Below are 70449 nucleotides of genomic sequence, written 5' to 3' on the forward strand. Positions count from 1 at the left end.
TGTGACATGGACAGAGGACTGCTTCAATAAGATTTGTAAAAATGGGACGATAGAGTTGACCCCAGTGGTTTGTCAGGAGCTTACAATTCCCACCTGCCCAAGAAATCAGGTCACAAAAGTCTCAGACGGATGCTGTGAAACTTGGAAGTGTGACTGTAAGTGTATCCATGTGTGTCTCTGCCACTGCTCCAGCTTTCCGTTACCCCTCTCCTCTCCTTTCTTTTGTATTTAACTTTCCACACACCGTATTTTTTGGACCATAAGGCGCACCGGATTATAAGGCGCACTATCAATGAACGGGTCTATTTTCTCTATTTTTCATACATAAGGCGCACCGGATTATAAGGCGCATTAAGATAAACAAAACAGTCAGATAAGTCGAACTTTATTCAACTCATTCATAACTCGTTGATAATGTTCATAACTCTCAACATTGTTCAGTTGTAACACATAACATACAAAACAATACACTCACTTTATCAGTTCATTCCTCATCCACAAATCCATCAAATTCTTCATATTCAGTGTCTGAGTTTAACAGTTGGGCGATTTCGGCATCAAGCATGCCCGGATCCCTCTTGTCATTCTCCGAGTCAGTCTCTTTGCTGTTACTCAGCTGTTCAGTGATGATTCCGGCCTTCATGAAAGCTCGGACGACACTTGAGACTGATACCTTAGCCCAGGCATCCACGATCCATTGGCAGATAGTGGCGTAACTCGCCCGGCGTTGCCTCCCTGTCTTGGTGAATGTGTGTTCGCCTTCTGTCATCCAATGCTCCCACGCAGCTCGCAATTTAACTTTGAACGACCTGTTGACACCAATATCTAGCGGTTGGAGTTCTTTGGTTAATCAACCCAGCAAGCTCCGAATTAGTTTGCTTCACTTGGGTTTTGACAGTATCGGTGCGCGCATGAAGTCGCAGATCAATAGGGACGGAGATTTGTGGATTTGTGGAAAAAGCCATCCGGTCTCTTGACGTAAACTTCTCTCAGCCACTCACTCATCTTCTCCTCGTCCATCCAGCCCTTTGGGTTAGCCTTGATGATGACGAAACTTTTCTTTTGGCAAAGTCTTCCTCTTGAAAATGACCATGGGTGGTAGTTTCTGGCCATTAGCCTGGCAACCGAGAGCTACAGTGAAAGATGACTTCTCGTTCCCTGTGGTGCGTATAGATACCGTGCTGGTCCCTGTTTTCTCGACAGTACGGTTCACGGGGATGTCAGTGGTAAGGGGGACCTCGTCCATGTTGGTGATGTGTTCTGGCCGGATCTTCTTTTCAGTGATCTTGTTCTTGCAGTAGGTGCGGAAAATGGCTATCTTTTCTTCGTAATCCTTTGGTAGTTCTTGTGCGGATGGAGAGATTACGCCTTTTCATAAAACGGAAGCACCAAGAAGGACCTCCTCGAAAGTCGTTTATCTTCATGTCACTTGCTACCGCTGTTGCCTTGAGTCATATAGTGACTGTAGAGATGCTTCTACCTGCTGTTCTCTGTTCAATAACCCACTGTTCAATTTTGTCCTCTAACTGTGGCCATCTCGCTTTGTTCCCTCAGAAATTCTGTTTGGTCTTCTTTACTTGGCGCAGGTCATCTTCTTGCTTCCTCCACTTCCATACCATTGATTTATTAATGTTGAATTCTCTCGCAGCTGCTCTATTCCCATGTTCTACTGCGTGACTGATAGCCTTGAGTTTGAAATCCGCTTCGTAAGCATGTCTCTTAACAGGTGCCATTTTGGGGTCCTTATACACACAACATAATATTATGTTGAAGCACAGTACGTATTACTCCGCGAGGCTCCTGACTACGGTAGCTGTAATGCTCCAATAATCCATCAAGCAGATGGATTTTTGAGTGCCGTGTACCACATAAAATCGGTTCGAGGTCAGTAAGCACAACCAGAATTAATACATAAGGCGCACCGGATTATAAGGCGCACTGTCGATTTTTGAGAAAATTAAAGGATTTTAAGTGCGACTTATAGTCCAAAAAATACGGTATCTATCTCTGTTTTTGTGGCTAGGTAGGGTATTTTATTTAGATTTTGAGTAGACTGTTAGTAATGCTGCTCTCAATTTCCTTAAATCAAACTGAAATGAATAATTTGTCATTATAACACCAGACTTGCATAAAATATTACCACTACACTTAAGGTAAAGCTGAGGCAAATGGTAATGTAGTTAGTCTCAATAAAGTATTGTACATGTGTAGGCTAAAGTTTGACTGGATTATGATGCTAGAGAAATGACTGGGGGATCACCATGGTTAATCAACCTGGTGGGGAGCACAAATGTCTCTTATCCTTTCCCATACCGTCTCTAGGTCGCTGTGAACTATATGGGGACCCCCACTACATCTCTTTCGAAGGTGTTACCTTTGATTTCTTGGAAGACTGCACCTACATACTGGTGGAGGAGCCGTCACCACGTCACCACCTGACCATTGTTGTGGACAACTTCTACTGTGTGCCAGGAATCCCAGGCTCCTGTGTCAAGGGAATCATGCTGAAATATCAGAACAATACAGCTAGACTCAGTATAATGCCACATTTGTTTGCAGTACAGGTAGGATGTAATTCAACTCTCTGTTTATTTAAGTGTGTCATATTTCTCCTTATATACTGGCTGTAATATTTTTCTGTGGAATGTTATTGAATATTTTTGAATATTTTTTCAACAAACTGATAAAATCTACCCTAGGCCACCCTGAACGATGAGGTCATAGAGCCACCACATGAGGAGAATGGGTTGAGGTTTGAGACCACAGGGTACCAAGTGTTCATCTACATGCCAGAGATCCGCTCTTATGTGTCCCTCAGTCCAACTTTTACTCTTGTGGTCAGTCTGGCCAGGGAGCACTTCCTCAACAACACCCAAGGACAATGTGGTGGGTAATGGATCGAAAGGGATGGTCCAAGAGTGTGGCGAAGTGCACATTGTGTTCCTGTTATATACATGTGTGTGAGAGTGGATTTTCAGACAATGTTGAAAAAAACTACTTTTTAACATGGTGGTTGTTATCTTAAATTAGCATGCAGGCTAACTAAACAGAATGCTTAGCTTAAAGCTGCATTGAACAACTTCTGACCACTAGAGGGCAGAAAGAAACAGCAGTCCCAAAGGAACACATTGTCAAGTGTTAAGTCAAATTTGTCGTCCAGTACCTAAAAAAAACTTGTTTGAGGTTATGTGCTGGATATATCTACATACAGTTTGTATGTTAGGACATAAACATATCTGTGCATACTATTGAGAGTTGATATTTTTAAAAATCTTTTGATCAGATCATAATATCAAATTAATTTCTTAATGCAGGTGTAACTGAGTTGTCTCCTCTCAAACTGCATACTACTGTGCCAGAATAATCTTTTCTGATTTAAAGGTCTTGTCCATTATGGTGCCAACTATGGTTCCTATTGATATTTAAGGTGCCACTAAGCTGCTAACCCCTCTGTTTAATGCACAGTCTGGAATGGGTGTTTATCAATAAAAAAAGGTATATATTACGTATCAGATCACACATTATCTTCACTAAAGCTCACCTCTCCTTCTTCTCTCAGGTGTGTGTGGTGGCAGATCATGTATCCGCAAAGGAGGGCAGATCGAGGACAGCAGCTGCTGTGATAAGACGGCTTATGACTGGCTCTACGACGACCCATTGAAGCCGGCCTGTGCCTCTGCACCAAGGGACGTACCTTGTCACCCCGGGACTACTCCTATACCTACATGGACACCTTCTTCCACCACTTCCTGCCCTGCAAGCTCACTGTGTGAGCTGCTAGACCACCCGTAAGCTACACACATGCACACAGTAGTAGTCGATATTAGCAACTGCATAGTACTAGCAGCCAGCTAGTACCACCTTTGTAAACATGTGGAACACTTTTACGAGTCTTCCCAATACTGTATGTAATTTTCTGTATTCAATCTTTTTGATGGTATATGATGTTGTTTGACCTTTGTCTTTTTGTATATTTTGAGTTGTTTTGTGTTGTAAGTTTTTTCACTTTTGACTGAAAATCTATCTATTCTGTTCCATAGAGTCTTTTCAAGTTGCAGCCGCTCTGTGGACCTGTTCATTAAAAAGAAGAACTGTGAGTTTGATTCATGCAGGAATGGTGCCTGCTCTTCACTGGAGCAAGCTTCTGAAGAATGCAAGATAGCGGGTTTCTGTATTGACTGGAGAAGACTGACTAACGGAAGCTGTGGTATGTGCCCTATTTTCTTTTTATCTTTCTCTTTTTACACCGCTGGCCTGATGGAAAAACATTTGATCCTCTGTATGTCCTGTACATATGGACATACAGAATTGACATTAAAGTTGACTTTGACGTTATCTTTTATCCTTTTTATGCCCCCATGCCAGTGATAGCTGTGGCCGGTGGCATTAGGTTTTGGGGTTTTCTGCCCCTCTCATTCTAGTGAGAGCAATATCTGAGGAACGCTTGTAGGGAGATTCTTCAGATTTGGCACTTGGACTCAAAGATGAACTGATTAGATTCTGGTGGTCTGCCAGAAAGCTGAAGGATCCAGAAACATTATTACCACAATATTCCAAGATATGATCCAAATATGATGATATGCATTGTGATATTCTCCACAGTTTTCATGTTCAGATAATATCTAATACTGAGTGGGGGATAATAGATTTTATGCATCTAAAATTTGGAGTTCCTGTCATCCAAGATTATGTGGAAATTAGGTCATATTTGAACCACATACATGACAAAAATAAGGTGTATCTGGTATCGTTCTGCCTCTTGTCTTGTGTATGTGTGTGTGTTTTCTTGTGTTTTATGACCTTGACTGTAATGATGTATTTGTTAAATTGTCAGTGATGCATTCCTTCTAAATGTGACTCTCACATTAAATACATTTTACATTCTTGTTCATGTTTCAGATGTGCCATGTCCAGCAGGATTGATTTACAGACAATGTCATGAAAAGCTAGATGACGTCTGCTATGGAGGGTTTGTAAAGTTACCTTTAACATATATTAAATTACATTCCCACAGTTGTGTTCCTCATTCTATTTAACCCTAAATATTTCCCCTGTCAAGACTTTCACTAATTCTGCTTCTCTCCTGGTTTGGCTGTATAGAGTGCGTCATCCCGGAGCCCCCATCGAGAGCAACATTGAAGGCTGTTTTTGTCCCAGCGGCCTGCTGAGGGCAGGAAATCACTCAAACATGTGTGTCCCTGACTGTACCTGTGAGTAACACCGTCATAAGACTAACACACCAAGATAATCTTTGAAAGTGTTAGGCAATGCAATGCTTTCTGATCTGCTGGCTATCTTATTACAGTACATGTTCTGGCTGTAGACATCCATTTTCACACATTGATAATGTAGAGTTTGTTTTCCCCTTCAACAGATTGCAAAGGGCCACACGGTGAACCCAGACTGGTAAATATCTTTGTCTCATCAATGTGAAAGTAGTAAAATCTGTAAATCTAGATTGGGTTATTGATTCTCAATACATTTCTGTTTCTGTCCTCTAGCCTGGCGAGGTCTGGCAGTCCAACTGCTACCTGTGTACGTGTAACAACCGGACTCTCATGGAGGAATGTATTCCAAAACCAATCGTGCTACCTCTTTGCAGCCCCAACGCTGTACTGGTGAACACTTCTTGTTGTGGTGATCAGACTTGTGGTAAGCACTGGCACTAAATAAGAATGTAAAATGACGGTTTAAATATTATTTTAGAGACTTTGCATTCATCACAATTAATACTTCATGTGTTATTTTTCAGTTGAGAAGACATGCACTTACAATGGGAAGACATACATGGTATGTTATGTCTAGTTTAACAACAGTTTCTGTATATGACAAAGAAAAGTTTCTATCCCTTAGAAGAGAATTTGATTTTAGATGTAAATGATTGAAAATTGTACTGTGAAATGTATCAATATCTGTCTTGGTGTGTGTAGGTGGGGGACGGATGGATGGACACCAGCCGTCCCTGCACGTCATTCAATTGCACCACCGAGGGTATTCAGACTGAGACAAGAGTCTGTCCTGCTGAAAACTGTCAGGAGGTACTGCACACCCTCGGGCTCTGTTCCATCATCAATAACTGTAACATCTTACAAGCCTAATTATTCAGTCATAACTCATTTATTGCTGCATTTCCCACCAGTTTAGGAGTTGTTTTATAATGAAAGTATATTGTAAGTATTGCTTAGAGCTGCTCTTAGGTCAAACCTTTATCTTAAATGCAAATTGGAACGAAGAAAACTTACATTCATATTCTTTGGGTGTAGATAGAAAGCATTTTTTTTCCCACATGATGAAACATCAGCAGGCAAAGGGACACAGGATTTTTAAAAAATAAACGTCACGATAACAATTCGACATTAAAACCTCTAAAAACAACTGCACCTTTTTTATATATGTATATATTTTGTTGAATTGAGCACTCACATTATTCCAAATGATTCCAACAACACCCTCTTGCTATAACGTCCGTGAAAACAGTAACACCAGGTTATATGTCAAAGAGTGAGGAAGAAAGTGGTTAAACTAGCTAGCTAGCCACTTTATTGTTTGCTATTGCAGCATGGCTTACTCGTCATGGCTCACAATCATTCATCACTGTTTGCCTGGCATTCTTGTTTAACCACGAAGACAACAACCTCATGATCTGACTCTATTTTATGACATCATTACACCACATCATCTGTTTTGAGTTAGAGACACACTAGGGATAGAAATAACATGCTGTGCAATTAAATAGCTGATACACTAGAACCAAGTCACAGGTAGAATAACAAAAATCTGACCTCTAGCTGTTGTGATTTAATCAACAGGCGGACAGAATTTGGGATAACGACGGCTGCTGCTATAAATGTAAGTTAAGTCAAACTTGAGAATATACTGAAGTCTTATACACCTGCTGACAGTTTGCAGATTTTTGACATAATTTCCAAATCAGTAATCTTCTGCATTTCTTCCCACTCCAGGTAACCAGAGCTGTGCTCCGAAGGTGACCAGTATCTACCTGACCCTGGAAAATTGCACCGCCATCATGCAGATACCTGTGTGTGAGGGCCAGTGTGTGTCTGAGCCCAGGTGAGAGGAAATATTTTTCAATACCATTTGCGATACTTTGGGGAAAAAATCTGCATTGTAGGGCTTGATCTTTTAGATTTTGACGAAAAGATAAATATGACTAGGCAAAGCACAGAAAGAAAGACTGGAATTTTTTAATCTATGTCTTTTTTTAATCTATGTACTTTATTATTCCCTCATCCGTACGTTTTTTGCCTCGCTTCCCATGCCACATCTTTTGGGCTACATAAACTGCTTTTTAAAATCTTTGATTAATAATGACAGTTCTAGTTTATCATCGTTTAAGCTCCTCTTCTGCTTTTATAAAGGGTGTGTATTGCGCTCGTCGAGGTCAGTGAGGGCACCCGTGATGATGTGCACACTGAACTCTTCTGTTTCTGCTATTTTCAGTTTTGTTTTGTTTTGTTGCTCCTGTAGATTCCACAATTTTCACATCTCATAAACATTTAGGAAATGTCCTCATCTTTCAGCTAATGGACTGACAACTCCCTCATAAGCCCTGATGTTAATTTTGATCCTAAATTTCAGACAGACAGCAGACAGAAGCAGTTTTGTAAATTGTTGTAATTTGATCATTTATGACTCCACAACAATGAAATGAGGCATGAACTTGGTCCGGATGCTTGTCCTCTCACTAAATTTGTTGGGATATGTGCAACAGCAGTAATGATAGTCTTTCTGTTGAGTTTATCTGTTAATACATTCAAACTTTGATCTGCTTCTGGTTTAAACGCTGTCAGCATTTAGAAATAAATATCCCACCTTTTAAGAAACATTTGCTTTGTTTTTTTACATTAGGCCTTAATGATGTGTGTGTGTCAACTTTATGTCAGAGACACAAGAGTGAGTCCAGGTCCTGCAGGAAAGGTGTATTGATACTGCGGAAAATGGGCATTGAAACCATTTCAGTATTCATTATCAATATGTATAGTTATATGGATATTTTTCTCCACACAGATTGTTTTAACACATCACAAAGTTTACATTCTAGTGACTTTCCTGAATACTAACTCTGGTTTCAATCCTTCTCTCCCCTTCACCCTTATGTGCTCGGTCCATGGCAACAGTGTGGTGTTGCGCGGTGACCTGCAGGTGGAGCAGAAGTGCCGGTTCTGTCATGAGCGGAGCTCCGAGAAGAGACTAGTGACCCTGCAGTGTTTTGACCTTACTGCCCGACAGTATACCTACAAGCACATCACCAGCTGTGAGTGCAGAGCCTGTGAAATACTGAAGTAAAAAGTACTGACAGCATAGACAGGAGCCAAGTACAAACAATATTGTATTTGTATCCATTTGAATTGTAAAGAAGATGTAATTTCTTGAAATTGAATGGTTACTGATCAGAATCAGACTCAGGTTTATTGCCATGTAGTTTTCACATACTGTGCAAGGATTATGCCTAGGCATTTTGTTGCATAACAATCACCGTAGTAAGAGAAAAGAAAAAGACAAATGTACACATAATGTCAAGAATCATAAATCATTATAGTAAAGAATCTGAAAAGTTATATTAAAAGTATGTAATATATTTGTTTTGACAATGATCTCTATGGTGTTTAAAACAAAGAGGATGGAATGTGCACAAAACCAATGTATTGCATCATCTCTTGTTATTATTTCCAAAGCAATTACCATCAAATAAAGTGAACCATTTACTAATCAACGAAGCTTGTAGTCAGTCACACACCTGTGTAAATTGACATTAGACCAGGACTGTAAACTGTGCCTTAGCACTAAAACTTTTCTGAAAACTGTCAGCTATCACTGCATAACGTTAACCGAGTAATTTTCATAAACCAGCTCCTCGAAAAAGACCTCCAGATAGTCAGGTCCGTGTTACCACAACAAGCCACTAGCTCTCTGCTGCCACCTGAGTTGCATTGTGGGTAACGTTGGCACTTTTTTTGAATAGGAAGATCCTGATCACCTCAAACTGTCCATAATGAGTCCAGTAGTGTTTTGGAGTGGACTGCTTTTCAAAATGTTTGGGCCTACATTACCCACAATGCAACGTAGCCACTGGGGGACATCACTGGAGGCAATTTTAAGATTACATACAGCTTCCTCTGGAGCCACAAAAAACTTTATTTATTTTTTCACATATGCAGTAGTACTCCCCAAGACCTGTAAACACACTTTAATGTGTAAAATTGTTGTTGTTACCCTTTAAGCCCTGCTTTAATCTACTTAATTCACACATTTTCACATGGTTATATCAGCAGCTATGCTTCTTTGGCTTTGATCCCTGTCTTTTCAATACCAATTGCAGGTCCTCTAAAAGATTAGCGGTTCTTTCAGGCTATTTACATTAAATAAATCTTGTCAGGAGGATCTAGCCATCTCAGAAACTTCCTATGAAGAAGAAATCCCTCTGAAAACTAGTCACAATGTTTTCTGTGGATTAAAATTCAGTCGATACGGCTATTAAATAACAGAAGTAAGAAGGAATATAGTTTATTTATTTTTTATTTTTTGGTTTTGAGAGAACTTTTTTAACTGTACACAACACACAGCTAACAAAGAATCCAATGTTGTTCACAAGCAGCCGTCCATGGTGCAGTTTTGCGGAGCGGACATTCCTGCACAAACTCTAATATCAAAATGTTTTTTAAAAGTCCTTTCATGTGCAGATGTTTTTATAGTAGTATTTATTGAATATCTCAAATACTGGGTCTTTAAAAAATCGTATCAGGTGATGTGATGTGCGATACTCAGAGAGAAAGCCATTGTTAAGGCCTATCAATAGGACAGGAAGACTTTGATCAAGCCAAGGAAACACCCAACCTTACAAAAGCTGAATTTTCTCCAGGAGAGGAAAGCATTTCATTCTTTGAAAACAGCAAACCAACAGAAGCAGCAGCCTTGTAAAATAAGCTTTGGCCAGCTTCACGCTGCTGCCGTTTGTTGTGCGTTCAAAAGGATGGATACTCGGGAGGCTTATGATGTTCACAGAGGAGGATGTGTACGCGGGTTATGAATGTGTGTGTGTGTGTGTGTGTGTGTGTTTGCATTCGGTGAACCTCTGAACCTTCCGGTGCAGGTCGGACATGCATCCCACTGGATATCAGCCAGCCAGAGTGGTCACGTTTGGGTTTGCGTATGCCTGTTTGCCTGAGGGGTTGGAGGGTTTTTTTTATTGACATGATCAACAAGTGCACATAAGTGGCTGAGTTACTGATTACAGGTGATGTTATAGTTTGTGATAAGACTCTTGTTTTAAGCGCAAAGTCCTGCCAGGTACAGCCAGCCTTCAGCCACTTTAGCACATCCTTCCCATCCCTCGTAGGACGGTTGCTGCCTCTCAGGTAAATACTTTTCTGCTTGTTTTTCACTACTTTTACTTCTAAAGCATGAATGTCTCCTTTAGAAAGAGAATGAAATGTTTGATTTATTGGTGTTTTAGTGCAAAATACTGGTATTGTGATTTGCAAACCAACGACCAAATCCTATAAGATAAGATTTTCAAAAATGTTGGAGGCGCAATTTTATTTAGTTTTTCTTTCTTTGTTTTCTCAGATGAAAGTATTTTTGAATTTGGGTTATTTTGAAGAAAATGTGATAAATCTGATGGAAAGAACACAATTTGCCCCAATCTCCGATGTGCTCATGTCTTTGTATTTGTATTTTCTAGCTGTATTTCTGCAGGTCCTTTGGTACTGTGTTTCGTGCTTCCTCACATCTGTCGTGCACACAGGAGCATCATGAGTGTAGAGTCCAAAAAAACACGTGAGGCTTGCTGCTCAAAGCTCAAGGTTGGTGAAATGTTACCTTTTCCTTGTGTTATAAAGGGTTGCACTGCATCCTGTATGGGCTTTTAAATCTGCGATTGTGAACGCAAATTAACAAAAATTAATGTGCCAAGTTGCAAAATTTCACCGTGAACCAGATTTTTTTTAACCTTACCTCCACGTATTTGTTTTTCTAGGCCATTTCTATGTCGCTTATCTATGACCTACAAATGCTTCCCCTGATGAGGCCGTAAAAGGCAAAGCATTAACAAGACAAAGCCTAATTTTTCTTTTGGCCAGATAAAACGGAGACTTTGACACCAAAAACTGGGAACAAAGTTGTTTATGATGGTATAAATGTATGTCCTTCACAGACGACTGCATAAAGAAAAGGCAGAGAGTCTAGTTAAGTGGTCCTTGAAGAGTCTTTTAGGTAGAAAAACATTGTTATTGTTGCAGTTATTTGTCATTGGTGCACAGTTTATGGACTGCTCTGTGATAACAGACTGATCAGATAAGGAAATAGGGCATTATCAGCTCTGAGTAGCAATTGATACTGGGTGGTGATATTAATTTCATGCAAAAAGTCACCAGAGCAGCTCAGTTAAAAAGTGAAGATGTTAAAAAAAAAGTGAAAAAAACATGTTAAGCTCTGGAAGGCTCAGTCCCAACGTCCACATTCGCAGCCTCACAGACTTTGAGGCCCATCCCCAGTAAGTCAGCAAATAAAACGTCAAGTGCACGAGGGCTCTCTCGCAGACATTGTGAGCCCTTTAAGGCTTACATGTCTGCAGACTTTGCTGGAGGGATGATCAAAAAAACACACTGATGATCCGCATGATGCTGCTCTTGAATATTTGATTTATTTATTGCTCCATATGCAACGTTTTTTATTGACAATCAGAAATGCTTCGAACTCACTGCCTAAGATTTGATATTTTCTCCTAAAACTGATTCTCTACTTAAATCACTCAGTTTGGGAAATAATGAAAAAGTAATAAACGTTTGAAAGATTATGGATTTCTTTTTTTTTTTGTATTATATAGTTTATAAACATAAATGTGGCCTTAGACTGGACAGGGCAGAGGAGCTTTTTGTTTACATGTGGAACTTCTAATGTTATGCAAGTGGGGATACTTTGATCCAGTGGTGGTTCTAGACCAGTTTTAATAGGGGGGCCAGGTTGGGGCCGGCTTTTTTGTAAGGGGGCACATACAACCCGGAAAAAAGGACAAATCCCTCATTCAGACAAAACAGTGTTTACAATTTCAGCAATTTGATTGGGCAGTAAACTGCTAAGACACTGTATTTCTGCCTTTCCCTTCAGAACAAAATCATTGCAAGAAATCTGTCATTGTGTTATTAATGCGGACTCCCTGTCGGGGGGGCCACAGGGGGGTCCGGACTCAGAGTTACAGGGGCACTGGCCCCTGTTGGCCCCCCCCCCCTAGAACCGCCCCTGCTTTGATCGTACTCAGAATAGTCCATGACCTACAGCCCAGTGTGATTTCCCTTTTAATCTTTAACTATCTTTGTGGCAAGGATATGGCTGCTCACAGGAGAAATTTGTACTGGTAAATTAAGCAAACTCTGAGATGGACCTGATGTTCAGATTGAAGTTGCAGGTTTCACTTGATATTGTTTCATTTAATCAGCACAACCACATTTTTACTTCACCTACTTGGGTGAGCCATGTGTGAAAGCACGGTTCGACAACTTGTTGCCTTAACCTCCATCAAATAACATCATGTGGAAATGAAGCCAAGTGATGTAAGAGAATGTAAATCTAATCAGTGTTGAAAGCAGGTGTGAAGTACTATGTGTGTGTTGTCTTGTGTGTGAGCCTAATCTATCATGTGGTAATACAGTAAATCGCCGTCTACCTTAACATCAATGCAAGGTGCAATTACATCCCTTTATCCGTTGTAATGGAATAAGCCTCATTCAGAAACCTTTCATTGCGTGACTGGGACTGTAAAGAAACAGATTAATCCTCTCACTCAGACGTCTTTTAGGAGAGATTACTACAATTATTAACGTAATCTTCTCACAGCTGGCATCGTATTCACATTAGAAGATGATTTGTGAATCAATCTGAGCGTCTCTTTTTTTAATAAAATCAAACAAGACGTCCTCTGAATGCAGAGGAACAGTTTCAGCTAACAGAGTGTCGTGTGTTTCTGTGTTCCCAGCTCTTCCTGGCTTCTATGGCGCTTGTATTCTTTGCCAAAGCCTTCGGCGGAGCCTATATGAAGAGCTCCATCACCCAGATTGAGAGGCGCTTTGATATCCCCAGCTCCCTCATTGGTGTCATAGATGGCAGTTTTGAAATGGGTATGTGCAGGTGTTTTTCTTTTTTCTTTAAAGATGGCAAAGCTACAGTTTTTATAAAGTAGATCAAGGCAGCATTCCGAACTCTCAAAGGAAAAGTCAGACATTTGGTGGACTACGCTTCTTTGCTTTCTTGCAGGGAGAGAGATAATTGATTGATACCATTCTTATATGTGGATGCTTATGAAACCTAGCCTTGCTCTCCATCCAATTTAAATGCATTGATTTGAGTTTTTGTATGGCTTCAACAAATTAAATGTTATATTCACTGCAGATTAGTAGATTATAACAGCTAGGGTGAGAGCGGAAACTTCCGTGGTCTTTGCTTACCATCACTTTGTGGTTGTCGTGAAGCTTTTACACTTTAGTTTTTGTCTGGATACAATCAATTAGATGTTACATGTTAATAAGTGAGCTTTAGCAGAGCGGCTGGCCAGGCTAACTGCAATATGTCCCTGCTCGCTGCCAAACAATAGTCTGGTGCAGTAATCCTTGTAAAATGTGCTATTTTTAACACTTGGATTAAACAAACAAGATATAATTAGACCGCTTCACAGGTGCTTGTAGGTGGACTTTATCAGGCTTATTGTTTCTCTGCAAGGAAGTGACAGTGCATATTTTCTGAAATTTTAAACTATTCCTTTGAGCCGATAAATCCATTCATTCACTCATTCATTGTTTTTTTTTTTTTTTTTTTTAACTCTTCTCCTTCCCCAGGCAACCTGTTGGTAATAGCCTTTGTGAGCTACTTTGGTGCTAAGCTCCATCGTCCCCGGCTCATTGCTATCGGCTGTGTGATCATGGCTACTGGATCCTATCTCATAGCCCTGCCTCACTTCTTGCAGGGACCGTCAGTACACAGTTTCCTTTTTTCTTCTTCTATTCTCATTTTGTATCAGTCATACTGTGGCCTTGCCAAGGTTTATCCTGTAGTAATGCAGTAATGATTTACATTGGTTCTTAAGGGCAGAGCTGGCAGGAACAGAAACGTTTTGGATTTAATTGAACCACAATGAGAAGCATCAGGGGTGCAGTTATTCTAGAGACAATAAATTGGATTAAAGGAAGGGTTCACCCCAAAACTTAAAGTCATTATCTACTCAACCTGTACAATCATGGAACGTTTGAAAGTTTTTGCTGAATCTTTCCTTTAAAGCCTCTTGCAAAATATAAGGGACAACACAACATATATACAATATAATCAAATTACAACTCATTTCAATTAGTCCAGTGTAGATATGGTGGTATTAACCTGTTTGGGAGCAACATGTACCCTGTTGCTTACATGCAGACTAATGCAGTAGTATGTGCAGAAATAAAACTACTTGGACATGGGTTTTCTCTGTGTTAATATGTTCGTGGTCATTTTTTTAAACAAAATCTTATAACCAAATAAGCACAATATGAAGTCAAATAAAAGTGTTTGAACTATATTTGACACAAGGCCCAGGTACAAGACAGGGTAAGAGGACTGGTAATCGTGCATGACCCACCTAAGTTGATCTTAGGCCCTAGTGGGGCAAATTGCAAACTTTACTAAAGTAATATACAATGATATAAAAATCTATTTTCTCACAGTGATGCTGGGGCACTGTCAGTTTTTAAAGCTGTTGGAGATCTTGAGATATTGAGATCTAAAGACACATGCAGTATGCTTCTGGTGCGCTGTATGCCTTGATTGTAATTGGCCCTCCTGCTTGCCCCAGTGAAGCGGCATATACCCCAGTCTCTGCCCTGTTTCAGCTCCAATTTAAATCGTCTGTAACACCGGACATCTTCTTAATCTTATGAGTGATGCTACAGATGTTACATGAATGTGTTTTCAAGCCTACAATCCAGAGCTGCCTCCAGGAAATGTTAATATAACACAAAGTCTATAACAATCTGCATGTGTAACGTTCGTGCAGATTGTGTATGCGCACCATTCACTATTCATATGCACTGTAATTTTCAGAAAATACGTTCAAGCCATGGATGTGTCATGTGTTCATTCTCAATATTTTCCAGGTATAAATACGAGACCAGCGTGTCTCACAGCATATCTGTCAACAGCAGTGAGAGCGCACTGCCCTGTCACTCCAACCACAGTCTGAGTGAGGATGAGACACCTGATGTAGAGACCAGAACAGGTACAGGGCAAACACACTCACTGACTTACATGTAGGACCTCTCAGGTTTGAGGTTTCAGTCACTTGTCCATCTTAGATATGATACAAAACATGATACTACGTTTTTTATTCTTTCAGCTTGTGAAAAGGCAGCTGGCTCGTCTCTGTGGATCTATGTGTTCCTGGGGAACATGCTGCGTGGAATTGGAGAGACTCCCATCATGCCTCTGGGTGTGTCCTACCTGGATGACTTCTCAAGAGAAGAGAACACTCCTTTCTATTTGGGTCAGTTCCTACTGTCTTAATGATTTTTTTATGACACATTGTACACTTATTACTGTGTTAGTTTATTCTCGTTCTTGTTTGTGTTAGTTTTGTTCCTTTAATTAACCTAAAGTAGATTTTTCAACTTTACCTACTCCTCGTGTTTCCCTGTTGTTTACTCTTGGCACAGCTGTTTCAATAACAGCATTAGAAACATGGCTACTGTTAATGGCCTGGCAACAGTCGCTGACAGTCCACAGCCCAAACAATTGGAAGAATCCCAGTTTGACATGTAGTGAAACAGAGTTTTCCAGTTGTTCCACTGTTATATGAGGATAGTGACCAGGTAAATCAGTGCCCCTTCCTGTGTAGGTTGTGCAGTGGCAGACACACTTCCTTTTGCTGCAATGCAATCTTTGTTTTTAAGGGTAAAATCCAGCCTGGCGATAGACCGAATAGCATAGTGGAAGCGAGGTTTATAGGGAACCAATCTATATATGGTGTCATTTTTTCTACAGCCATTACACCGTGCAATCAGTATTTACTCCAGAATGTTAAGTATGAGCTAATGTCCTGTCACTGGTGTTTGTTGTTTTTTTTTTTCTCTGTGTCTATCGTGTATAATCTGATTGTTGCTTGATAATAGAACCATATCAGTACATAACAGTTTTCTTCCATTCTCCAGCCTGCATCCATACAGTAGGAATCTTAGGACCTATGTTTGGGTTCATGCTCGGGTCCTACCTTGCCAAGATCTATGTGGACATTGGATCTGTGGACTTAGGTAGGCGACTTTTCCATGTCAAGGGATGACAATTGGTACTACAGTACTTTTGATATTTTGGGGGAAATGTTGTCATTTTGTATCCTTAGGTCTTACCTATTATGATTGTATTACTGTTGGCTGTACGCAGACCTATTACACTTAAGCACGAAATAGTTGATCCTTCATCTCCTTGGACCTACATGGCAAGTTCATTGTTAAAGAGCAATTAAGTTTGTTTTGGATTCAGGATTTCACAACATTTCATTCTGTTGTCATAGTGGGATTAGTTCAATATTTACTGCATGGACTAGCACCATCAATGGTCCCTGAACGGTCCCATCCTCCTGTTTATGTCTCAGCTGTTGGGATAAAAAAAGACTCAGTTCTACCATGGAAGTCCTGTAAACACAATCCACTTTCTAACCTGTGGTCTTTGCTCCTCTCCCAGATGGTGTCACCATCAACTATAAGGACTCCCGCTGGGTGGGTGCCTGGTGGCTGGGCTTCATAGTGACTGGCACCATAATCATGCTGTCCAGTATACCATTCTGGTTCCTGCCCAAGTCTTTGCCCAAGCAAGGAGAAGAGGAGAGCCAGAGTAAAAGTACAGAGCTCGCCACTGTGGCAGAGCAGGGGAACTTCCTGCCAGAAGAAAACCAGGATCACGAGGAGAAGGAGAAGCCAGTTACCTTCCAGGAGCTGGCTAAAGGTACCATCTAAACACTATGAAGCACTGGGATTAGTTTTTTTGGGCTAACGTGGTGTTGGCATACAAAAGACCACAAACCGTGAAGCTTAATGAATGTCTGGTCCGAAAGGCTTTATCTATGAGCAGCTGAGCAACAGCATGCCATAAACTACTTCTAATATTTTAAGTGCCACTGTTCAAATAGTTGCCAGGGTCAATGTGTTTAATCATTAAACAGTTATGGTCCTAACCAACCAGAGCCAAGACCATGTAACCCTGAAGCCTGGACCGTCAGGCAATCTGGGCAAGAGTTGAATGACACATCAGGACACGTGACCACTGTTTCTTAAGCTAAGGCCCTGTCATGCCATAATATATTACACAACATTATATCAGACTTACACAAATTGCATCTCCTCAATGTTGCACTGTTGTAAAATATTATTTGAAAGTGATATTATTTCCAAAAAGAAACAAAAGATAAGAATAATGTTCACAATAAAAACAGCTTTAAATGATAGACAATAGACCAATGAACAATTAAGAGGTTATTTAATAATATAATGTAAAGTTAACTGGTAGACATTATGCGTAATATGCGTGAGAGAAATTAGTGCGACAGATAAATGATTACATTGTGTAATGTTAGATTAGGTATTATTGGAAATTTAGATAGATATAAGTGTAGACATTTGTTATGGATGCCTATAGACATGGATATACATCAATATACAGATATTCAATTTCTTAATAAGCTGTTCTTTCCTAGGCAAACACATAATGATACTAAATCACTTTTACACTTTTACATTCACTCCAGAATGAAGTATTCGTTATCCTAAACATTTGCTAAAATCTCTGTGTTTTGTTCTTCACCAGATTTTGTTCCATCTCTGAGGAGGCTTTTCAAGAACACCATCTTCACACTGATGATTCTCACCTACCTGGTGTCTGTCAACGGCTTCATTGGCATGATCACCTTCAAGCCAAAGTTCTTGGAGCAAGTCTATGGTCAATCAGCCTCCAAGGCCATTTTTCTCATAGGTAAAGAGCAAAAACTGACCCTGATTCCCTCTGCTCACTGCTCTCTGTTGCCCAAGGCAACTGAAACAATGATGTTATTAAAGGGAAGTGTGAATGCGAGAGATAAAGTTGACCTGAATTGTAAGCACTAGGTAGCCCACTGTGGGATCTCCTTTTGTGTGTGCCTGTAAAGTAGCACCCTGAGCTATGATTAGCTTTTTTATGACTGTTTACCAGCGCGGCTAGCTCTGTTTTTGTTGGAATATAGATCATTTAACTTCATTGTTGTACAACCACAAATTATGACACGTAAAATTAGAACAACAACAACAATTGGCTGCTGGCCAAAATAATTTTTTATACAAAAAGCTTATGACATCTTATGGATTTGATCTTGAATGCCAACTGTCTGGTTGCATATCTCAGACCCAGCGCCTCTTATCATCATATTGATCCACCATGGCAGTAGCAGTAGATGTTAGAGGGTGACTTGGAAGTGGATTTTCACTCCAGTCACATTCGACTACAACAAAAATACTACCGTCTGATCCCAACCCCAGAAGAACTGACCTATTGGTATCATGGTTCATGTCTCACCCTCTTCCATTTCCTGTTTCTTTACTGTCCTGCTGCGGTCATACATAGATGTTGCAAATGAGCCTGCATTATGTCTTTAATTCAAGTTAAGTGATTGCAAGCAACCAGCTGTACTTTGACTTCATGGAGTACATAAAAAAATGTGGAGGAACTCGACTAATTGGGAAAAAAAAGTCCAGATATTGTATAAGTTGTAACACCTGTGCTGAGCTGAAAGTAATGGATAAACGGTTATTATTATGTTTATACCAAAACGCATTGGATAAATACTAATAGTTAGACAAGTTGGCTAAAAGTTATACATAACTAGCCAAAACAGCTTGCTGAAATTGTTTGATAAATGATCTAAATACAAAAAGAAAATGTTAAAATAGTTTAAGTAATGGATATGTTGGATATAGAGTATGTTCGGCTAAAAGTAGCATACAAGTTAAATGATTAAAACAGTAATACTGCGTACTATCAACATAACAATGGCATCCATGATATTGTGTCTTATATGTTTTATATTGTCAATTCTCCAATCCTTTTCATCGATCCATTAATTCAACCATTTATTCATCCATCCAGGTATACTGAACCTGCCAGCAGTAGCCCTGGGCATCATCACCGGAGGTTTTGTACTGAAACGCTTCAAGCTGGGTGTCATTGGGGCAGCCAGGGTGGCATTCGCTGCCTCTGTTGGGTCTCTCTGTCTGCTTTCCATTCAGGTCTTCATCAGCTGCGACAATGCAGAGGTGGCAGGTCTTACTGTCTCATATCAGGGGTGAGTGACATGCAAGCCATCCTTTCACACGAAAATAGAAGTCGGTGATTGGCTGGGTGCATTTCAGAGCTTCCTATGACTCAGTCTTTGTACTTTTTTATGTTTTTATGTTGTTGTTTGTAGTATTACTTCACGGGGAAAATGTATTACTAAAGCCTAATTATGGTCAATGTTTGCAACTGAAAAGATGATCTTCATGGAAATTAATGTACTCATTTGTGACTTTTCATGTCCGTGTGCATCAGGGATACTCAAGTGTCCTACAACCAGCAGACTTTGCTGTCACAGTGCAACATGGGCTGCTCCTGCTCAATGAAGCACTGGGACCCAGTATGCGCCTACAATGGAATGACGTATGCCTCGCCCTGCCTGGCTGGCTGCCAGACCTCCACCGGCACTGGCAGAGAAATGGTAAGACAACGTGTACCGCTATATACGTCGTCATCATATAGTTACATTATAGTAATGGATAAGTCTGGTAAATTAAATATGAGACTGATAACAGGCAGACACACAACATAGGAAAGAAAATGGAAGCTCTATTGACCAGAATGCAATACAGCCGGACCGAGGACATGTTAGAATTGATATTTATTCAAATTTCTGCCCAAAAGCCGAACTTTGTGAGAATAACACATTTAAGCACATTCTGTGTTTCTGGAAAAATCTGGTATTTAATCGTCACATCACATATCGTCATAAGAATTTTATACTATAGATGTTAATGTCCCACATATTCCTCCTAACAGCTACCATGTTTATTTCAGCTCACAATATGAAGGTGTTGATTTGAAACAACGAACATACTGAAAATGTTACTATTCTCCAGAGGCTGGTTAAAGTGTAAAGACCATGGGGTCCTTACAATCAACAGGATGTGTCCCTGTGGGAGAATGAGTGTGCTCATCCTGAACCTATATCAGGGAAATGTAAAGGGTTAATTAGTATTTCAGTCATGGAAACCAAGTTGTTCTCCAAACAGCATGTGGAAACAACACCACCAGTATGTACATTCCACAGTCAAAGGTAATTATTCACATCTCTGTGCTCTTCCTTCAGGTTTTTCACAACTGTACCTGCGTCGGTGAGATGAAATCTCCAGCCATGAACATGTCCGCAGTGCTGGGCCAGTGCCCGAGGAAGACAGACTGTGATCGCATCTTCAAAATCTACATGGCTTTGTCCGTAACAGGGTCCTTCATTTCTGCCTGTGGGGGCACGCCAGGATACATCGTGATGCTCAGGTCAGAGACACTGAAGCTTTTTGTTATGGCTTTAAAATGCAAACATCAACATTATGTGTGGACTGCTTCTGTAACACTATTGAAGGCAATATTGGATTGTTGTTTGTTTATTCTTGAAGCTAAAATGCTGATTTCAATGTCTTATGTGATAATCTTTGGGTAATCTTCCAGGTCGATCCAGCCAGATTTGAAGGCGCTGGCTTTGGGTATGCAAACACTGATAGTCAGGACTCTTGGTGAGTACTGAAAAATACATAATATACTGTTGCAATGTAGTACACAACATTGCATTTTGTTCCTTAACTGTTTAGCTCTCAGGACCATATTGTTAAAAAAAAAAAAAAAAAAAATTATAACTTTATTTTTTGTCAGGTGGGATACCTCCTCCAATATATTTCGGAGCACTGATCGACCGAACCTGTTTGAAGTGGGGCACCAAGCAGTGCGGAGGCCGCGGCGCATGTCGACTGTATGATGCTAATGCATTTAGGTATGGTGAAACCAGGATCTTATTTTCCTGACAGTTTAAAGATAAAATCCAGATACAATACAATACAATACAATACAAATACCACTTTTTTATGACATTGCTATGTGCAATCAAGATCAGATACAATACTGATTATGTGTGTAAGTTTAAAGGTGTAATATGGAAGAATCTTAGTTGAAAACATTCCAGATCCACTACAGTTATTAACAGAATGTGATAATTTTAGAACAGTTTTGATTTGATGACGTCGATGTATTGTGCTGCAGAGATATCCACTGAAGTTAGCATGCTAGCCAGCTAGCCCCCTCCCATCCCAGTCCGAAGCACCCGTGCTCGTAGAGTAAACACCCAAACAAGCTCCCAGTCTGAACCTGAGCTGTGTGGAAGAAAAACTGAACTACTCTCACTTGCTTACAGCAGGTACAGTTAGCACCAGTTAGCACCAGTTAGCGTTTATTTTGCTGATAAGCTCCCCCTATTTGTTTTGAGCACAAGCTCAATGGTGGTCAGTTCTTACATGTTGTGCCTTTAAAGCAATATTTCCATATTTTAAGAAACATACTTCTATATACTTATTTATTTTCAGAGGTCTTTGTCCTCAATATGAAGCTACATCCAGCACCCACATTTTAGCCTAGCTTAGCGTAAAGACTGGAGAAGGTTGAAACAGCTAGCCTGGCTCTGTCCAAAGGTAAAACGAAAGGGCTATTTAAGCTTAATAATATATTGAATCAATATCTTAAATCTCATTTGTTTAATCTGTATAAAATCCGAAGAACTAGTCCTGCACACAATCCTGTGTAAAACCACTTGTCAATGCAATAAGTAGGTACTGTTAGGCTGATTCTTTCAAGTATAAATACATCAGATTCTGCTAACAACTTTTAATTCATATAAAATGTTCATTCGACAGACCATTTTTAGCTCTGAAGTCAGATTGAAACATCAATGTATGTACTCAAAATGTGGAGAAAACATCTTGATGTGGCCAAATGTGTTTTTCTTCCAGAATGACATTCATGGGGTTGATTACTGGACTTTACTTGCTATCCAACATGCTGTGGGGAAACCTCTACCTCAAAATTGTCAAGAGACAGAAGAAGTTAGCACTGAGGAATCAAGCCAAGGAAAATGGACTGGAGGGTGAGAGCCGGGCCAATGGACATGCCAGCATCAACATTGACACAAACAAAGATGACACAGACAAGGAGAGTACCATTTAATGGGTTTTAGGGAGGCATTGCCATTGTGTGATGTAGATGAAAGACAGATTTTATACAAGTGCTGAGCTTGACTAAACGCGGTGATGGTTCAGTGTTTGCACCCTTTTGTCTTTCAGCAGTACAATTAATTTTTTTACACATTGTTCTGAAAACAACACTTGCTGTTTCTTCACTTCAGAGGTCAAAGATCCTGACAAGAGCTTTAACATAAACATAAATCATCTCTACAAAACTACTAAAACACATAAACCTAGAGGTCAGTTTCAGGTGTGCTTCAAAACAGTCAAGAAAAACATAATGGGAACATTATGTTGTACAACTGTGTGAACAAGGAATCCTTACGAAAACACAATTCACTTATGATGATGTTCACCTCTGAAACGCTTATATTTCAGAATAAGACGGAGCAAAATATGTCAAATACTGTATTTGAAGAAGATTGTGTCCATCATTTATACTTGAATAACACAAAGTCAGGAAATGATAGTTATATCTAATTGTAAAGCTTTACATTCAAAGTGATTTACTGTATGTTCAGTGACAGCTGGCAGACATGTAAACAGTAGATGTTAAATATACAGTATGTACAGTGTATAGTTTTAAAAACAAGTACAAGACAGTGTAAGTGGATGTGGCCTGAGATGCAGTAGCGACATTTAGTGACATGAATTATTATCAATGTCTTGTTTTCAGTTATTAAGAATGTTTTCTTTCATGTGTTTCATTGACAGTGAGTTTCTGATACTTTACTGCCTAAGCTATAGCCTCTGTTGAACAGTGGACAGTGAAGAGGGGCTGCAGTTTAGGTTTCGAGTGTGTTTGAGTTCAGAGTGAGTTAAAAGAACTGTGTTCACATGTCACCGTTATTTTGACTTTTGGTTATTGTACCCCACCGACATTAGACACGTCTGGACATCTCTTTCACATTGCACACACTTCTTGTTACATCACATCATTTACACAAACCCTAAAGGTCATGAACGTTCATATAACCCTCTGACTCACCAGTGTTTGTCTGGATAAGTTCACTACAGTTTGGACAGTGGAATGTGAGTGGAGCTTAAGTCAGACTTGATTGTGCTATATTGGTAGTTGTTGATTATGATGTATCATTAATAAATAACTACACTTACTGTTAATAAGGAGAATTTACATATTGACTTAGATATGTTGGTAGATATATTATGTGTATTGTCATATTTGAGTTTTTACATAATTTCTTTCTTTGTTTATTTTTCTTTTACATTTTTTTTGATTGTCATATATATATATATATATAGCATATCTGTAAGTATTAAAGACACTTTTTTTGTGCCTCAGTTTACTCGGGATTCACCTTTTTCATCTGCACAGAGTGACCCACTATACATCTGTTATGGTCCGCCTTAAAACAGCTATAATCAATATTTTAATATTAACTATAGAACCAATGATTTCTTCATCGCTTGTAGTGATTAATTGGAAAGAAAATTATGTGCAAATAGAGGCCAAAAAAACACTTGAAGCTCTTTTCCCATCACCACACAGCAGACAAAGTTAGCGGTTAGCTAGTGACAGAACATTTAACAGCAAAAAAGCCAAATAGCTACTGCTAAATGCTAAAAAAAAATGTGAATACTGAATTACATTAATCATGTGGCCAGAGACACAATCCAGATTGCTGTTTCTCTAACTGCTCACAGTATAAAAAGCAATCTGTATGCTAACAGGTTAGCCAAATCATCTTTAAGCTAACAATATGTCATTAATGTGTTCAATCATCTTTAATCTAACAATATGTCATTAATGTGTTCAGAGCTTGTTTCTGTTGCTCCCATGTGGTGAAATCAGTTTTGCAGATAAAGTTGGTAGGACCTACCTAACCAGTTGATAACAGGAGTCTGCGGCTATCACTGTGAAGCTGTTGTGTTAATGCTTTGGGCAAAATGCTAAACACAAGATGCTAACTTTCCCACACCAACAATGCTAATGTTCAGATGTCTAGCAGGTCTAATGTTTTATCGTGGTCATCGTATTAGTTGAGCTTCTTAGCATGCTAACAGTTGAAGAGATATTTCACTATAAAACAAAAATATTAACAGAGAGGACAGTGTTGAGAGAGTCAGGGGATCATCAGTGTCAAAAGTAAAAAAATCTCCACGTCTATGTTATCCCTAAAAGAAAATATATAGATAGACAACACAAGAACATGAGCAGGGTCAGTAACACCAATAATACAGGGGTCATTAATCCAAACAATCACTGTACAGTCTCCAGATGTGCACCTACTTGACAATAAAAGTCTCTCAGTCAATCTTTCAGAGGATATTCTACAATCCTACCTCAGCTTTGCCTTTGAACACGTGCATTGAGAATCAATCAGTCTGGCTCGCATAAAGTTGAAGGTTGTCATTACATGATCCGTCAAACTTTGTCTCCTCCGTGTTTACTCTGTGAATCAGCAGTGAGCTTTCCTTGTGTAGGACAAAAGTGATGGTTAGACTTTTATTGTTGTGGGTTTGTTTTTTCACCATGTTATGCAATATATTGTAAATGTTATGACCAGTGCAATATTGGATGATTGTAAAACACTTTTAATTGCTACTCTCGCTGTTAAGTAAGCTATTAAAGCATTGCTTTTGCAAGCTACCAAATACTCCACACTAGAAGGAGCTGAACTAGAGCAAAGGGCAGAAACTACAAGGAGAAATCTAGTTTGATAAACTAAGCTACAGCGCTTTACCAAACTTGGTAGTTTGTTAAAAAATGATCATGTGATACAAAACTTTGACAAAACATAGCACAAAGAAGAACCCCACACTTGTTCACAGATCATAAACAAGCAAAAACTACCACTCATAGAAAGTGCCAGGAATGTCAGCTTTGGCTCTGTACACAACGTCCAAGCTGGATTAATACTTAGCGCTACTAGAATGCTACAACTTATGATCATAATCAGCAATAATGGATATTCATGACTAATCGAGCCAAGAGACTGCTTGAGTATTGAGCTAAGGAATTAAGATTGATATTTTGTCCAATTAGAAAGCAGGTTGGCATCTCTTCTAGTATGCAACAAAACAAGCCATTATAAGCTGGTACGTGCAAGTTTCCTGAACCCAATGATAAGCAGGCTCAATGACTATTAAAATGAATACATACATACAATTAGAACAAGTTGTGCAAAAAACCATAACTCGAACTGGGAAAAGTTGAGCTGGCATAGAGTGACCCAAATTCCAGTTTTCTTTTCTTTTTATGGCCTAAATTTGTTTGGGAGTTATATTTTATTTTAGTAATTTGTGTAGTTAACCACTATGCAGATATGAGTGTAGCTGGACAACCAGCAAAAAAAACCACAAACACGTAGTCGGCTTCCTACTATTATAACTTGTCACTCCCTACTCCAAAAATACAGATGACACCGATACATAAGTGCGTCTTTACTCCGAGTAGATCAGCTGGCAACTTTAAATGAAAAATAACACAACTCTTTATGTATTGATAGCCTTAACTTTTATTCATGCCCTTAATTTAAAATTGCCCTCTATATTTTGCTGCCCCTTTACCAATAAGGATGTGCAGTGTCTGGTTTCTCCCAGCAGGCTGTGCTCTATGCATCAATATATCCACTGTATGGCACTGAGTGTGTGTTACTGCTTCTATTTGTGCAACCATCAGTCAGTCAGACAGGACATTTGTAATGTAGAATTTAAAAGAAATAACAGTAACATTTTATTAACACCACAAGTTTCAATGTGATTATTTGCAGCAGGTACAATGAGTGATGTCCTAAGGTAACCCTGACGCAGTTACAAACTACATGCATGTGTACCTGAAACTACATACAGTGTCAAAAAATGTGCAGAACACTTTTGCCAAATGAGAATGGGTATGAATTTTCAGAAAGGGAAAGTTTCCCTCACTGTGGCTGTGCAGGAATGTGAAGGCTCTTAATCTTAATCCTTGGAATTTGTGAGGGGGCAAAGCTGATTGTGTGACCTGCTGCCTGGCGGCCTGAACCCCCCACCGGTCAGTGGACTACTAGAGCATTTCTTGACATGTCTGCATCGCGAAACACTGTCATACCTGAGACACGCTGTTCCGTGTTTTGAGGTCTTCATCAAAGCCAAGCAAAAATCTATAAAATGAGTGTGGCTGATTGCAGGTTGAAGTGTCCTGGTGTTACATGAGCAACAATTCTTATCAGTAGATTTATAAAATGCAATTTCCTTCTTCCTTTGCAGGTCATATTTTACCTTGTCAGAAAAAGACAAGAAAAAAAAAAAAACACTCAACAGGCCTAGTTTGGAGTTACTAATCTGTCTCCCCTCCAGCTCCCCCCTGTTCTCTTGTTGCTGTCCCCCTCCTGGACTGACTGGCATGTGTGCAGAATGAAAATGTGAGAGGCCTTTTGTCCTCGCTGGTTCCAAGTAACTGCTCGGCCCTCCGACAGCAGAATAGGAGCTTTGGGAGAGTAGGTTTTCCTCCTCTCAGTAGGAGGAGAGACACATGGCTGCTTAAAGAGGAGCAGAAGAAGAAGAAGACAGGGGATACTCCAGTCCCCATCAGCCTTGAGATGCACTAGGTATTTTTATCTAACCTCCTCAGTAGTTGCTCTGACTTAGTCATTTTGCTATCTTTTGTTATTCATGTAGATCAGTTTTGAAATGAGGAATTCCTATGATGGGATCGGGGCCTGCTTGCCAAGAAATATCAGAGTTTAAAGGCGAGCTGCAGTTTGGGTGGAAGTATTAACGGGCTAAACCTGACAGGGGATTATTGAGCTATGGGGTGAAAACACACTGATTATTTGGTCACTTCATGTCACTCTCAAGTTTTTAAAGGACAAATAAGTTAAGTCATCGGAAACCATTTTCTCTCCGACATGGATTCGATCAGCAGCTCCTGATGCTTACTGAGCTGAGGGGATTGTGAGGAGAAGACGCTGGTGGAGTTTACACAGGTACTTGCTTTTACTCACTTTGCTCTTGAGGAAATGTTTCAACACTGTGCAATTGCTAGAGATTTGATACCGATTGCCAGACATTCTTTTATGGTAACAGCTAACTACTGAGAATCTGAAGTAGTTGACAGGCCCAATATAACAACCTTTGATACATAATAATGCAGTAGATTGTTTAGGTTGTTGTTTCTAGTGATGAGTGAACAGGCTGGGGAACTCTGATGTGCGACCTGACCATTTGTGTTTGAGTTACTTATATTTTGGGGGGCTTTTTCTGTGCCTTTACTGTGAAAGGACAGCTGGAGATAATGACAGGAAAGGGGGGAAAGAGAAGGTGGATGACATGCAGCAAAGGGCCCAGATAAACATAAAACTGAACCGACTGTCAAAACTGGTTATTGCCGACAAAAATGATACACACAGCTTCTAAATATCTTTCAAACTAACACACTTCCATGAAATACTATTGTTTTTGCTTTCTTTTTTTTGTTGTCCCAAATTAGGTCATAAGGTCACAAAGACATCTGGCCTATTGTAATGCAATATTGTGATTATAGCACAGTAAATAAACACTGCACTAACACAATCTTAATTAGAATGGAATAAAATGCATATTTGTACTAAACAATGTGATTTCTGTTCAGAGTTTTGCTGCGACGTGTGATGTGACCTACATTTAAAGAAAACAGGGGAGCTGTGCTTATTGTTTGGCAGTCTCGAGTTCCATTTTTGACAAACGGCTACCAGTTTTATAGACGATTTCAATTACAGTCATAGAAAATGCATATATCAGTTATATGACATGAGTGGCTCAATGAATGTAAAGAAATAAAAAATCGCCTCTCAGCCCCGTTCCTGGTCTTTATGCTAAGCTACGCTAATCAGCCTAATATTTACTGTACAGTTATGACAGAGGTATCATCTCCTCTAGCTCCCATCAAGAAAAGGGATAAGCCCATTTGCCAAAATGGTGAACTGGTGAGAGTCCTGTGCTCGTTTGGCCCTGACCATCTGACCCCGACATCCTCCCTATGTCCCTTACTTTGACGTTCTTTATACTACAGGGACCGACTTCCTCCTTTGTTGCCGTAATAATCACTATGGCCACCAGAGGCCGCCACCTAACGAGAAATGTAAATATCGGTCGCGCTGCATCTGCTGGGAAGACCTTCACTAAAACATAATAGAATCAGAGAGTGAATTCAGTCAGAACATTTTCATTATCTTTTGTTTTGAATAGGTTACTGTTGCGTTTTGTTGCAAACTATTGTATGCGTAGTTAATTCATTTGTTATCTGTATCTTTGGATTTCACTGGATTTCTTTAGACTTATTGATTTTCATTTGTACTTTTTATGATTGTTATGTTGATGTGGACTCAAGAAGACTAGCAGCCGCTTCGGAGAAGTTATTGCGGATCCGTAAAAGAATAAAGCACAACAAGAGAACGCTCGCCTGACCCTCTATAACTCTATCTATTGCGTACTGTGTGTCTGCTCTTCTTGCAGTGCCTTGAATGCAGGTAGACAGAGTTGCAGACGAACGTTGAGTGCAGGATGGAGGAAGCAGCAGAGGACAGAGACAAGATGACCAGCCAGCAGGCTCTGTGTGACCCTGAGGAGAAGACCAGTAAACGCCCTGGCATCTCCACTCTCAAAGTACTGAAGCTATGTGTAATCAAAACTTTGCTGTTGGGAGCTTGTTGGGATTCCGTTTTTCTTCAAAAGCTGAAGTTCATTCTGTTGATGCACTTCAGATGAAAACATGTGTTACAAATCTAAAAAGGTAGTGCAGTTGTAAATTCTGTCCCCTGACAGAAGGTTCAAAACCTCATTAAGCATGTAAAAAGATGGATGGATAAATGCTTAAAGCGGGTGACTTTCAGAGACACGCTTCCCCCAAAGTAGGTGAAATCAAGTCAAGAGCTGATCTTGTGTTGTTTTCGACAATCTTTGCAGGCCGCGGTCCTGCTCTGGATAAGCCTCACCATCAGTCCCGAGCACAGCTTTGTCTGATTGCAGCACTACATCAGCATGTGCAAAGTTAATGGGGCATTTCTCCCAAACCGCATCTATACAACAATTTAATTTAAAGAAGTTTTCCTTGTGCGCCTTAGCTCAGTCTGGAAGGATAGCAAATTTTCAAAATCATTGGCAAATAATCCCTTAAAATAGCATTAAACGTACCAAACTGTATCAGCAGCTTTACCTGGCCGCTCTGTTATTGCAGTTTCTGTTTCACATTTTTAAATCTAAGATAATCTTTAAAAATACAAACTGATTGCTCAACCCTTACTCCAAATCAGACGAGGAGGTGGGGTACACAGGATTATACATGGTGTTACTTATTAGTGAGGACGTTGATTTATGTGCTCTAATAAGGGTTCTCAAGAGTACTTAGGGCCCAAGGTGGTCCATACCTGTCAGACTGAGTCAGGTTTAAGCTGAGAATGAAAGCCTCTGCAGCAGTGCAGCACGATAAGTGGAATTCTGTACATGCAAAACATGCAGGAGAATTCCATTAATCCGCAGAGGGACTTAATTTAGCAATAAAGAGACTGCAGGGTGCCCACACACGGAGGAGAAGCCAAAGACTGTGGAGGCTGTGATGTAGGAGGCGGAACTGTTCCGAGACATACGTCAGCAGCATACAGAGTGCATGTAAAACCCAGACAAGATATGCATTTATGAGATCATTTTCTATTTAGTTTTAAGTGGCTGAAATTAATATTTGTACAAACAATCTAACAATGTGAAGCGTCAAGGAGCTTTATAGCAGGTTCCGTCCCAGTGTTTAGCCCTTCCGACCTGCAACTTTAAAGGGAATTTCCACCAATTTTATTCATCATGTAAGTATGTTTACAGCTCTCGGGGAGTACTACTGCAAATGTGAAAAAAGCAATTTAAAGCCTTTTGTGGCTCCAGAGGAAGCTGCTCGTGAACCCTTTTTAAGACTTTGCACCTACATAATCCACATTGCAACTGAGGACCACTGGACCACCATCTGTCAGGTCAGGCCAGAACCACCACTCCAACTGAATGATGATGTTGCTTTATAACTGCTGGATGTGTAAATAAGCAGCTGTTTGCTCATAAGTTTGCTCTCTACTTTTAAAAGGTGAATATTTGTCAAAGATATGCACACGTCTGTGATCAAGCCGCCCGCAAATGGCCAAAGATTTGAGATTATTTCCTTGTTGTAGTATGTCCTTGGCAGCATTTACGTTTTACCAGAGTAGATAAATACACTTGCGTGACTCGTTTTTCCCTTTGTGTTTTCCAGCTATTTATTGTGGCGCTGTCCTTCGCCTGTTTCTCCAAGGCTCTGACGGGAACCTACATGAAGAGCTCCATCACTCAGATAGAGAGACGTTTTGACCTCTCCAGCACGCACATTGGACTCATAGATGGCAGCTTTGAGATGGGTACCATCTGTTTGTTGACTTAACCCAAATCATTTGTGCACCTGATCAGGTCTTTCTTTTGAGTCTCCTACCTTTTTAGTTCGACTGTGCAGCTTACAATTCTCTGAATGTTTTTTTTTTCTTTCTTCCTCTCTCTCTCCTTCTGCTTTTTTTTTTTTTTTGCTGGAGGTAGGCAACTTGTTGTTTCTTGCGGTGGTGAGCCATTTTGGGGCCAAGCTGCATCGACCCAGACTCATCGCCATGGGTTGTTTTCTCATGGCCGTAGGGGCCTTTCTCACTGGGCTCACACACTTCTTCATGGGACGGTAAACATTAACAAACACCTGATTTGAGAAATTTTTGAAAATCGTAAATATGGAGAGAGACCTCCAGAAGATCTTGTTAATGTCTTCTTTGTGGCACTGCTGGTTTCTTGCAGCTACACGTACGACACAGTCATTCAGGTTTTCCAGAATGACAGTGTGAATATCGTGGCTTGTGTGGATCCTCTGAAAACAGATGACGTACCCGAAATTCAGATAGAGCCCTCTGTGGAAGACAACGCTGGTAAAAATGATTTCCACTCGCACATCACTGAGTTGAATTCCTGTTCACATTTTAATCTGAAATAACCAATCGTTTTTATGCAAGGAAGACACTAAAGTAGTACGTGGGTACCCTTAGGTGTGAGGGAACACTGTCTCATTTTTGTAGTAGCTAATTGTAAATTGGGGGCAGGCTTTTCAGAGGCATTTCTTCTCTTCCCTTTTCTAATTACACAGACAGCTAGTCTTTATGTAACGTGTGAGCGTGTATGTGTTCATGGATAAGCCAGACTTTTTTTCTTCTGCAACAATGAAGTAAAAAAGGCGAATACACTGGTTTAAAATCTGTCGTGAGGGACTTCTCTGCTGTGTGCGTGTGTCTGTTCATCTCTGGGGATATAATTGAGCCGATGTAAAAACACAATCAAAAACAGCAGTGACACTATTTTTAATAGATTATCGCAGTAAGCAGAGAAAATATAAGACGCCGAAGATGCCGGAATTGTCATGGTGCATCAATGAGTAAAATGTAAAATGCCGGGACTGCCTACTGGTTAGAAAGGCATGTTCATATTCATCTACTGGCAGTGGGAAAAGGGACAAAAAAACCTTGTTACATCAATAATTAATAAGTCACATATATGCTTGTATCTTGCCCTGAACAGGACATGTAGCACAAGAATCACAAACATACCAATAAAACTTGCAACTGTCAGATATGGACCTGGCGCCAACCCTGCCCTGCTTTCTGCTAAACCTCTACCCATAGACTTAAAATAAATAAACCTGAGGTCAAGACTAGTTACACTAAACGCCTTTGCTACGATCTCTGAACAGCAAACCACAACAGTAGCACATGCAGAGTCCGTCTTAACATGAAACCTGGCTAAAACCCCCTATCAAGTCACTGGCTTTCTTTCAACCATCCCTGGAATGCACTGACCCTGGTCCGACCTTCAAGCCGCTCACCTCCTGTGCTGTGTACCGCTCCACCCCAAAGCTAAACCTCCTGCGTGGCTGATAAGTCAGAACTTCTGTAATTACAAAAAAGGACAAATCTCCCCATCCCTGCTACTAGAACCAAACAGAGACGCCTCATTCTCATCCTCGCTACAAGAGCACCAATGATCAGTCAGCGCGTGGAAGGCAGAGCACGGCAACAAAATCTGAAAGCTGGAAAAAGACTGAAGGGACTGAATGATATGTGGGACATTCAGGTCTTACATCGTCACTGAGAGAGCAGTCATATTTATTGTGATAAATTCAGCTTGGACTTGTATCTGTCTATGTGTTCTTCAATGTTTTGAGGAGCAGCTTTTGTTCCAATCAGTTCTAGCTCCCTGAGATGAACTTCAGCTGAAATGTTACATCCATCTTTCTATTGTTGTTCCATAATTAATTTTCTCTTCTCACGGAAACGTGTCATACAACCGCAGAATGCAATGTATTGATCTCGTTCAGCTATTCTGATGAGATGTATTTAGAAAGCAGCACAATGTAAAAGTCACCTCCAGTGTTGTGGCGTGCAAGCTTAAAGCCACGTCCTATTATTGATATTGAATGAACTCCACATCGTATTCATGCTTTTGGTTTTGAGGCGGTCTGTACATACAACCGAGGCAGCAGACTCTATTTTCTGTTTCACAATAACATGCAGGAGGGGTTCAATACAGAGTTCGGTGTTTATTTTAAAGTATTTCTGTTAGTTACAAAAATAAAGAATCTGTGAATGATGCAACAAGACGTACACACACGGAGCATGCACACACTTGCATTGTGGTGGTGATATTAACTAAATGGTAAACCTTGTGTATTTTCTATTTGAAAAACATATGGGGCGTATCTAAACGCGGCATGGCGCGAGTGGGTTTAGGGCGTGTCCCACCCCCCTCTGCTAGTTAAACAACAGATAATCTGGGTGCAAAGAAGGACACAAAGGGGTTATATTAAGACTCTGAATTGGTCAGGTGAATCAGAAATCAGAATCCATTCTCTTTAAGACCCAGGTGCGCCAGGACCTGTCCTTTTGCTATTTAAACAGCGGCATTCATCTTCTCTAAGGGATAGGTATGTGTTCTTCGGCTGCTGGACCCTCTACTTGTACCACTATGGACCTGAAAATTAGCATAGTATGACCTCTATAAATCTCCTCACTCGCCAACAGGAATGGTTCAGGATCCAATGTTAACAAATCCTTTTTTTTACACTTTGAAAGATCACACACACAGTTCAGATTCGTCCGGTAAAATTGTTCAGTGTGACCCCTGATGAATCCCGAGCTCCAACAGAGCTGTCAAAAAGTGTTTATTTCATATGATAAAAGTTGAATTCTGATTCCTCCTGAGAGTTTCCTCTGAACTGCCAAGTTCATAACTTATTTTTACTGCATAAACGTTTCACAGTACTTGCTGATATGTGACATTGCTGTTCGCATGAAATCATTTTAAAATGACTGAGAGCAGCCTCTCTAATCCTTAAAGCAGAGCGTACGCGTGTTGTGAACCCGTCTGTGTGGGCACATCTTACCATTTGAATAATGCACCCTTTTAAACAGCAGTGAAAAGTCACTTTCTGCCGTCTCTATTTACACAACTTGTTTATCAAATTGCAAAAATGAAATACCTACATTTCCTTGTTTGTGTGTCTTTATGGAGCCTGTGTGAGAGAATCGAGTTCGCATATGTGGATCTATGTGTTCCTCGGGAACGCACTGCGGGGGATTGGAGAGACTCCGGTCACACCTCTGGGCATCTCCTACATCGACGACTTTGCTAAAGCTGAAAACTCACCCTTCTATATAGGTAGGATAACACTGTTTATTTTCCGTTTCCAGAGTGGGATTTCTGAAATAGTGCAGATGCCAAACTGTATATTATGTTGTTCAATAGATAACCTTCTTGGACACACAAATGTTAAGACAAGTTGCCAGACTAATATTTCTGTTTAGGTCCCTGCCCTGTCAGATGGTACTAACAGTGAACAAATGTGCAGTAAACACATTTTGTGTGATTATTTTGTGATCTGCAGCTTGTCTCCAGACCATTACTCTCCTGGGCCCCATGTTTGGTTTCCTCCTGGGTTCCTATTGTGCCAAACTCTATGTCGACATTGGAGATGTTTCCATGGGTGAGTGCAATTCATTTCTTTTGGTAAAAGTGCGTGTCATTAGTTATGGTTTGTCGAGTCTAGTCTCGTCTACTTAAAATCAAAGGCTGCCTTTATCTACCGTTGTCTGAAATCAAGGACTCATTAGCTGTGCTTACATGCGTATATCTGATATTTAACATTAGGAACTATTCACTTACAGTAGATGAAAAATGGAAATAAGAAATTCATAGCCAATCAGCCAATTTTGATCCGATATGCGCATTTGATGTAAGCAGTTCAGTTGGATTCTCTAGCCAGAATGATCTGAATCGGGTTGAAAAAATATTGTTCACGTAGCCCCAGAAACTGTTAGACATCTGGTTAATTCAAGTAGAAGTGAATCTGCTCCATTAGGGGCACGAGACCAACAACTGTGCCTCATGTGTAGACCGATAAGAGTTTTTCAGCTGGAACTTCGTGTTTTGACACTGAGGAGACAAGGTGACTATGTCTGGAGCTTTGGTTCAGACTGATTTTGACTCGACTTGCTGCTCATGATACGAAGGTCAGACACGACTATAAAAATAGGCTGCACACCTGTCAGGACAGGTTAGTGAGAACTTTTCTGAGTGTTCCTGTGAGGGATCGTCTTGACTCTCACAGATAGATAAAATCTATAATTTATTCATCAAATAAACTCAATCAGACCGCATAAAGTGGGCTGTGCTCCTACCACATCCCAGATAATTAGGATGCAATTAGCAAGTTTTTCCCGAATTAAATCCGGTCCTTTCACACGGAGGAAGTGACAATGAAATTAACTTTCTGCTCCTGCTGTGCACTCACTCAGAAACTCTTTTGTGCCATCCAGACAGTGTGACCATCACTCCTAAAGATGCCCGCTGGGTGGGCGCCTGGTGGATGGGCTTTCTGGTGTCGTCCGCCCTGCTGCTCATCTCCAGCATTCCGTTCTGGTTCCTGCCTCGCTCTCTGCCAAAGCAGGGGGGAGACAAGGGAAGGTGTGAGAACCCAGAGGGGACAGAGGGGACCTTCAACAACAATCACAACCTCAAACTGACTGAAATTGCTAAAGGTGGAGACAATCGTCTTCGTATTCTTGTAACAGAACAGTGCTGACACTTAAAAGTTATAGATTTGGTATTTCACACATTAATAGTAATTGCTTGTATTACCACTGGATGTCCTTCCACAGGGTTTCTTCCCTCGCTGAAGCGCCTGCTGGGAACTCCTGCCTACTTCCTGCTCCTCTGTGGGAGCATCCTGAAGTTCAACTCTTTCATCGGCCTGTTCACCTTCAAAGCCAAATACATGGAGCAACAGTTTGGACAGTCTGCATCCAGAGCCAACTTCCTCATAGGTACAAACAATTTGAATCTACAGAGAGCAGGTCCTATTCCACATAATACGCCATATTCCACAGTACAGTAAGCCAAAGTGGACAAACCAAAGAAGATTTTCATATTTTCATAGCCACTGTAGGGAGGGTGAGGCAAGAGATGTTCAGCTGGTGGCAAACTAGTTGCCACTAAATCCTACACACTGGACCTTTAAAAAGGAGCAACCACTTCTCACTTAGGAGCCAAAAACTCATTACTTACTCAAGGCTAAATGTTTGATTCTGTGTGTACAAACTGGAAGAATCGTACAAAATAACCAATGTCGAAGATTTGGCGGTACTCATCCCTTTGATCGAGTTCAAGGGGTCAAAAGTCAGAATTCGAGTCAGCAGTGCCTGGTGTCTCATGAAACACACTACCATCTCTCCAACACTTCCACTCAAAGCTTAAAGAAACAAAATGCTGTGTCCCTTGTTTTTTCTCCTTCTAGGTGTGCTGAACCTTCCAGCCGTGGCAGTAGGGATCTTCCTCGGAGGGCTGCTGATGAAGAGGTATAAACTGAGTCTGGTGTCGGGAGCTCAGCTGTCCTTCGCCACGTCATTCATGGCGTACCTCCTCCTGCTGCTGCAGTTCGGCACCAAGTGTGACAACATTCCTGTGGCCGGACTAACCATCTCATACAACGGGTCAGTGCTGAGGCATGGCGAGTATGTGACGGTGCTTTAACGAACCAAAATAACGTAACATACAAACTTGTGTTTCAGCCTCAAAACACTAAAATGCTGGTAATTCTAGAGGCGACACCCGCAGCCAGTGTAAAAGACAACCCCTCTTTGCTCTGCAGGACGCAGAGTGTGTCATCCACCAGCGATATGCTCTTCTCAGAGTGTAACAGAGACTGCTCGTGCTCAGCAGAGGAGTGGGACCCTGTGTGCTCAGACAGCGGCATCACCTACATCTCTCCATGTATGGCCGGCTGCCTCGGCTCTAGTGGATACGGCAAGAACACAGTAGGGCCGCACACTGTTGACGCACACCAAACCTCCTCATCAGCCAGATTTTTGAGTCTGATGAGTGTAGAATTACTTGACCTGATCTGCAATTTCGCAATGTGAACTCTTATAACAATTTCCAATAAATCAACATTTGAGCAACATCCCAATAAAATGGTATGACACGTTTATCAGCCGTACCATGCAGCCCACAGGGTTAATTCCAGAAAATAACACTCCTCGGCAGCAATGCCAAGGAAATGTACTTTGATAAACCCATTCGACTTCAGGAGAGAATTTGATCATGAAAACCCCAAGATGAACAAGAGTATTTATTCCTTCAATTTCTCTCCCTGTTCAGCAGCTCTGTGAAATAGTGGAATCATTAAAGCATGTTCGTTTCTCTGCACTGACTACCAAGTCTATTCAGTTTATCTGTAATAGTTAATATTTCATTATCAGTTTGATTTCCATTTGTTTTAAGGCCCCACATATCAGAATTATGTATCTAATCACACCTGTCACCTAATTTAACAATAACACTTATTATTTCATGAAACGTTATTGGATATCCATGACGGCGGATAGTGGAATCAGCAAGGCATGTATCGTGTTCACACGAATTATAAGTAAATCCTCCCACTACATTGCAGTTCGTATGTCTTCACCAGGTCTTTCACAACTGCAGCTGCGTGTCCGCCTCCTACCCAGCGGGCAGCAGTACGTCCGTGAGGCTGGGCCAGTGTCCTCATGCCAAGGACTGCACCCGAAGCTTCACCTCCTACATGGCTGTGTCTGTTCTCAGCTCCTTTATCAACTCTCTGGGAGCCACGCCAGGCTACATGGTCATCATACGGTCTGTATCTGGAAATAACGATAACTGGGATATAATAATAATATATCTAATAATGTTACTGTTAACACATCCTTATGATTTGATGTGAGCTGTGAGGGACATCACCCGTCAAGTATGGCCATAACCAAATGAAATACCTCATTTTACAGATCAGTCCACTGCATTTTAAAGAAATTGGTAAACTGGGAATAATTGCTTTTTTTGAACAGAGTAAAATGAGACACCAATCACCAAGTGTAAGGTAAATATGTAGCTACAGCCAGTACTCGTTAGCTTAGTTTAGGTGGTTGGGGTGGCTGGATGGGTCATATACCTGACTTGTGAGTTGTATACAAGTTGTGCTACTTAAGTAGTTTGAAAAAGTAGGTTCATGTAAGTAAACGATGTAAATTACATTATGTAAGTGACGAACACTGCCTGGCCAAAAAAAAGGTCACCACCCAGATTTAAACAAGCAAATAGGTAAGAGCCTTCCATTGGACAATTACTGCATTGATCAATATGTTTCAGCTGGCAGCAAGCTATTTAACCTGATTTGTCACCAAGCTTTATTTTGAAAGTCTAACCGAATGTTGCGTATTAAGTATTATTGCTAACAGGCCACTGGCCTGATGTACTTGACAAAGTTGGGAGTGAGGGTGTGTCGTACAAACATGGGAGAGGTATCAGTCTTCTCATCTAATTCTCAGCAAGAAAGGCAAACAAATGTATTACCCAAATGTCAAACTCTTCCTTTTAAGACACTCTTTGGCACAGCAACACTGTTTTGTAATTGCAGATGTATCGCACCAGAGCTCAAGTCCCTTGCGCTGGGTATACAGACCTTGGTAACTAGGACTCTTGGTAAGCTTCATTACTTCCACTTGCATGTCAAGTTCATTTTTTTGTAACACTCAACAATATGGTGCACAAAAATGAGAGTAGTTACTAATGAATGAGTGAGGAACCATCAATAAATTAAGAATCGTCAATGAGCACTTTCTAGAGATTTCCACATTTTGTTATATGACATAAAACACCTAAGTTCTAATCTTCCACATATGAATTACAATGTGTTTACATGTCCTAAAAATGATGGTTGTCATCATTCTGAACACGCAGACTCATTTACTCTCTAGACTAAAGTCACTTTTACAGGTGGACTTTAGTTGCAAACTATTCTAACTTTCCAAGTTGTAATCAATTTATAGTGAAGTGTGTAAACTGTAGTGAGATGCTTAATGGTGGTGATGCTGAAGTCATGTGATCGCGCTGTAGCCAGCTCAACATTAGCTTCATGCTTCTGGCACTGTTATTTAACTTTGAGTTGTGTCTATTTGTGATCCAACTGAAAAATCCCATCATCATCACATATACAGGCCTCTACTTTGACATATTCAGAAACTACTCAATAAGGATTCATCAATTATTAGATAGTTCCTCGCTCATTTCTTAGTAACTACTTACATTTTTACAACATTGTAAAGTGCCAATTTTACTTTTGTTTTAATTGTTAATTGTACAGTGTCTAATACCTCCCTTTGGTAGAAATGTCACCTTTAGTGTTGTTGCACGTTTTTGCTTTAGTTTCTGATATGTGGCAGTCAAAATAACATATTGTGATATATACTGTACTGTAAGGCACCACTGTCATGTTGCAGCAGTACATACTTTGTTGGTATGTTATCTGTAGGTGGACTTCCTGCACCAGTGTATTTCGGAGCCCTGATTGATTCAACTTGCCTGAAGTGGTCGATCAAGAAGTGTGGGGGCAGAGGGGCATGTCGCATTTATGACTCTGCGATGTACAGGTACGCCATGGACTGCAAATGTGGTAATAGAACCTCATTGCTATATCATTGCTATTCTAGCTACAGTACAGCCAGTGCAGAGCTCACAAGTGTTGGGTGTTACTTTAGACGCTATAACAAAAAAGACTCCTTTGATTGTCTCTATTTTCAGGATCATCTTCCTGGGTCTGATCACTTGTCTCAGTGGTTCCTCGTATTTCTTCATCATTGCTGTCATGATCCTCCTCAGAAGACAATTTCGGAAACCAGAGCGAGAAACGGAGACGCAGCACAAAAAACCTTCAAAGGAAATTGAACTTCAGGGCCCATCCAATCCCACTGAGAAGAAGCCTCGCGCTCCTAAAACTCAGAAACTCACACCTCATGCTCCAAAAGTTTGTGCAAGGATCGTATTGGAACTGGAGGAGGGAGGCGAGGTTCAAGGAACAGAGCAGCCCCCCCAAGGTGGCAGACTCATCTCCACAAATAGCACCCAGGAGAGACTACAGCTCCAAACCCTGACAGAGACCACTGTTGAGTTTGCTCCTCTTCCAAGTGCAGAAGCAAAGATGGAGATGGACGGGCAGGAGGAGGAGATGAAAGAGGAAAAAGAAGAGTTTTCCAAAGCAATGAATGCGCAAGTGGAAAAAGAGAAGCTGGATCATCAGACAGATGACGAGAATGAGTTGGAGAAAGAGACTACACAAAGTAACGAAACCGGCGGCCCACAAAACTAAGGTGTTCACCAATGTTGTCTCAAACACAGGGTCAAACAAGCCAACTAGAACCATTCTAGAGATGTCACTGATTTTGGCACATTTAAATGAAATGGCAAGAGGGATTATTTTCTTAGCATGAATTATGCTAACAGTATTTTCCCCTTTTGTATTACCAGATAGAGCTATCAGTGGTGCCTTTTCCACAGCTGTAGAAACATAGTACAATACTTGGTATAAAAATGGAACAGCACTGGATGTGCACACTGACCAACAGTCCCAAATACTGACTGACTTACATGATCATGATTACATAGCCCAGACAGAAACACATGAAACTTTCGGGGGCGAACTGACTGTTTCTCTTTATGTCAATAAATAAACTCCTGAATATGTGATATATTGTCACATTGAATTGTGCAGTCTCAAATACAAACATGAAAACAGTGTTAACATCATGCTGTGAACGCAAATAATGTGAAAATGATGTTCCCATTAGCTTCCTTCCTCGCAGGTGGTTCATGTACTAAAAGTTCAAATTAAGAACACAGTTCTCAGATGTATTGTATTAATTAAACCTGCATTGATGTTTTTTTTTTTTTTTTTTTTTCTTGGCCACTTGGGTGCGGTGCAACAAGCTGTGAATGCAATTTTGTCTCATTACCACCTGATAAAGTTGAAGGACATTTGTGCTAGCAAAGAGTGGCTTATTTACAACTTGAAAAGACACAGCGCGTCGATAGAATTCATTTGAGTCGTGTTTCCGTCCAAGTTCCATACTCACTCACAATATCTGGCTCTGCTACATGCTCCACTATGTTCCACAGCTAGTCGCTAACTTTAATTGTTTCTACACAGAGATTGCACAGTAGCCTACAGCTGCAATTTTCGCTCTTCACAAAAACAACGGCAGCACAATACCGCCTGTGTGTGATTTTAGATAGCATGCCGGCATCCCGCACGCAAAAGAGGGATGACAACTGCATCGCCGTCTACTGTAACATGGCAGTAACAATCCATTACCAGCTCTGTTTAATGCTGCTTAATCTCATCCTCTACTCGATGGCTAAATAGCTCCCACATTTTGCTTTGTCTCACCAATTTTCAGATATTTTCCATTTCTGATCTTCTTTGAGCTAGCTGCTAACTGCGGCTAGCTGCTTTTTTTAATGTCCTGCTGATGAGTCACACACACGACATGTCATCGAAACGTCACACCCCTGTCCAGTTATACCCATACCGGAATTAACGCCGATGAGAGCTGTGAGATTTTACCAAAACAGTAAAATTGCAGGCCATTAAAGCCCAAAATAATCAGTTAAAGGATGGTAAAGGTCTGTCGAGTGGTGGCTGATAGGTTTGTGGGCTTTTCACTTCGAGCAGCTCTTTTCACACAATTTTTTTCTGATCTGTTGTTCACATGAAAATATTGATAACTGCCACTTTAAGTTTGGGTATAAGATAGGATTTGTTTATCTGGAAAAAAAGCACCTATCACATGTTGATTTAGTTGCAGATAGTATACAAAATTGAAGACCGTTTTAATGATCTCTTTTAATGATTTCTTTCAACCGCTGCTATTGTGTCTGACAACACTAACAGAGTCACAGAACAATAGTTTAAAAAGCTCTTGAAGTACCACTTCAAGAATAGGAAACTCACCAGAGACCTAATACTTTATCTGAGCTGCCTAATGATACATTTATGTACGGAAGAGGAGATATCAGTGGTGTAATTAGGCTGGAGGGATAAACTGCGTGTTTGAGCAATATCTGTCGGGGAAAAAAAACCCACTTGCGTTTCTGACTAAGGAGTCATTTATATTTCAGTGCACACAAACAACAGCCATTTGTTTTCCTGGTACAGGTAGGTGTCGGTGACGTTAACGGTTTATTTGCGTCTGTGGGTGCATCATGGGCCAGGAGGAGACTATACGCACTGCTTACATTTATGCAAGGACTCCTCTCTTGACTAAAAGGTTTGGGCTGTTACTCAAACAAGATCTCTGTGACCGTGGGTTCCAGTTGCATTCCTCATTCTTCATCACATCAGACATCAGTATTTGTATAATCCAATAGTGGACATATCCTCAGCTAATGAACAGTTATTATCAGAGGCAACAGTGCCATTACCTTTACTGACGCTAGCTACTCATCATTCCTGGGTGCCTTTAGATCCCTCTTACACCCATTGCTAGAGGAATACTAATAAAGCCCATGAAAATAAAGCTGCAATAAGAGAGAGCACTTTCTAAGTATGAAAAATGAAGGTTTTTCAGATGGAGTTCACCTAACTTTCTGAAATCTAAGGGTGAGTTGTGTTATCAGTGGCTTTCTTTTGTGACAGGAGCATAATATAACACTGCCACCCATGCTACATCTGGCTTCACACAGTTACCAAAGTAAACCATGGGTGACAATAAAGATGAACACTATAGACAGGCTTCCCCAGACTAAATTAAAAAAAAAATAGACAATCCTACAGACACCACCCACTTTCTTCTTCCTTTTCAACTCACTGACTCTTCCTTTTCTGTATTTCCTTGTGCACATTAGCCTTTCTAACCCCCTTTCCCTCACATTAACTGGAGTAGCTAAATATTTAATAAGTCAATTATATATTCAATCTAATCATTATGATTTTTTAAACCAGCATTTGCCAATGAAACCAGATCTAAATGCCTTAGCAGGCATTGATAGAAATGTGTTGTACATGGCCAATTTAGCAATTGTTTCACCTTTAAAATGTATGATCAAACTTGACTGCAGAATCAGATTTTGCACAACTACATAGTTTACGTGAATTACATTTATCTTTGTCTGCATCTACTGCAGGGTTTCTTGGGAGGCTTACGGGAACGAAATGAAGTGTGAGTTGGACCTTGGTGGGTTTGGGGGTGTTTCGTGTCCATTAGAAGTGCACGACATCTCTCTGTTAGCTAAAAAGCTGCGGTGAAAACCCACCAGCACTTACCAGCAGTCTGCAGCCTGTGGTGCCATCTCATGAACACAGAGGTTCATTAGAAACATAGTCATGGCAATCATTTTAAATCTAATGATTTCTTTCATTGTGTTCTCTGATAATTACATTTTTACGAGCGCTTTTCTTTCAGCCGTTGGTTCAGTGTACCAACGGCTGAAATACCATTTTCTATTTAGTCCACACACAGCCCTGCTTCAGCTGAAAATGCATTATCTCCCATGCAGCAGAGGTGGGTGTGGCTTAGCTGGAAGAAATTGATGTCATACTGTATAATTTAAATTGCCAATCAAAGTTTATTCTGTAGGTCTGATGACCATTGTGGGTTTTTTAAATTCAAAAATCTAATTGTTGGGCACATGGGAGCCATGGAAACTGGCTGTAAACATGAACTTTGACATTATCATCATCATTAAGTTGATATGGCTATTTTAGCGAACACTTTCATAGTTAAGAGGTATGTCTGTTGCCAACAACACGATATCATAAATCACAATAAGAAAGGAACTGACGTACGTGATGTTAAGATGTGGTTTGGCTAAGTTTTGGCTAAGTAAAGGCACAGAAACGTACTTGGTTTGGAATAAATCATGGTTTGATGTCAAATAAGTACACTGATCACATTATACCCTAGGTTAAGTGACATACGTAAATGAAAGTAACAGTAAGCAAAGGAGAAGGATATGGTTGGGATAGGTGGCTGTGTCACTCCTAAGAGCATGTGGAGCAAAGCTATTTCAACTCCGGACCATGATTTCTTTCTTAATCGAATCACTGTATAGCACCCCCCGACTGTCCATAGAAACAGAAATACAAAGTTACTGTGTGTTAAACCAATCACACTGAGAACTGAGTTAATGTACTGTGGCCCTGGAACATGGCCACAACCACAGCTCCTGTTTACGCATCTAGCCAAGGAGCCAAATGAACATTTATTTGGAGAAATGTTTGTGGCGACCTGTCACTTATAAGCCCATGAGTCTATTTTTAGCTCTGTTTTTGGTCTCAACCAAGTCCTGAAGGAATATACCTGGTTGATTTATCTGCTAAATAGTTCGCCAGATATTCGTTAACCTGCTGGGCATAAAGCGTACAGTCAGTTATTAGGGCTATTTCATTGAAAACTGGTGCCTACTGAAAACGACAATGAGAACAGTGGTGCGAGTGAGCCGCAACAATAAAGTTACAGGCAATAAAACCAAAACAATTGTCTAAAAGACACTTAAACACGCTAAGAGGAACTGCAAAGTTGGTCGATAGATCTCTGTGGGTTTGTCATTACAAGCAAAACCTTGCATGTAATCAGTGGCTCCATTGGTAGTGTAAAAATATTGATTATAGCTGCTTTAAAGTTACAGAAAACGTATACGTTAAATAGATTCCATGAAACTATTGCAAAGAGACATGATGGCTAATCTCTTAAACTATTCAGAGTCCCAGGTCACGTGCTTAGAAAGTGTTACTCTCAAGTTTTACCATCACTTCATTAATTAGTACTCTGTCAGTTGTTTGTGACGTGCCCCGTCAAAATAATGAGACATCCTTCATTATTCATGATAATTCATCTTCACATTTATTATTCATTATCGATGGAACCCAGAGGGAGGCAGCAGGGCCAGAGTTTGGTGACCTGAAACTTCATTTCGTGTCTCAAGGTAAATAGGAAGACAGCTTCCCTCTCCCTGGTGTGGGTTTGTGATGGGTCAGTCCTACCGCAGTCACTGATGGCAATGATGACGAAGGTGATGATGAGGATGGTGACGTACAAAGATGCGCACGAGCGTGCGTGTGTGTGCGTGTGTACTTTGAAAATTAGCATTTTTCTGTAAGTGAACAAGTTTAAAAGTGTACATGAATGCTCAGCCGAGTGTGTGTATGACATATGTGAGACCCTCTTGGACTTCCCTACACCCCCATACACCCCTCCTCCCCCTCGTCCTCCCCATTCTCTGTAAATGAAAATTCAAGGCTATATTTGGAGAGAGCTGATGTCACAAGTGGTTTGAGCGATGAGCCTATAACTGTTGGAGTCGGTTTGTGTGACAGTCTGACAAACCCTGGACTGCTCCAGTGACGGACTGGGATCTGCTGGCTACCACCACAGAAGGTAAGTACTCTGCCTCTATTAAGCTCTTAGTTTGTCTCTTTTTAACAGGACCTGTGGGACTCTTGTGTGTGTGGGCTGCTACTGGAAATGAACAACCTTTCAGTTTGTATAGTTATAGTTTTCTTATAGGTTTGAAACAATATTTAACAACATCTCTACCTATCACACATATTGTTCATATATTTTAAATCTTAAAACTGTGGGTTGTTAAAATGAACAGAACTGCTGCATATTTTAAATGGAACAACCATAAGGGTTTCCAAAAACACCAAATATGTCTGTTTGCATGAAATGATGTGGACGCATTTTGGGATTTTCTGTTTAATGTAAAAATACATCAAAAGCCAACAAATATATCATTATTATAAAATTATTACAAAACCATGTCATTATTAAGTATGATTGACAGAAGCTTTTTAATAAACAGCTCGAAACACAGGATTTCAACATTTATATATGATGCCAGATGGAGTGGAAAAAATGTATCTCGATCTGAAACAGTCACTCAGCAGAAAATTAGTAAGCAGCTGGTTTTATATTCAATTCACATGCAAACTATTTATACCATTTTTCAAACAAAAATGCCAAAGACGTTCTAGGTTCAGCTTCTCTGGATTGTTGGTCAGACAAAGCAAGCATTTTAAAGACATCAGCTGAGAAATCGTGATGGTTTTTTTTTTCCATTGCCTGACATTTTAGAGACAACTACACATACAAATACATTTTTAATCATTGGCAGATAATTGCTAATGAAAACTGTTTGCAAACCCAATCAGTAACCCTTAAGTTATGAAAGAAAAATAACTATATTAATAACATGAGTTGAGCTGGTTTAATGCTGGGTAGGTGCAAGTGGATTATTGTCCCTGGATCACTGAGCACACCTTTAAACTGAATTATAGATCGTAAAGAATTTAACAGCTTCCTGTCCTTTTCCCCCCTCATAATAGTGACTCTTCATTTCTTCATTTAATTTCCTTTATATTTAAGAAATACTCAATATTTTACCAATTCCAAGAAGTTAATTTTAACATGTTATGGTTGTGTGTATGCATTTAATTCTGATATCATGTGTACATTAATTGGTAAGTTAATTACCCCAAAACAACAAAAGAATGAATCAAACTCTGTTGTATCTACTGTGTTGATCCAGGTAATCACCCAACACTATGTATCACCTACGAGTGCCTGTGCTTCTTCTTATGCTGCTTGTCTTGCTGCGTTGTGTCACCACGGCCCCGAGTTACAGGTAAGTGTATACTGTAAGATGTAGAATTTTGTGGTTTGTGATCACATACAGAGTTTAGTGGAAAACCGTTTCGCTTTGCTGAAACGTCGATTGAATCAGATAACAGCTTAATTGACTATTGTCTTAACAGGCAGGAAACCAATATTGGAGTTTAACCCGGGGTCAGCACACAAGCAGCTGAATGTCATGGAAATCGTGTGATAAGTAGGGCTGTAATGCTCTATGTGAGGAGCAGCAGAGCATGTGGGAAAGTGCTTCATTGTGCAACCGGGAGGGCCCTAAGTGGCCACTTCTTCTTCTTCCTCTCGGCAGTAGTGGATGTTTTCAAGAGGGTGTCATCAGCTATCAGTGTGAAACTGTTTGACCCCTTTCCCTCCTGTGATTCAGGTACTTCAGTCCCAGCTCATCTGGCGAGCAGGAAAGTGCTCTCCCAGACAGTGAAGACTGGCTAGCTCCTGGGCTGATCTCCAACCCATTCCTCGGTCTTATTGGCGCACGGCCTCAAAGGGGGCTCACAGCTATGAACAGGTGACCGCATTTACAGAAAATCAGCCACTGTATTAAACCAACATTACATCTGTTAGCGTCACTGTGACATCTGTTAATTGCTGCACGTAATTTTATCCTCCCAGTCACCACATAGAGAAGAGGAAGTGCAACACAGCCACCTGTGTCACCCAAAGGCTAGCAGACTTCCTGGTCCGCTCCAGTAACACTATCGGTACCGTCTACGCACCGACCAACGTGGGATCTGCCACCTATGGCAAGAGGAACCTACTTCAGCCTCCCAACTACCTGCCTCTCTAGTAGGAAGCTCCACCAGCACTCCCAGTGCTCCGATGATGTAACCAGACATCTTATGTAACAACGATTGTCAGAGTGACGTTATTACTAATGATGACACTGATGGTAATGATGATTACGAACAGGTTTTTCTTGTTTATTTTATAAACTTTAAGAAACAGTGCCTTTAATTTAAAACCATCAAAGTCGATGTATGTTTAGTTTTCCGGCTCTGTGTGTGTTGTGGCTCTGTTAGTGCTGGTCCACAATGGCATGATGTGAATATGAAAATACATCAAAAGTAAATAATAAAACAATAAATAAAAGAAAGCAAATGTAAAGCCATATGAAATAAATGTTATTTGTTTTGATAATAAAATTGTGAAAATATATATTTTTCAAATCTTCACGCGTTTTAAGCCACATTATTGCATAATATCATGTCGACCGCATGCAGGATCTATGAGCAGTTAGCAAATCCTCAGCTAGCACTCCTACATGGTATGTCCAATACAACAAATTGAAAGCTTTTTGCTAACAAGCTCCCAACTCGTTTCCACATGTCCCACACCAACTCTAGAATAAACTTGCAAATGAAAGGTGGTCTGCAATGTTTCTCTGTAGGTAAAAGACATCCAGTAGATCAGGTGAAGATTTATTACATTAATAATGAGATGTTATGTATCCAGAGTTGTCACAGGCAACCTAAGAGGAATGCCTATGAGCCATGTGTGTTTAATGTGGACCTATAGACCACTGCATGCCGCAGTGACTGCCTGGGAACATGGAGGCCTTTATGAAATGGAGCCACTGTTAACCCAAATTTACTTAATTCAACTGCTCATTTTTCTCTGAATACCACCTACACTTTGATGCCATCTTATGTTTATGTGTTATGCTACGTTTTATCCACAGCCTTCTTAAGAACTAGTTAAACATTGGGGATTTTTTTATCATTTTCTGTATTGCCAAGGGTTAGAAGATTCATACAACTATTGTTTTAGTACTGTAGAGATCTAGCTGGAAACAGCAGCCCATTAGCTTAGCTTAGGATAAAGACTGGAAACAGCTAGACAGGAAGTCAAAGCCTGGCACAAAACCCCACATATAAAGACACATTGACTTTTTCAAACTTCATTGTTTGTACACTTTAAACAAACAAAAAAAAATTGCTATTTTAGTTACTTAATTTACGAAAACACTAAATTTTTCTGCATGAAATAGGCTGTTTTGTTTGTTTGTACATACATACCAACTTACTTTTTTTAAATAAACTGAAAAAAAACAAACAGTTCCAATTAGTGAACTGTGAGTTTTCTATTGGCTACACAGCAAGTTACCTCCCTTCTCTGTATTGTATTGTATTTTTCTGAATGATCACAAACATGAAATAGGTTCTTTAAAGAAGTATTGGATGTTACTATTGACCGACTACAGGCTGCTGCATGACTGCATGCATGATAACAGTGTAGAATAGACTTCTGATAACTGCTACATTCATATTTATTACCTCTGCCAAGGAGGTAACGTTTTCACTTGTGTCCTTTTGTTGATTGGTTGTCAGCAAGATGAAACAAGACTACTGAATATATTTCAATGAAACTTGAATGGAGAAACGTCTCTGCCCAGAATAGACCCCATTAACTTTTGGTGTGGATCTGGATAAAGCTTACTCTATGATGGATAAAAAAAGTTGCATTACATTATATTATAGTGTGACGTATGTTAATTTTGCCTGCAGATTTTCAGGGAAACGTTCCATCTCATTGAAATGTGTACATACATGTTCTTTCATAATTTATACCTTAAAACAGTCTAATAAACATAGTCAGGTTAATTAACTGTGATCTTATAATGTGATTAGTAATGGATGGTATCAATCCCCCGTTTACAAATCTCAGCTTAAATTCAGGTTTTGTACTGCAAGTATCTAATCTATGTATAATGTTAACAATTTAATTGGTGTTTTGTGGCACTGGATTAGCTTTAAAGTAAAGTAAAAACTGCCTGATACATTTATGAAGCAGCATGGTTTCAACAATATGGTCAAGGAGCCCTCAGCAGTTTCAGTGCATCCACTTAATCATCCCAAAGTAGTGATGATGTTGGATACATTTAGTACACTCAGTGTTTTTTATTATACAAACAGCCCAAATTTCAGATGATGAAATTATAATGGCAGTACTGTATAACATACAGTCATGTCATCCTGCAGGGGTTAGTCAGGGTAACGTAATGAAAATCAAGAGGGGAAGTATGACGCACAGCATTAACCTGTGTTTGATTACCAGTGACCTGATCATCTCAGACACTGACAGCAATACTCCCATGCATGGTTAACGCCGGCATAAAAGGTTTTTCAAAAATAGAACAAGTGCCGGCTTTTGCTGATGAATCCAAAAACAATGCAGCCATTATCCGCCAAACACCCTGACAGTCGATGGGGATCGTGTCAAGAACTGTCGATTGCTTCATGTAAAAAACACAAATGGCGCTGTACCTCAACTGTTCTCTGCTGGTGAGTTGTTTACTGCATTTATGACGCCTGATGAATGTTTTGATGGAATTCTAGATCTGATTCGTGACCCTGTGACCACATTAATCTCTGACATTAAAGATACAGTTGTAAACAGGAGGGTTGCCCTGCCTCCAAAAATTCAAAACAGAGGACTGTAATCTGCTCTATCACTGTCAAATTGATTTACTGTATTTTTAATATAGGCTCGACAACTAGAGAACAAATCAATTTTAATTATCAGTATTCTTTGATACTAACAATAACATCATAGCATTTCATTGTCATATTCTCATGGTAAGTCTGTCCATCCATACATTCCCTTAAACAACCTGTGTATATAGAGCAACTTATTGCATTATGCAGTCAGTAATTATTAATTACACAGGTCTTTACATCTGTACAGTTTTATTTGGCTTGCATATCTTTATGTCCTTGACACTTTGTATATGAGATGCACTTAAAGCTTTTCCTTTCCGGTACCTTTATCTTCATTCATACCTGACCATTAAGGATGATGCAGATTCTGGTTTGAATAAATAAAAGTATTAGCTAATACTAGCCTATCATTTTACCGAGACAATCACAGAAAATGCTGTTATGGCAATTATATCATGATGAAATTAACTACTGGGTAAAAAAAGGAAAAAAAATAATTGGGCTTTAAAGAATAAGTTCTCCCAAAGATGATAATACAGTTATGATCTACTCACCCCCTTGCCATATAGAAAGTCTGGTGAAGTTTCATGGTCCACAAAACATTTCTGGAGCTTCACATCAAAACAGTGCTGCAGCATTCCCCTAAGCAACTCAAGCAGATAGGGACTTGTTTTAAAATGTGAAAAAACAAATTAAAAAAAAAAAAAAAATGTTTTCATACAGTTCATCCAGTATAATCCAAGTATCGCAAAGCCCAGAGACCCCCGATAGATTTGAAAAGACAATATTCACACTCTTTTTGGGTTGGAATCTTCGCTTATAGCTGCTCAGCTATAAGCGTTGGAGCACACCCAAGTGTGCGTGCAACCTCAACCACGTGTAAGTGTGTAAATAACCTCCATTCAAATCAATTTGAGATCTCTGGGCTTCAAGAAAAGAGGCTTTTTTTTACATTTAAAAACAAGCCCACATCTTCTTCGGTTGTTTAAGAGAATGCTGCAACACTGTTTTGCTGTGAAGCTCCAGAAATTTTTTGCGATCCTCCTGACTTCACCCAACTTTGGCGAATTTATCCTTTAATGTCTTTGTCTGTATAAAATGTGGGGATCTTACATTGATGGGTTGACAATATTTAAACCCCAAGCAGGCCCTTTGACAACAGTCTTTGTTTCTTTAGTTGATCGGGCCTTTCTAACAGCATACGTTTGGACTTGCCACAGCATGATAAGCTTGGTTTCTAGCTTCATCATTATAATTTAAACCATGAGTGTGACAGTTTTGCCAGATTACACATTAGCAGGATTAAGACACTGCATCTGAATGGAATTCAGCTAGCATTAATATTTAGGCTACATTCTTTTCTCACTGAGCTACGTCAAAATGTCTCTTGTGAAAGTGGTCTGTATTGTATTCTTATTGTTATCTTACCTCCGTACTTTTTTCGTCATTTATTTTATAATGTTAATATTTTCCCTCTTACTGCTTTGTCCTCCCTAACACGGCCACCATTTCAGGCATACCCGTTGCCATACATTAAACCAGCAGGGCTGTGACGCACTATATTTTTCACGACTAATTATCATTATTTAGGGTGTCATGTATGTTAATACCTGTATACTTCATGCTCCATGTGAACCCTCTATGAACATCATCGCTGTGATAAGGGTCAATTTAAATTTTACACTTTCACTTTACCTATTTTCGTGCTTTACACCCGGTCGTGCCTCCGTTAATTAAGCAATTCGCTCTGTATATGTAATGGAAATCCTTCCCTACGGCTTGCCGTAGGTAATTGTAAACACGGAAGTGACGTTGCGTCAATGCTCTGCTGTCAAAGAAGCATTCAGTCAGCTAGCTGTTATAAGAATTATCTAAGAACATAGTGATACTTGCCAATTACTAGTTGTGTCTTTAGTGTTTCCTAACGAGTCCACACCGACACAATGTAACGGGAATGTAACTGTGCAAAATTGCCCGTTAAACCAATCCCTGTGTCGCATAATGCAAGGGAGCTAGTTAGCAAGCTACACTTTTCTAAGCAAGGGATGGCAGATAAAAAGGAGAAAACGTTTCAGTTCGTGATCGTGGGAGGTGGCATCGCGGGTGTGACATGTGTTGAGCAGGTGAAAATCAATTAATTGTTCATGTAATAACTTACAAGCTAGCTGTTAACAGAATAAGCCTGGTAATCTACGTGAATAGGCTCTACTACTGTAATATATGTCATGTAGCTATTAACCCAGATCTTTATTGACAGCTGTCATCTCAGATTCCGTCAGCTGACGTGGCTCTGATTACAGCAGGTCCCCATATCAAGGCAGTGACCAACTATAAACAGGTCAGGATGATAATGACGATGATGAACGTTGTTATGCATACACACATACTTTGTGCATACTATCGACTGGCAGTAAATACTTGTACTTTAAGTCACCCAAAAAATATTGAAAATATTGAAAATTGTGTTTTATTGGTTTGTTTCTCTCTGGCAAGGTGTCCAAGACATTGGAAGAGTTTGACGTTGAGGAGCGACCATCCAGTGTTTTAGAGGAGAAATGTCCTAACCTGACTGTGATCCACTCTGCTGTCAAATCATTAGACACACAATCACATGTAAGTAGCTGTTTTGCAGAGCAGAAATAATAAAAAAAAACGACAATTTTGTATTTTATATTTTGTGTTCACACGGGATGTTTTTTCCTGGATCGGTGTATGACTAACAACTGTAAGTAACATATGTAACAGATGCTGTAATTCCCCTTTTAGTTCTTTCTGATATTATATACTATAATTGCAACGAAACATCGAGAGTGATGTCATGCAACAAACCTCAGCAAACTTTTTTTGGTGTCTTTCATCTGTGTGCTGTCGCCACCTTGTGGACATTTGGTTGTAGCATGTGGTGTGAGTATAGTGTGGGTGCTGATCAGACTATTTCCAAATGTTCTGTCTATTCTTAGACTGTTGAAACAGCAGATGGCCATGTCTTTGGTTATGAGAAGCTGTGTATCTGCAGTGGGGGCAGACCCAAGCTGCTAACCCAGGAAAACCCTTATGTGCTGGGGATACGGGACACAGACAGCGCCCAGGTACAATCCCCTCTCTCTGGATGTTTTGTATTGTTTACTGATATGCAGGTGTGGAATTCCTCAAGACTCTGAACTAAAAAGACCTTCTCATAGTAGCCAGAAACAGTAAGTGTAATGAAAACAACATCCTTCAGTCATATTTAGTTTGTTCCTGTTAATGCTTCTGCTAAAGTCAAGTAAAATCCACAGCAGTGGGCCTTGACGCTGTGTATAAAAGTGCATCCAGTAACATCAACACCAGCAGCTGCTACAATGTCTTTTTTTTTGTTTTTTAAATTTGTTGTCTAGAAGGTAATTTTGAAAAAGACATAGTCCAACACGTTCTGACAATCTACAAATGGTGTGGACTGAAACACAGCTTCTGTCTTTTGACACCATAAGACTATGACTGTAATAATATGCTTTCTATTATAATTGATATGTTGTATGTATATTCTTTGTTCCATATGATTCCAATTTCCCTACTCACCTACAGAAGGCTACTGCCTTTACCCTCTGTATTAGCTAATTCTGTGTAGATTGAAGGATGTAACTACTCCATCATAGACCAATGGAAACATGTAGGGCTGCACGATATTGGAAAAGAAAACCTGACACTGCTCTTTTGGTTTTCTGTGATCTATATTTTGATATGAGAAAATGCACACATTTTCACAAGGTAAGTGTAGTAGCTCAGTAGAGACTATGCACACGATGTCACAGTAGGAAAAGTCACTGTGGCAGAAAGACTAATTAGTGGCAACATTGTTCATACTCATCAAGTGCTGCAATCATAACATTCAGCCTGAATTCTGCAAAAACACAGCACACCTAAAATGTGAAAGAGCTGAGGTGATTAAGGCATAGTGACTATTGAACATGCGCACATTGTGACGTCAAAGCTTAAACAGTATATTTTGCAGCCCCAAATCAAAGAGTTGACGTGGAACATAAAGCTGGAAAAAAAATTATATACCCAAATAATAAACTTACTTGTGCCTCAATACACTTTTTTTTTGTAATATGTCTGTTTCAGATGTTTTTTATTCTTTCCAGTATGCAGTATCCTTCTGTACATTTTTGTCCTTTGAGATGACAGCTTATGTCCATGTCTTAAATGTCTGATAAATGGAAAGAGTCTACAAAAACATAATGTCCTATGTCTGCAGTTAAAAAAAACAAAAAACGTTGATGCTTATGAATTTTGCCTGTAACTGTGTTTCAGGAGTTTCAGAAACGTTTGTCCAAAGCAAAGACAATCGTTGTTATTGGAAATGGAGGGATTGCCCTGGAATTGGTGTAAGTAAAACAAATAAATAAATCAGTTAGGTGTCAGTGTTGAATGTTGAATGTGAATGTTTTTTCAGCCAGTGAGCTTTGAACCAGTAGTGAGCATTTTCTCATGTATGGTAGTTAATTGAAAATTTGAGGTACTTTATGTGCGTAATTCCATTTAATGCAGTTTTGTACTTCTACTCGACTACATCTCAGAGACAGATGTACTTTTAGTTCATTACAGAACATGTAATGAGTTAAACATGGAAAGACAGGTTTAATTAGTTTTTACCATTTACCCTTCCTGTGAAAACCACATATCTCACAATTTGGTGATTTTGAATTAGAATTCAAAATTAGCTCGCTCTATGTACTGAGCTACTGTGGCGCCCCATACTTTTACTTAAGTAAATGATTTGAATACCTTATATAACGTTACCACTGTCTTCATAGATTATTCACTCTGTCAGTGCTTTTTAAACATGTTCTGTATAGATTTGAGGTGGAGGGCTGTGAGGTGATCTGGGCTGTGAAGGACAAAGCCATAGGAAACACTTTCTTTGATCCCGGGGCGGCACAGTTCCTTATCCCATCACTGGAGGCTGACAAACCTGAAAGAGCTGCTTCCTGTAAAAGGCCTCGCTACACCACCGAGGAGCCAGCAACTGGAGGCTCCCACACCTTCACAGCAGGTCTTCATCATGGTTTATTCAAATGTCTTCTTGTGCTATAGCAGAATCTGTGCCAAGGTCGTCACATTCTCGTTGTTCTTGATTGAAAAAGATTGCTCAGATGTGTCTGTGTGTGAATTCCCAGACAGACATGCCCGAGGGCGTGGTTCTGGTCCGACGGAGACTGGCAGTGCCCTTGGCCCAGACTGGCATGAAGGAATAGTTCTTCGCGGAGCAGAACAGGTGAGATTATATGTTCATCTTTGTTGCTGAATGCCTCGGTGTCGAAGCATAGAGGTTCGCTTGGTAAGGATACCACCTTTTGCAAAGAAATCTTTAAGCATCTTGACCCTCTTCTCCCTGCTGGTGTGAGCCCAGGTGTCCCGCAGAGTTTCAGTGGAATACCAGTGTGAGGTGGAAAGGATCCTTACCTCAGAGGAGCTGCTCAGTTCCCTGCAGCAAACACTCAGGCCTGAGAATGGTGAGAACTAGATTTGCAGCTCTGACCGGTCCTTCTGCTTTTTTTCCCCCTCCAACTTTTCATTCCTCAAGCTTTTCTCCCCTTTCAGGGGGATCCTGGCCAGTTTACATCCAGCTGACCAATGGCAAAACATTTGGCTGCGATTTTGTTGTCAGTGCCACCGGTGTCGTGCCAAACACGGAGCCGTTTCTCCATGGCAACAAGGTAGAGAATAAGGAGAAATAAGCTCTTTTGTGCCCCCGTGTCTTTTTAATTGGGCCAACACTGTGAGTCTGCATCTTCTCCTGTCTGTTGGCAAAGTTTAATGTTATGTAATGTCATTACCGAGGTCTAGCTACTTTTCCATCTGCCTTTTCGTGAGTTGCCTAATAGACATGCTCACACACAACATTTTAGGTCCAAATACATGCGCAAATCGGTTGGTAACATTTGCCACACAGATACATATGTGGATTTGTCTTGCAAAATCAACTCTGTGCACTATGTGCACTATTTGTTAATAGTAAAATCGATGCAGAAGATCAAGCAGAGCACTCAGCAGCTGGGTGTTGATGCCTCTAGGTGTCACTAAAGGAGCTTTCATCACTCTAGTTCTCGAAGCTTGAGGCCATCTCATTAGTGTACATTTTACAGCAGTTTGAATTTCACTTTTTTCATACTTGTCTCCCTTCTGTGAACACACAGTATAGTCTTAATCATACATTGGTATACTGTGATGTGCCTTTCTTTTCTGTTTCTTTGTATTTAGTTTGTACTGGCAGATGACGGTGGCCTGCAGGTAGATGACCACATGATGACATCAGAGACAGATGTGTATGCTGCAGGTGATGTGTGCACTGCATGCTGGGAACACAGCCCGCTGTGGCAGCAGGTAACCGACCAGTCTTTGCATCAACCCGTGTAAAATTCCATTGTTTACTCAGATCTAGCGTCTTTATTATATACAATACATGGTGCAACATTCAGCGGTCCTGAGATAGTGGCTGATTATTTGCCTGACGTCATCTTCCAGTTTTGGATACGTGGAAGTATTAAAGAGCAAAGTGCAAATATTCGTCATCAGTTCTCACGTACTAGCCACAATTTGGCTGAAGCCATGTAGATTTGGTTATTCAACCACTACCCTATATCAAATAGGGTCGATTATTAATAAAAACTTAACTGGCTCTGTCATTAATCATTAAACACTTGCACAGTAACCCTGCTGAATTTGAAAGACAAACTTTATATACTTGATATGCTGTGAGTTAATGAGTCCATTTTTGAATTTACATCCAGCAGTTTAATTCACAGCAGGAAAATATTAAAGAATATGCAAAAATGTGCCAGATATTTTCATTTTGTGGACAACAAAACTTCACCTGACTTTCCATCAGCATGGGAATGAGCAGATGTTGACGGAACTTTCACCTACGTGTGAACTTTTCCTTTGATTTTAATCTTCCGCAAGAGAAGCCTGAATGCAGCAGTTAGAAAAAGGAAACAACCCACCGTACAAAAAGTCATACAGCATCATAGACAGTCCCAGACATATAGATTTGATGAGAAGTGTTTATATGATGTCATTAGGTTTTATGCAGATGGTGGTCTCACACTTTTGTCCAGTATTTTCATAGTTGTTCAACCGGGTTGAGACCTTGTGACTGTAAAGCCTGTAGCAGTTTAATTACATCATTTTCAAACTCACAAACCCATTCAGTGAGCCCTGGTGCACAAAAGCATCTGACTTCCATTAAGGGTTTCCCTTTATTGTGTCATCTTCCTGTATTTCCCTGCTCCTGGGGCAGACTGTTAAGGCGAATCTGAGTTAGAAATCTCAATAAAACAGTGTTACATTTCCTGTGTGTGTGTGTGTGTGTGTTTGCCGCAGATGCGTTTGTGGACGCAGGCCCGTCAGATGGGCTGGTACGCCGGCCGCTGCATGGCCGCACACGTCCTCTCAGAACCCATAGAACTGGACTTCTGCTTCGAACTCTTCTCGCACATAACCAAATTCTTCAGCTACAAGGTGAGGGACGTTTCACTGAAGGGGAAGGGTAGTCATTTAAGTTATAACCGATACGTTAATCATCTACTATGCAGAACTGTTTTGCATTACTCTCTAGTCTTTTGAAGGTCACCTCACCGTGTTGGTCGGTGTTTAAACTACTTCCTGTCTGCTGGTCATTCCACAGGTGGTCCTGCTGGGAAAGTTTAATGGTCAGGGCCTGGAGCCAGACCATGAGCTGCTGGTACGCTGCACCAAAGGCCAGGAATATGTCAAGGTGATACAGAGGAGAGCGATGTGTTAATACTCATGTGTGATCGTGCAGTGTGTTTGTTAACAGTGGCAGTCTAATCAGCTAATAGTTATAAAATATATTAATTCAAATATTTATGTCTCATTTATCATTAATTGATACACTTTTTTAAAAAAGGAAGGATTTGTTATACTACACACATTTAGTTTTTATGTAAGCAGTATTCAAATCTCGGGTTGTTTGTTTCCTGATAGACACTTTGTGCAGGGCCAACACCGTGGGATGCTATTTGACTTTTTGTAGCTCTGTGAAGGGAGCCACTGTTGCTGCCGATGAGCCAGAGGCAAAACAGGAGCAGCTGGCTGTTTGTTAAAACTGCAGATATAGAAAGGAAAGCGTGTCATCACAATAATTTTAGCCACTGGCATTGAAATTAGCTAAGGCTATAAATGCTATGATGCTTTCTGTTGGATTGTTGTACAACCCACATGATCTGTATCTGTCCCTATTAAATAAACCAAAGAAAAAAAAAAAAACAAAACAAAAACATCGAGCTAGCTTCCTTTTCACACACGTTCGCCCTGTATTCCTGCTCCAGGTGGTTCTCAGTGGAGGTCGGATGGTGGGAGCGGTGCTGATCGGGGAAACGGACCTTGAGGAGACCTTCGAGAACCTGATCCTCAACCAGATGGACCTGACCCCGTACGGAGAGGAGCTGCTCAACCCCAACATCGATATAGAGGACTACTTTGATTGAGCCTGATGGCGGTGATTTAGGGAGCATTTTTAGCACTGAAAACACAGGAATCATGCGGCGAAGATGACATCGCTGAAGGAATAGAAATGTAATGTGTTGGATTATTGTTATTTTTCTTGGTGATAAAATGTGAGAGACGATCTTGGTTTTTATTAATGCACTTGTATATTTCAGAATATATTTTTGCTCCCAAATAAATTATTTTCAAAGCCAGGAGGACAAATGATGTACTTGAGGGATATGTTTAGAAAAGGCTTTGTGGCGTTAAAATCCATCCCTCCTTCAACCTTATTGAGACGTAGTTGCTGTTAACACACACGCTTTCCCTCAGAGGAAAGTGATCAGCACTTTGGTTGCTATGTTGTCTTAGTGACACTTGATCAAGTTTCTACCTAAATAGGAGCTACGGCTCCTCCCGTGCCTCAGCAGACGTTATGACAATAGACATCATCCAGCTCACACAATGCTGTCACAATCCACTTTTGAAAGGAGAAGAAACATAAGAAGGCAAACGGCGAGCGTTATCTCCATGGGCAGAATTTAAATGACTAAAAGAGATCCCCCACCCGTTTTCACTCGCTGGTTTCGCCTGTAGGTTTGAGTTTTGTAGGTATGTGTTTTGTGGGTCACTGGTTCACTGACAGGAACCTGCCCACGTTGACTAATGTCCTCCCATTGGCTGATAAAGGTTGACATGGCAACTTTGTGCTTTCACCTACTGAGCTTTATGCAAACGAGTATAAGGCCATGATAACTGTAACTAGACAATTCCCCGCCGGGAAATCGCGAGAGTGGGCTGTGCGCTTTGCCCCGTGACGAAAAAGCAAACATGGCATCAGCAAAGTTTCCTCACCATCAAGCGGGAAAGGCCTTAAGGAACACACACATCAAGTTTTGTGGTCCTAGCTTCAGAAATGTGGAAATGGCAGCGAGTTAAAAAAGGGTGCAGTTTTGAGATTCCTCCTCCCGATTTACATTGGAGTAAATGGAGCATTTGAGAGCTACTCTTGTTGGTTAGCGGTCGATAATTCAAAAACAGTAAATCCTACCGATAAAGTAGACACACTGGGAGAAAGAAGACAAGTGTGGCTACAACTCTGGACAATATCACTGTTTTTGAGCCTAATTTGTGGCCAGGATCGTCATGGAAAGAGAAAATTTCTGAGCAAATTTTTGGATCCCTCTCACTCTGTCAGTTGGCCCTCTCCACTCTGCTGCACGAACATTCCGCCATACACATACGGAGATTTGCGACTGTTTTGACCTCGCCCCATTCATTCCTTATGGTAAATCTATCGCAGTTTTTCGCGACTTACGTCGCGTAAAATATATATTTCGTAAAGCTTAATAATAGCAACCCGAGTACGATCAAGCCGCACATTGAATGAGCGAAAAAAATAATCATTAAATGTAGTTTAAATGTTGGGAAATATACTGTGTGTGTGCGTTTGTGTGCATGTGAGTGCACGCTTAAGCATGGCTGTGTGTGTGTGTGTGTGTACATGTCTCTCTGTCTGTCTGTCTGTCTCATGTGTGTCTCCTGTCTGTCTGTCTGTCCGATGTGTGTCTCCTGTCTGTCTGACTGTCTGTCTGATGTATGTCTCCTGTCTGTCTGTCTGTCTGTCTGTCACTCTCTCTCTTTGCCCAGCTGATTTCGGTTGCTAGGTGACAGTTGGCAGGGGCCGTAGCAACGGACTGTGAGGGAGTCAGTTGGCCCTCTCCACTCTGCTGCACGAACATTCCCCCATACACAATCATTGAAAACCCTGAATTTCTCCAAAATCACTCACCATCGTTCAAGGATCACAGTTCAAAAACTACACATCATAGCAAAAAAGTTCAAATACAACTTAAATACTCAGGACTTGTGCCTACATTTTAAAGCTGGAATGGCGTTTCTAGCTGAATGTATGCCAGAGCAGGAGATGTTTGAAAAACATCACAGATTTGCGAGTTTTTTGACCTCATCCCATTCATTCCTTATGGGAAGTGTCTCGCAGCTGTTCGCGTCTTACGACGCGAAAGATTAATATTCTAGAGAACTGAATTATAGCATATAGAGTCCAATCAAGCCGCACATTGAATGAGTGAAAAAATAATCATTAAATGTAGTTTAAATGTTGGGAAATATACTGTGTGTGTGCGTTTGTGTGCATGTGAGTGCACGCTTAAGCATGGCTGTGTGTGTGTGTGTGTACATGTCTCTCTGTCTGTCTGTCTGTCTCATGTGTGTCTCCTGTCTGTCTGTCTGTCCGATGTGTGTCTCCTGTCTGTCTGACTGTCTGTCTGATGTATGTCTCCTGTCTGTCTGTCTGTCTGTCTGTCACTCTCTCTCTTTGCCCAGCTGATTTCGGTTGCTAGGTGACAGTTGGCAGGGGCCGTAGCAACGGACTGTGACGGAGTCAGTTGGCCCTCTCCACTCTGCTGCACGAACATTCCCCCATACACAATCATTGAAAACCCAGAATTTCTCCAAAATCACTCACCATCGTTCAAGGATCACAGTTCAAAAACTACACATCATAGGAAAAAAGTTCAAATACAACAAAAATACTCAAGACCTGTGCCTACATTTTAAAGCTGGAATGGTGTTTCTAGCTGAATGTATGCCAGAGCAGGAGATGTTTGAAAAACATCGCAGACTTGCGAGTTTTTTGACCTCATCCCATTCATTCCTTATGGGAAGTGTCTCGCAGCTGTTCGCGTCTTACGACGCGAAAGATTAATATTCTAGAGAACTGAATTATAGCATACAGAGTCCGATCAAGCCGCACATTGAATGAGTGAAAAAATTATCGTTTAATGTCGTTTAAATGCTGGGAAATATACTGTGTGTGTGCGTCTGTGTGCATGTGAGAGCACGCTTAAGCAGCTCTGTGTGTGTGTCTACATGTCGCTCTGTCTGTCTGTCCGTCTGTCTGTCTGATGTGTGTCTCCTGTCTGTCTTTCTGTCTGTCTGATGTGTGTCTCCTGTGTGTCTGTCTGTCTGTCTGTCTGATGTGTGTCTAGTGTCTGTCTGTCTGTCACTCTCTCTCTTGGCCCAGCTGTTTTTGGTTGCTAGGTGACCGTTGGCAAGGGCCGTAGCAACGGCCTGTGAGGGAGCTGATTTGAGAGCAATTTCTGCCTCACATCTAGGACGTCAAACTAGTGCTATTTGGTCAAAATCTTACATGATATCAACAATTTTTTTTCACGATCGAGCCAGAAAGGCCTTAAAGAACACACTCATTAAGTTTTGTGGTCATAGCTTCAGAAATGTTGAAATGGCAGCGAGTTAAAAAAGCGTGCAGTTTTGGAAATCCTTCTCCCGATTCACATTGGAGTAAATGGAGCATTTCAGAGCTACTCTTGTCGGTTAGCGGTCGATAATTTAAAAACCGTAAATCCTACCGATAAAGTAGACACATTGGGAGAAAGAAGACAAGTGTGGCTACAACTCTGGGAAATATCACTGTTTTTGAGCCCAATTTGTGGTCAGGATCGTCACGGAAAGAGAAAATTTCGGAGCAAATTTTTGAGTCTCTCTCACTCTGTCAGTTGGCCCTCTCCACGCTGCTGCACGAACATTCCGCCATACACAATCATTGAAAACCCTGACTTTCTCCAAAATCACTCACCATCGTTCAAGGATCACAGTTCAAAAACTACACATCATAGGGAAAAAGTTCAAATACAACAAAACTACTCAAGACCTGTGCCTACATTTTAAAGCTGGAATGGTGTTTCTACGTGAACGTATGCCAGAGCAGCAGATGTTTGAAAAACGTTGCAGATTTGCGACTTTTTTGACCTCGCCCCATTCATTCCTTATGGGAAGTGTCTAGCAGCTGTTCGCGTCTTACGACGCGAAAGATTAATATTCTAAAAAACTGAATTATAGCATACAGAGTCCGATCAAGCCGCACATTGAATGAGTGAAAAAATAATCGTTTAATGTAGTTTAAATGTTGGGAAATATACTGTGTGTGTGCGTCTGTGTGCATGTGAGAGCACGCTTAAGCAGCTCTGTGTGTGTGTCTACATGTCGCTCTGTCTGTCTGTCCGTCTGTCTGTCCTATGTGTGTCTCCTGTCTGTCTTTCTGTCTGTCTGATGTGCGTCTCCTGTGTGTCTGTCTGTCTGTCTGATGTGCGTCTCCTGTGTGTCTGTCTGTCTGTCTGTCTGTCTGATGTGTGTCTAGTGTCTGTCTGTCTGTCACTCTCTCTCTTGGCCCAGCTGTTTTTGGTTGCTAGGTGACCGTTGGCAAGGGCCGTAGCAACGGCCTGTGAGGGAGCTGATTTGAGAGCAATTTCTGCCTCACATCTAGGACGTCAAACTAGTGCTATTTGGTCAAAATCATACATGATATCGACAATTTTTTTTCACGATCGAGCCAGAAAGGCCTTAAAGAACACACTCATTAAGTTTTGTGGTCCTAGCTTCAGAAATGTGGAAATGGCAGCGAGTTAAAAAAGAGTGCAGTTTTGGAAATCCTTCTCCCGATTTACATTGGAGTAAATGGAGCATTTCAGAGCTACTCTTGTCGGTTAGCGGTCGATAATTCAAAAACCGTAAATCCTACCGATAAAGTGGACACATTGGGAGAAAGAAGACAAGTGTGGCTACAACTCTGGAAAGTATCACTGTTTTTGAGCCTAATTTGTGGCCAGGATCGTCACGGAAAGAGAAAATCTCTGAGCGAATTTTTGAATCTCACTCACTCTGTCAGTTGGTCCTCTCCACTGTGCTGCACGAACATTCCGCCATACACACTCATTGAAAACCCTGAATTTCTCCAAAATCACTCACCGCCATTCAAGGGTCACAGTTCAAAAACTACACATCGTAGGAAAAAAGTTCAAATACAACAAAAATACTCAGGACTTGTGCCTACATTTTAAAGCTGGAATGGTGTTTCCACGTGAACGTATGCCCGAGCAGGAGATGTTTGAAAAACATCGCAGATTTGCGAGTTTTTTGACCTCGTCCCATTCATTCCTTATGGGAAATTTGTCGCAGTTTTTCGCGACGTACGTCGCGAAAAATTAATATTTTCATGAGAAAAATAATAGCATACCGAGTCCGCCCGAGCCGCACGTTTTGATGTATTTTTTGTTGGTATTCGCTCAACGGTGCGGGGCGTGAAAAGTGCCAAAAAAAGGACGGAAGAAGAAAAATAAAAAGAGGCGCGAGCAATAACAATAGTGGGCTGTGCTCCGCACAGCCCACTATGGACACCTATAGCTCTGCTATAGAGGTGTCCATAGTGGGCTGGCGAGCACAGCCCACTAATAAGCCTGCAAGCAGTGAGAAGATCATGGAGGCGTGTTCCCTTCCTCTTCACAGCTGTGGTAATAAGTTATGAGTCCTGACAGAGGCTCAACCAACACGGGCAATAAAGATGAATAAAAAGCACTCCTTTTACTAAAGAGCTGCTGATACAGACTCGCCAAGAAAGATCCACCCCGTCCATTTAGCTCAGCTGGAGCTGCTCAACTGGCCAACTGGAATTTACCCATTATTTCCATTGGGCAGCTCTCATGACTATATGTGTGTACCTGTGTGGGCGGAGAGGAGGGTGAGTCAGCACTGACCAGTGACACAAACATCAAGATAAAGATCAAGTCTGAAGTGTAGAAGGGTAGGATACCTGGTCCAATGGGATCCCATCTAGTGTTTTACAATGTTTGTTGCCAAGCAAGTCAGACTAGTAATAAACTGGATGCCATATACAGGATGACAGCAAACAGGTTTTGTAAGTTAACGAGGCCTATAATTGCCACAGGGAATGTTGGCTTGACTTGTTCATGACATGCAGTAACTTTAGTAATAATATACACAATTCATGGTGATATTAGATTTGTAACTGATTCTGCACACTGACTGACAAGCATCAATGATTAATAAGTCATTCCCAGACTGGTTGTTTAAGTGGTACATCTTGGGACATTGGCCCAAAATAACAGCTTGATTTCACTCTTTGAAGATGAATGACATGTTCTAACACTGCCAGTTTTTCAATTCATGTCTATGAATAATTGAAGTAGGTTTTTACCAAGGTGAGCTTTTCTAGTGCGTTGCTGTTACACAAACAAGACTGGGGACTCGTGTCAGACATTAAGGATTAAAAAAAACAACTTAATTTAACTTAATTATATGAGGCCAACGACCAGTAAAAGAAAACAGACACACACGAGTTTTATCTTTTCTCCTTTCCACACACAACACATGAGATGTGTGTATGTAACTAGAAAGGCGGATTAACTGGAGTTAACGTGGATTTACCCTCTCCAGTGACGAAAGTCAGGATGCCTTCTCCAGCTCTGACATTTAACGCTGACACTTTACGCTTATTTCATTCAAGAAGATTACGGATGTGACGTCAGCTGCCCGGTGAGGTACTTATGCGGTACATGTACGCTTGTTTGATTCACCAAGGACACCCGGCTTGACTTACCATTGACACGTTTGACTTATTGCTTCGGTTTTTAGTTGTATATAAATCTGATTTCATTTTGCTTTTTTGTTTGTGTTTTCCGTCAACATTATCCTAGAGATTACTTGTCGCATTACGATATTTTTAGTGATTGAACCCCGCCTACGGTGCACGCTGACACATCGAACACGCGCTCCTATTAGATCATTCGACTACCAGCATGCATCGGGACTACATTTTTTCTTCTGGTGGGTGGGTTTTTTTGAGAGGCGTTGCCGCACACCGAGTACTCACGGATTATATACCCACCGTTGTACACGCATCTTCATAGATTGCGCATCTCGCCGCCGCGTACTGCACAGTAATTGTAAGACTTTCAACAATATTCCGAGAAATACGCATTCAGCCATGGCTAACTACATTCACGTCCCCGACGAGGCTCCCGCTGTGCCCAAAATAGATGTGACAGTTGACGAGAGCGACTACAGGTCCGGTGCACTGAAGCTCATCAAGGAGCTGAGACCGAGCTGGAAGCCATCCGAGGTCAAAGTGAAGGTACAGTTTATTTATTTTTACACATTTTAACTGTCCCTCAACTCGGTGTAACATGTGTCTTCATTCCACATAGCTTGTATAACCGCGTGGAACTTGTCTCAATGCGCGAGAACTGGTGTAAGCTAGCAGCCTGTTCACGTACGAAAGAGCCGAGTTAGCTAATATTCACGTTTTTTTCCGTTTTTTTCCCCCCTGTCTTCCAAACAGAGAATGACACTACCGAAACGAGCTACTAAAATGGCAGCACAGGCAGCCAAAACTCAAACAAAGTGAGCTCATGTGACGATAAAAACGCTGCTCACACCCACAGACAGATCGTGGGTAATTGCTTGTTCTCTGTGCCAGCTCGGAAGACACTGCGGTTTTTCATTCTGCCTAAGGTGAATCTTTTTGCAAATATCATCTGCGTCAGCTCGGGTCACGATCAAACACTGGGAGTTTCTCTCTGCTCTGCTCTGCCCTTGACGCAGCCTGCTAGCCAAACCTGTTCATATGCATCATAAAATTGAAGTTAAACATTATATTATGCACCCTGTTAGTGTTATCGAGGTAATGGAAGACGAGAGCGTCAATTTTGTCGTGATACAGTTAAAAGAGTGTCTGTTATCTGAGCCCAATATTATCATCCTGCTGCGCCCCATTTACAGACTTTCTGGAATTTAGAAGATTAATGGGGGTGAGCGGCTACTCTGTGTAAATGCAGGCTGCAGAGTGGTAAGGGATCTCTGTAAACTTCTGGAAGGAACACAGATTAGACACAGACTAGTAGAGCATGCTTACAGGCTATTCTATTCGTTTAGTTTTCAACATAAATGACCCAATCAGGACTCAAACAGAAATGAATAATTTTACATTATCCTCGAGGAAAAACAATGAGACATGCGCTCAATATTACAGACTGGTCGGATACAAAGAAGCTGAATTTTCTTTTTCCATTACCAGTAATAACAGGCTGGGGGTGTGGCCCGGCTTGGTAAACACAGTGTGAATGGGGCTAGTGAGAATGGGAGCTGGGCACATGATTGTGAACCTTTGCCTGTACTCATCAATGAGAGCAAAGTGGGAACTCAGCGAATGCCTGTCATTGCTTCTTCATGCCAAATAAAATTCCTTACAGTCCTGTCATTCTCAGTCAATCGCATATAGAGTGAACAATTAGGGCTGGTATGTTGCGCCCCCCCAACCTCTCACCAAAAATGTTCCCAGCTTCACAGCACTGGTACTTCAGCCTAAATCGAACCAGACAAGCCCTCCTCGTTTTTTCATGACTACATTCGTTCCTCTTCTCCTTTTTGTGCTTTGCCAGATCTCAACTCCTTTCAGAAGTTATGTAACACCAAAAACTATGTAGGTTTTCAGGCACAGGACTTCTGACTGTAGGCGTCAAGCTAGATTCAGATTTTCCTTTTTCGCTGATTCACCTGTTCTCTACTCTTTCCTCTGTTTGTGTCTGCAGTTTTTCACAGATGGAATAACCAATAAGCTGCTGGGCTGCTACGTGGGGGCAGTCATGCAGGATGTGGTTCTGGTTCGCATTTATGGCAACAAAACTGAACTGTTGGTTGACAGGGAAAACGAGGTGAAAAGTTTCAGGGTACTACAGGCGCACCGCTGTGCCCCAAGATTATACTGTACCTTCAACAACGGCCTGTGTTATGAGTTTCTGCAAGGGACTGCCCTGGAGCCTGAGGACATTCGCAGCCAACCTGTTTTCAGGTAAGAAAATTCCTTGTTATGCAACAAGAGTGTTCAAGGAAAGGATGTTTCGTGAACTACACTGACGTTAAAGTAAGGTTTGTCACCTGTCAGTGCCTAGCACCCTGAAGCCAGCCATGCATGCTCGACAGACACAGCAATCAAATTTGCTCAACATTTAAATGCATTTACGACATTTATTTGCATATGTGTGCTGAGCAGACTTGAAGTGCCAGTTCTGTTTCACTCCCTCTTTTACAAAATATACACAGTTGCACAGCGGTCCTATTCAGTGCAATCTTCATGTACACAGTATGGAATGATTCTCCCTGGGTGATGCAGTAACAACAATCAAAATTCTAAAATTTCATTAAAAAAAACGGTCATATCCATTACCTTTTTAAAAGTTTAATCAAAAAGATTCACCCAGCAAAGGAGAATCTTAATAAACTGCAACCTATTTGAAATGATAATATACACCGATGTTTTTGGTATGTGATAGGTATTATTTCAGAAGTTTGAAAGTTTTTTAACTTTTGCAGTCTCAACAAATGGATAACTACATGGTCAAGTAACTATTTTGGTCTGAAGACCAATGTTTATCTGTGAATTCTAAGATCAAATTAAAAGACATAGCAATTGTGGAAGATAACTGAAGTAAGAGTATTTTTTGCAAGAGACAACAATTAAAAATAAACAAATAAAAAATAATATTTTGCTCAGAGAAATTGTTTTTGTAACCTCAATCCAGTCACCATTGTTGTGGTTTGTTTACTTACTGACAAGAATACTCGCCTTTCCAGTTCTGAAAACAAGCACATTATTTTTTTCTCCTTTTAAACCTGAATTCCTTGACTGGAGGCCAGTCACATATTGCTGCTTGCTGCTCTAAGTTAAGTCCTCCCATTTTCTGTCTTTTCTTTTGTACCTTTCAGGCTCATTGCCAGGCAGCTGGCCAAGTACCATGCCATCCATGCCCACAATGGCTGGGTGCCTCAGTCCGACTTGTGGCTGAAGATGGGCAAGTACTTTGCTCTTATCCCCAAGTGCTTAAAGGACCCTAAGCAGGATGCCAGGTGAGGCCATATTGAGGAATATGATCAGCACAAGACTGTCAGACTGTTTTTTTTTTTTTTGGCTGTTCCCATTACTTTTTCAGTACATTAATCAAAGTTTAAAAGCGTAATTCAATTTCATTCTCACAGTCCAGGCTGTTTTTGGATAGCATGAGATTCACATTGTCACATTCATTACTAACCCTGTCCTGCATGTAAGTGGACAAGATGTATAAGAAAGTGAGCCCTGTAGTAAGTTGACTTTTTTTAAGAATACTGAATAGGAAGAAAATTGTTTCTTCCTACACTGTAAAGTCAGTCTGGGTTTGCATCTAGTATATTTCTGTTATCAGTTATCTCCACATAGAGCCATGACCCTTTACCTCTGATCACTGAGTCACAAATGATCAAAACAACCACGTGTGCAATGTCACACAAGAGTATTGATTATAAGTAATCACAGGAGGAAGGAGGAAATACTTAAAAACCTCAGCAGGTATGACCTCACTTTACAACTGTGGCATTGCTAAGTGATAACACAGCAGTGTGAATAGAGTTAATTTCTCCAAAACACCATGGAACCTAAAAGAGCAGGACCCTGCAAATATGTATAAAAAGGTGAAGTTATTAAACCCAATATTAATACCAAGTTCCAATACAGAGTGTTGACTGCTGTGGATTATGTTTTTAATATTACATTTAGCTTAATGATTTTTATTTTCTTAAAGTCTTGTATCATACCTTGCATAAGCTGAAAGCATTACAAGTGTGATATTTTCTTATAGTTTCATCAGAATTTGAATGTTAAATACTAGAAGTGTCTTTCTTTTTCTTTTTTTTTTTTATCATTGACACAAACAAAAAATACAGGTGTCCTATATCACAGGCAACTCAAGTTATGATTAGCCCTAGTTCCTAGCTAACAATCTTTGGGCACTTTGGCACCATGATTGTTTGAAAATCAGGTTGGCGGTAACATCTACCTTCATATAACTTGGCACCCAGGACAAATACAAAACAAACATTTACTTTGCAGGCAATTGATTTCCCTGGAGGCCACCAAATATTAATATTATAAGAGAAATGCTGATAAAGACTTCTTAAAGAAAGTGACACGCAGTATCTCCAGAATGACGTGCGCATGTTGACGACTAAAACAATTAGAGGCAGGCAGGAACTGTGGTTGTAAGTAAGCTCTGGTGAGGATTGCAGGAATGTCATAACAGCTTTTATCTTAGTAGGTTTTCAGTTGACTTTTTCTGATTGAATGAAGGTCTTTATTCATAATGGTCAAGCATGCTCCATTGTGCTCAAATTAGATTTTTGTGAGGCTCTGTGCCCAGATCATGTGGTTTCTTTGTTGCGGATTCATTTTGGCATGGATTGTGCAATCAGTAATTCTGCCTTATAAATTGATTTGCCCAAGACTTGGCTGTACAATTTTTAAGGTTCATTCTTTGTTTCCCTCTCCTCTCTTCTCATGCTTCTTATTTTCTGTTCCTATTTCACCTCTATTTATACATCTACTTTCAGGTTCCCCTCTACTGACTTTACCTCCTTCTGTCCTTCTATTAATACTTACAGTGTTCCTACGTCTTCCAACATACTCACCCTCTATGACTCTGTGCCCCCTCCAGATTGAGAATGGAGGTACCCAGCCCACGGTGCCTCCGAGATGAGCTGCTGTGGCTCCAGCAGAGTTTGTCTGTGCTGGGCTCCCCCGTAGTGCTGTGCCACAACGACCTGCTCTGCAAAAACATAATCTATAGCCAGGAGGCAGGTGAGTATTGACTGCACACGTGTAGTCATAGACATTACTGTGTGGCTGAATTGTGTTGTAGTGTGAACTGCATTGGTCCCCGCACTCAGGTAGGATTGCATTACCTGCACTTCCTCAACGCTAGTCACATGCTTCACCCATTGTCAGTGTTTGCATTGGGCTGCAGGCGTAGAATTAGAACGGCCAGAAGAGACAGTCCTGTTATTTTATTGCTTTGTTTTGCTGGAGATGGAATCCTCATTCCAATGAAGCACACATGACACAGATTAACGTTGATTTCTAGAAATTGGAGGATGGGGCAAAGTGCAGTTGCCTCCAGTAAATTTGACAATCAAGTGTTACAGCAATTCATCTCTAACTGATTTTAGTTTCACAAATTTCAATTTCCAATTATTTTTAAATCCTTAAACGCCCATTGTAATAAGAACCAGTGACCTTTTTCTGAAGATGTGTCCAATTTGGATTTCATTCTTTTTTCCCAAGAATCTGTCTAATCTGTCGTTCTAATTCTGTGATGAAAACTTAGAACGTAAAACACTGTTATCAGCCTGAACAACCAATACCATAACATCATACCACATGCCAAGTCTCAGTTTTATTGACAGCACATTTCTTTGGTGTTTTTTTTTTTTTTTTAATAGTGTTTTTTTAATGGTTATGTCAAGCAACCTTTCCTCAAGCAAACGTAGTAGTTTACC

General features: G+C 40.6%; 6 protein-coding genes across 10 annotated transcripts in view; all 6 read left to right on the forward strand.

Annotated features, from left to right (window-relative positions):
* The window catches only part of LOC115595399 (mucin-2), a 33837-nt gene extending 25325 nt beyond the window's left edge, over nt 1-8512 (forward strand). The window contains exons 33-46 of the mRNA XM_030439820.1: nt 1-155; nt 2323-2564; nt 2700-2886; nt 3560-3788; nt 4041-4207; nt 4900-4969; nt 5101-5210; nt 5375-5406; nt 5502-5652; nt 5753-5790; nt 5931-6038; nt 6810-6849; nt 6963-7071; nt 8139-8512. The exon at nt 1-155 is cut by the window's left edge and continues 52 nt beyond it. Of these exons, the coding sequence (XP_030295680.1) occupies nt 1-155; nt 2323-2564; nt 2700-2886; nt 3560-3788; nt 4041-4207; nt 4900-4969; nt 5101-5210; nt 5375-5406; nt 5502-5652; nt 5753-5790; nt 5931-6038; nt 6810-6849; nt 6963-7071; nt 8139-8307 (1807 nt within the window). The 3' untranslated portion in view covers nt 8308-8512. The remainder of the gene's footprint in view (nt 156-2322; nt 2565-2699; nt 2887-3559; nt 3789-4040; nt 4208-4899; nt 4970-5100; nt 5211-5374; nt 5407-5501; nt 5653-5752; nt 5791-5930; nt 6039-6809; nt 6850-6962; nt 7072-8138) is intronic.
* Nucleotides 8513-10100: 1588 nt separating this feature from the next.
* On the forward strand, nt 10101-23622 carry slco1d1 (solute carrier organic anion transporter family, member 1D1). Its single transcript, XM_030440096.1, has 15 exons — nt 10101-10376; nt 10703-10823; nt 12992-13133; nt 13848-13980; nt 15138-15259; nt 15377-15523; nt 16188-16286; nt 16717-16977; nt 17836-18000; nt 19147-19342; nt 19588-19753; nt 20402-20586; nt 20758-20822; nt 20959-21076; nt 22086-23622. Exons 2-15 carry the CDS (start codon nt 10773-10775, stop codon nt 22297-22299), a joined length of 2064 nt encoding a protein of 687 aa, XP_030295956.1. The 5' UTR covers nt 10101-10376; nt 10703-10772; the 3' UTR covers nt 22300-23622.
* Nucleotides 23623-26680: 3058 nt separating this feature from the next.
* slco1e1 (solute carrier organic anion transporter family, member 1E1) lies at nt 26681-40560 on the forward strand. Of its 5 annotated transcripts, none has more exons than XM_030440092.1 (16): nt 26682-26866; nt 27181-27244; nt 28752-28901; nt 30526-30667; nt 30840-30972; nt 31086-31213; nt 33846-33992; nt 34219-34317; nt 35150-35371; nt 35492-35656; nt 36127-36322; nt 36481-36646; nt 37300-37484; nt 38263-38327; nt 39157-39274; nt 39426-40560. In XM_030440092.1, exons 3-16 carry the CDS (start codon nt 28800-28802, stop codon nt 39988-39990), a joined length of 2433 nt encoding a protein of 810 aa, XP_030295952.1. In that variant the 5' UTR covers nt 26682-26866; nt 27181-27244; nt 28752-28799; the 3' UTR covers nt 39991-40560. The 5 variants fall into 5 exon arrangements, with proteins under 5 accessions (XP_030295954.1, XP_030295952.1, XP_030295953.1 ...); XM_030440093.1 differs by having other exon boundaries at nt 27184-27244; XM_030440091.1 differs by having other exon boundaries at nt 26682-27244.
* Nucleotides 40561-44964: 4404 nt separating this feature from the next.
* Nucleotides 44965-47686, forward strand: iapp (islet amyloid polypeptide). Its single transcript, XM_030440801.1, has 4 exons — nt 44965-45055; nt 46209-46304; nt 46692-46832; nt 46937-47686. Exons 2-4 carry the CDS (start codon nt 46225-46227, stop codon nt 47109-47111), a joined length of 396 nt encoding a protein of 131 aa, XP_030296661.1. The 5' UTR covers nt 44965-45055; nt 46209-46224; the 3' UTR covers nt 47112-47686.
* A 3856-nt stretch (nt 47687-51542) lies between these two features.
* pyroxd1 (pyridine nucleotide-disulphide oxidoreductase domain 1) lies at nt 51543-58466 on the forward strand. The gene is made up of 13 exons (XM_030440799.1): nt 51543-51884; nt 52019-52099; nt 52255-52374; nt 52722-52850; nt 54055-54128; nt 54600-54796; nt 54921-55018; nt 55154-55256; nt 55345-55460; nt 56005-56127; nt 57127-57264; nt 57431-57520; nt 58095-58466. The coding sequence occupies exons 1-13, from the start codon at nt 51807-51809 to the stop codon at nt 58251-58253; spliced, it is 1506 nt and encodes a 501-aa protein (XP_030296659.1). The 5' UTR covers nt 51543-51806; the 3' UTR covers nt 58254-58466.
* A 6423-nt stretch (nt 58467-64889) lies between these two features.
* Nucleotides 64890-70449, forward strand: part of etnk1 (ethanolamine kinase 1) — a 13661-nt gene continuing 8101 nt past the window's right edge. The window contains exons 1-4 of the mRNA XM_030440820.1: nt 64890-65221; nt 66678-66937; nt 67852-67992; nt 69609-69751. Of these exons, the coding sequence (XP_030296680.1) occupies nt 65075-65221; nt 66678-66937; nt 67852-67992; nt 69609-69751 (691 nt within the window). The 5' untranslated portion in view covers nt 64890-65074. The remainder of the gene's footprint in view (nt 65222-66677; nt 66938-67851; nt 67993-69608; nt 69752-70449) is intronic.

The sequence above is a fragment of the Sparus aurata genome, chromosome 14 (assembly GCF_900880675.1).
Source record: "Sparus aurata chromosome 14, fSpaAur1.1, whole genome shotgun sequence".
Taxonomy (NCBI): Eukaryota; Metazoa; Chordata; class Actinopteri; order Spariformes; family Sparidae; genus Sparus; species Sparus aurata.

Coding starts and splice junctions, on each gene's coding strand:
- pyroxd1 (XM_030440799.1), top strand. CDS start 51,807: ATGGCAGATAAAAAGGAGAAAACGTTTCAGTTCGTGATCGTGGGAGGT. Junction 55,019..55,153: donor TTCTTCGCGGAGCAGAACAG/GTGAGATTATAT, acceptor GTGTGAGCCCAG/GTGTCCCGCAGAGTTTCAGT. Junction 55,461..56,004: donor CGTTTCTCCATGGCAACAAG/GTAGAGAATAAG, acceptor CTTTGTATTTAG/TTTGTACTGGCAGATGACGG.
- slco1d1 (XM_030440096.1), top strand. CDS start 10,773: ATGAGTGTAGAGTCCAAAAAAACACGTGAGGCTTGCTGCTCAAAGCTC. Junction 19,754..20,401: donor CCGGCACTGGCAGAGAAATG/GTAAGACAACGT, acceptor CTCTTCCTTCAG/GTTTTTCACAACTGTACCTG. Junction 20,823..20,958: donor ACTGATAGTCAGGACTCTTG/GTGAGTACTGAA, acceptor ATTTTTTGTCAG/GTGGGATACCTCCTCCAATA.
- iapp (XM_030440801.1), top strand. CDS start 46,225: ATGTATCACCTACGAGTGCCTGTGCTTCTTCTTATGCTGCTTGTCTTG. Junction 46,305..46,691: donor ACCACGGCCCCGAGTTACAG/GTAAGTGTATAC, acceptor CCTGTGATTCAG/GTACTTCAGTCCCAGCTCAT. Junction 46,833..46,936: donor GGGCTCACAGCTATGAACAG/GTGACCGCATTT, acceptor TTATCCTCCCAG/TCACCACATAGAGAAGAGGA.
- slco1e1 (XM_030440091.1), top strand. CDS start 28,800: ATGGAGGAAGCAGCAGAGGACAGAGACAAGATGACCAGCCAGCAGGCT. Junction 28,902..30,525: donor CTGGCATCTCCACTCTCAAA/GTACTGAAGCTA, acceptor TGTGTTTTCCAG/CTATTTATTGTGGCGCTGTC. Junction 35,372..35,491: donor ACTGACTGAAATTGCTAAAG/GTGGAGACAATC, acceptor GTCCTTCCACAG/GGTTTCTTCCCTCGCTGAAG.